We start from the raw sequence: 56,650 nt of genomic DNA on the forward strand, positions 1-56,650 counted from the left end.
CCATAAAAAAGGAATGAATCCCTGATAGATGCTACCACATTGATGAACCTGGAAAACATGATGCTGATCAAAAGCAGCCAGTAGCAACCATGAGAGAAAATAAACATATTTATAATATGTCTGAATACATGATCTTTGTAGATCTTTGCACTTACTTAGATCTCCTTTATGTGCTTTATTTTGTTGTTGCTTTTGCTATTATAAATAACATCTCTACCAATTACATTTTCTAACCATTTTTTGCTTCTAGCAAAAAGACTAAATTTTCTATTAATTATATTTAACCCTGAGTTGACTGATACTTTTTATTCTTTAATTCATTTGAGTTTTCTAAATAATACATTCTTTTTAGTTTTTTTATATGAATCATGCAATCTGAATACTGACAGTCTTCTTTCTTCTAATTCTTATAACTTATATTTCTTTTTCTTATAATATTACATTGGCTCATATCTCCATTTAGTACAGTGTATTTCTTTCTGCCATGTCATTTTGTTTTCTATTTGCCTTCCTTTTTATTTGGCTCCTTTCTTCATCATTTCTATTTTCTATTAGATTTATCAAATATTTTTAGTTCCTCTCTTTTTTTCCCTCCTGACAGGGAGGTTACAGTTTGAATTTCTATTCTATTTTAACATGAATTCTTAAAAACCAGATTCTTTTAAAAGCTGTAAATGTTAACCCCCAATTTACATGCCCCTCTGGGCAGGCTCAACACTCTGGAATATTCTGCGGGGATTGCTCTGAATGAAACTTCTCTGAAGGACAAGGCATCGGGAGTAGCTCCAGCCTTTTCCAAACCAGGAGGTTCTGGTTTCTGTACCTCCTTCCAAGCAGTAAGCCTAGGGAAGACCTGGCAATGGGGAGCTATTGAATATTGATTTATTATCTAATGCTGATTCCATTCAAATCATTGATCAGCAGTATCTGACGCTGCCTCTCCCTTTCCTACTTAATGGTCACAATAATCTTCAGAAAATTGGTTAGCAGGGACTGGCCTCTGACGAGCTGTTGCTAGACTCCCAATTTCAAATGGCCTCTACCAAGAAAGCCACGATACATCCCCCAGTATTCCACTAAAATGCTGGGGAGTGTGAACACAAGAGTTGTCATTCTTCTTAGCTAAACTAAGCAAACACAATACACATTTCCCTAGAGTTGCTTTCAGGTGGTCAAAATCCATTTGAATATTTATTACCGAAACAGGAGACTGGAATTCCAATTTAATTAGAGGGTGGCAGCTTGACTTTTCTCCCCACAAGTTCTGGGTGACTTGAATTTCTTAATTTAATTCCTTTAAATTTTAGTAGCTCAGCTAAATTATTTTCTCCTTCTTTGCACAGTAGTTTTCTCTATCACTCAAATCTTCTGCAATTCATTCTTCCCACTCAGAATTAAACTTAGTTAAAAATTTCTATCATTCTCTGGAATAAAACCAGTCCCTCAGGCTGTCTTCAGTTCCCTTCCGTTTTCCACATTATTTTTTGTCAGTTATTTTATTTTCACCTTATTTTAAAATTTCTCCAAATTCATCATTTTTAACAAATTGGGTCTTTTATCACCAACTGTACTTCAGGGGTTCCATCTTCTCAGTGGATACCCACCCTTTAGTCATTCTTTCAGAGAGAGCTTGGCCTGGCAAATGTGTTAGACTGAAAATGTTGTTATTTTACCCTTATTCATGAATGATAAGGTAGCTGAATACAGCGGTTCTACACTGACAATTTTTTCTCAACATATTTTGCTGGCATTTATTATCACTGATGAGAAGTCTATCTGTAGCCCAACTGTCATTCCTTTGTGTGGGATGTGTGGTTTTTCTTTTGGCAGGGGGGATGTGTGATTTTTCTCTGAAGTTTATTTTTCTTTATCCTTAATATTCCATAGTTTTTATGATGAGTCTAATGTGGAGTTGTTCTTATTTCTCCTGTTCAGGATGTGTGCTTCTTCAACTTGAAGACTTGGGTCTTTCTTAAATTCTAAAATCCTCGGTTTTATTTCTTCAAATAGTTCACCTTCTCTGTTCTCTGAATTCTCATCTTCTGAAGGGAACCTTGTGGGACCCTTCCTTTCTGAGCCGGTTGACACATCCTGCGGACGTGTGTTGAAAGCTTTCATTCTGTCTTCCATGCTGCTCAGTATCTCGTACTTTCCATTTCTTCAACTCTCTGTGCTGTGAGGTGACTTCTTCAGACCTATCTTTCAATTTGCTGATGAGCTCTTCAGTGACATCCACCTTATTATGTTTCCTATCTATTGAGTTTTCATTGTAATAACCATAATTTTTATTCCTAGAGTTTCTGCTCATTCCTTTCCAAATCTTCCTGCCCTTGTTTCACATCCTCCCCTCCCTTTAGAGAGTGTGAGTATATTTACAATGATGTCTCTTCCAGATCGCTCTGTCATTGGTGCTTCCTGGGAGGTTCCTTATCCCAGTTGCTGCATCGGATTACTCTCAAGTGGTAGTTTGTTTCTTCACATTTGGCTGTGAAATCAGCTTCAGTGTGAGTCGTCTCCATGTGCAGTCCTGCACCTGCCCTGGGGTGTGGGGACATCCCTCGGGTCTCCCTGGGTTTCATCATTACTGGGCAGATTCACATGTTAATTTCTTGGCTCAGGGTTTCTGCACCTCCTAGGTGGTGAGATTCAGACCCTTCACCTGCAAGTGGCCCAGAACTCTGCTGACTTTTTTTACACCCACGACCTAGAGTGAGTGGCATGCTTCTGAGTCATGTCCCCAGTTAGGTGGACAGAAGTTTCTTACCCCTGCTCACAGGTGGGGCAGCCTTCCCTTGCTCCCCAGTATACGTCAAATCCCAGCTCTGCATCGAGACTAGGGGCAGGGGAGAGAGCTCACCTGTGTCTCCTTCCTTCTTGCAGGTGGAGGCAGAGTTCTGAGAGCCCCGCAGGCCACCCTGGTTCTCAGCTATGGCTTTGAGTTCCCTTCTTTCTGGCATTAGGGGGTTTTTCAGCCTGGATCTGAGTTTTCAAATGTGGTGGTGTTTTATTGAGCATTTCTGTGTGTTTGAAGCAGAGCCATCATGGGAGGAGGAGGTCTCCATATCAGCTCCATCCACCATGTCGTGTTGACTGGAAGTTCTGAGATCAGGAGGCAGAACTGGAATTTTTAATTAATAAAATAACCAAGTCCAACTTGATACAGAAACCCCAGGATGCTGTCCTGGTGCCAGCAGCTCACTCTTCAAGCCTGAAAACTGTTCTGCCCTCCTGGGCCATGAGGGAGGGGCAGCCTCGCATCTCCTTTGAGCTCCGGGATCCAGCACCACAGCAGGCCCAGCCCAAGTGCTCAGACAGCAACAGCTGCTCTCTGCTTAGGCTTCACAGACACCTCCTCTGTTGCTCATAACTTCCTGACAGAAGCGTGTTTTTAACCCCCACTAAAAATGCAGAGACTGGGACCCAGTGGCATTAAGTCACTTGTCCAAAGTCACTCAGTCAGAAAACAGCAGAGCTGGGAATTCTACTTGAGGTTTGTCTGAGCCTCCCGTCCATGTTTTTGGCCCCTCCTGCTCTCTGGAGCCTTCCAAATGTTAGCCAAACAAAGGAGTGTGGAAGAGGAAGGAGATTTATTCTGCATGGTCTCAGTGGTAAAAGAAGATTAATGGGTAGAAGCTAAGTGGAAACTGATTTTGACTCATGAGGAATTTTTATACCACTTAAAACATCCAAATGGGCCTCCTTGGATGGTAATGAGTTCCCAGGCATTAGAGGAGTTCAGATATTGACTGGCAGGGATATTGCCAGAGAGAATTCCAGCAATTCGCTGAGCTGAGCCATTAGACTGGAAGGTTTTGGGTCCTTTCAGACCCCTGGATTCTGGGGCTATGGGACTCTAGCAAAAGCTGTTTTCACATCTATTCAAAGCTGGCCATTCACTGGACTATAATGCCTCTTTGATCTAATTGATGACCCAAATAGCTTTAAGCAGCTCTCAGCGGGTGGCCCAGCCATTGTGCAGGGTATCCTGTTCAGGGAGCTGCATACACTGGGTGTGTTTTCTCTCCACTGTGGGCACCGCGGGGCAGCCCCCCAGGGTCAGGACAAAGGAGATCTTTGGCTGCTAGGGCCCCAGCCTGTCCCCACGTGACAGTCCACGACCTCACCAGGGAGCAGAGAGGAGTACAACTGAGGAGGAGAAGAAGAAAGAGGAGAAAAGAGAAGGGGGTTGGGAAGGAGACAGAGCCTTTTGAAAGTGTTTTCCAGCAATTGATTCTGATTACCTTCCACCTCCACTGCTGCGGAAGGAAGCTCATTATGCACACGCTGACTCAGCGGCTCGGGTGACAGTATTGATGCCCACTTATCCCCCAGTCCAAGGAGAGAGATTAGCTGCCTGCTCTGGGGTCCACAAGGCAGGACGTGCTTGTCACCCAGGTTGAGGGGTGAAGCCCGAGCGTGACTGTCCAGCGGGATCGTTGATGAGCAGGGTTGCTGGGTCCAACTCTGGCACTTTCTCTCCGCCGCGCCCAGAGCTCTGTTCCCAGTGTCTGAGCCCCATGGGACACGGCCTTCCTGGGAGCAGTTGCGGGTTCTCCACTGCGCCCTCCAGTGGCTCAGCCTCAACTCAGCTTCCCGGGGCACCTCTACCCTCGGCCTGCGGTGGGGGAGGGAGCCTGGCCTCCATCCCTCCCCTCCCCTCCCGCCCCGACTCCAGGGCCCTTAACCTTGGGAATGCATGAGGAAGGCTGTCGTTCTTGTCTTAGGAAGGCTCTTCTTCCTGAAACCTGCACACGAACTGGAGTTTCTGGGGTTAACATCTTGAAGAGGATATTGCTATGGCCTGCATGTTTGTGTCCCCTGCAGTATTCACAAATTGAAACCTAAACTTCAAGGTGATGGTATTAGGAGGTGGGGCCTTTGCAAGGCGATGAGTCATGAGGGTGGAGCCTTCATGAGTGAGATTAGTGTCCTCACAAAAGAGACCCCAGAGAGCTCCCTGCCCCTCCCACCACGTGAGGACACAGTGAGAAGACAGCCATCTGTGAGCCAGGAATCTGTCTGGATCTTGGACTTCCAGCCTCCAGAACTGAGAAGTAAACGTCTGGTTTATAGGCCCCCCAGTCTGCCGTTCTGTCACGGCGGCCTGAATGTGCGCAGACAGCTGTAAAGTGCTGCGAGCTGCTTTATCCCTGTCACTGCTCATCTTCCGGTCTGGGTTATATTCTAGAGGCCTGTCCACAGCTAGAGTATCGAACATGTCCTCCTGATCACTGAGCCCAGGATCTCTGCACTTCGCATCGTCCGGATCCAAGTGGGGACCGACGAGGAAGGAGGAACCTGGAGTGAGTGGACACACACCATCCCAGAGACGGAGACCCCCGTAATCCTTCTATCTTACAGCCAGAGGGTTGCGTCTCATCTGGGGGGGGGGCATTGTAATCTTGACAGAAATCATTCCTGGGCACACATTTTCCTACAGAAAGAGGAGAGGTCACCCGAGTGCCCCAGTAGGGCCCTGAGGTCAAGGCCAGGGTCCCTTTGGTCTTAGCAGCCCCAGGGCTGGTGGGGCTCTTGGAAGGCGGGAGCCCGGAGGCCCTGTGGCGTGTTCTGGCCCTCTGGCTCATCTCTGTGTTAGAAGAGTGGGTCGGTTCTGAAATTAATGGGAGTTAAAGCCAATGGGCCAACTGAGAGCCTTTCAGATGCTGCAGGGCTCGCCCCGGGGGGGGCTCTGGGTGGGTCATCAGTGTATTACAGGGTTTGACCCTGCAAACTTCTTCCCTTTCAGGTAGACTTGGTCTGTGAACCACTCACAAGCCATTATCAGGCGAAGACCTGTGTTTTCCTGGGTGAAGCTCATCTGTACTCTGATAAGCTCTCCAGGCTAAGGCAGGCTGGTGGCTAAAGGGTTGGTATCGACCATACTCCTTAGTGATGCAGGTGGTACCCTCTGAGCCCCCACTGGTTTCTCTGTCAGCACCTAATGGCCCCGGGGCTTTGCTCCTCTAGACCCTGCGCGCTGGCCTCGACTTTCCCCTGATCTCTGTCGTTTGACTTGGACGAGGGCCGGGCCCCAGAGCCTCTCTCCCATGTTGTTGTTGGTGTCCAGCCACAGGGCCACTTTCTGGCTGAAACCTCCAGAGCACAGAGCCAGGACGGGGAAGGCCCCAGAACAGGTCACTGCACAGGGGAGCACGAGTCCCATGGCTACTCAGCCTTGGAGCCACAGCCAGACCTGAACCAGGACAGCAGGGGCGAGGGGCAGCTCGAGGAAGGGGCCCCAGTGCCCCACTCACCAGCTCCAGAGCCAGGGTCAGCTGGAGGTGTCCCCCTGATGACTGTATTGATTGGTTTGGGTTGCAGTAACAGTCCTCATGTTACTGTGTTTTGGAACAATCAATGCAGCGGTGAGACCAATTAATGTGACCATCCCTACGTAGGAAAACCAAGTCCTGGGTCAGGAACGGCCGTCCTTGCCTCCTTGCTGGCTCTCCGTCCATGGAGCACTCTGGTTTAGAAAACACTGTCTGTCACCGTTAACATTCATTTCAGTACCACCCCCATGCCAGGCACCGTGTGGAGCTGGGGTGCTGACAGTCATGCATTTGGGACCCCAGCAGCCTGGCAGGTGTTTGTGCCCAGGGCCTCTCAGGGGTCACAGCGTCTGAGCTGAGACAGAGACACTGAGGCCCACATCCATGGGTGGTGACGGGCCTTGGATTCACCTGCACACTTAGCTGTGTGCCTTATTGCCTGTGAAGTTTGGGGACACTGGATTCTACCCTATAGAACAAAAACAAACAAATTAACAAAAACAGAGCTCAGAAAGAGTGCTTTGCTCAAGGTGTCGGGCTTCCCCCTGCAGGCCTGCAAGCCTCGTAGTTGCCAGGCCTCTGGACCGAGGAAAGAGCCTGGAGTCAGCAACACAGACGTCACTGGTTTATTGAACAGGAGACCTTACACGTCCGCAGCAAACGATCCTGGAGTGACACCAACCCTGCACGCAGACGACAAGCAGGATGTGGCAGTCTTCACTACGCAGGGGAGAAGGAGGCCACCATTCATGGGGGAATCAACGTCCGGTAGGCTCATCACTTACCAGGGAAACCGTCTGGGGCACATCCTCACAGCCCCTCAGGTTAAGGACCATCGGGGCAGATGTTTTCCTTTACTAAACTAGCAGGTGGGGCCTCTCTGGCCCAAGGATTAGAACACTCACTAGCTGGGGCAGGGGGCAAGCACTCTGGTGTGAGTAGGGTGTTGGGGAAGCAGGGACTGGTTGAGCAGAGGATGGACAAGGAGCAAGAGAACAGCCATCTCGAGTGACCTGCCCACACACAGGGTGACCACGGGGCCAGTAGCAGTCTGGGTGCCAGTCTTCAGTGCCTGGGGCTGCTCCCAGGGGCTGTCACACCAGCATGGAGCTCGAACCCAAGCTGACTCGCTGGGTGAGCTCCTTGCGTGACGTCAGCGAGTGCAGACCACAGGAAACAGGACTTGGGGAGCAAGCGGGGGAGGGGGCCGTCTTCCCTGGGCCCAGTCACCCACGTGGTCACCCTGGCATCCTCCTCTGTAACACAGACTTGAGAGGGTTCCTTGAGACTCTGCCTGCTCCCCAGGGGCCCTGCTGGCGATAACCTCCCTTGGGTCCCCCCTTGGCTTCATGCCGGTCCCATAGCTTATGTGCCCTTTGGGACTCTCTCAAGAGAAAGGGCACGTTCCCACACACTCGGGGTACAGGGCCGGACACTCACGTCCAAGTCGGTTCCAAGCATTAGCAGCTCAAAGGAGTTTTTCATCTTAAATGACTTTATTTGGTGTCAAAGACGAAAACATTATTATTCACATATTGCTCTAAGGAAAAGAATGTCTCTTTTTTTAAATAGTTATTTAAGTTCCGTGACCTTCTATTCATAATCTTGAGGTACTTTTAAAAATACTCCCTTTCTTTGGGCCTCACCAGAAGGACTTGTGGAAAGGCTCTGGTGATTTGTAACCTGCTGGTCTCCATTTCAGCATTTGCAGCTGTGATGCTTAGAAACGCCCCCCCATCCCCCCGTTAGTGAACTCTTGCTTCTCAGAAGAATAACGTTCTCAGAGCAGTGTGGCTTCAGGTTAAGAGGACAAAATAAACAAAGTGAAAAGCTCGGATTTCCTTTTAGGAACTCGATAGCTCAGCCCAGAAACACTCTTTGCCAACAGGTTGAAGCAGTGATGGTAATAACCACCACGTGGCCCAAGGTGTTCACAACCATCCTTTCCCGCCAGCCTCACCGTCCCACGCAGAGGTAAGCGGAGCAGGACCCTCGGACTCATCCCCCCAGGTGACTTCTGCCCATGGTGCTTTCCTGCCCGTTTCCTTCCCCCTCTGCAGAGACTCTCTGCCTCCAGACGCGGGATATCATGATGGGTCCCAGAGGCTGGTAGCGATCGCGGCAGGGAAGCCCTTCATCGCGCTCAGCTCAGTTCCTCATCCTTTAAGTCTGGCCCACTCACCCAGGATGTCCACTGAGCACCTGTCATGTGCCAAGAACTAGGAATATAAAAGCAAACTAGGCACATGCAAACCCCTGCCCTCTGACCTACACCAGATCCTCCCGTCCTGTCATCCACCAATCGGAAAGGCCCCCACCGTATCTGATTTCTCCTCGCGAGGATGAGGAAACCCAATCCACCCTTTTATTCTCTGACCATCTTCCAGTCTCACCCTGACTGCAATCCACCCACCAGCCTTGTGGCTCTTGCCTACATTTCCCTCCAAGTTCCCATTCTTCCGGTGTGAGTGGGCGGAGCACAGGGTTCTTAGGGCAGTGAAACTACCCTGCATTACAGACTGTAATAGTGGATGAATGTCAGTGTACATTTGTCAGAACCCATGCAGTGAGCCCTGATGTGAACTGTGGACTTGGTTACAATGACGAGCGGGTGTTGGTGCATCGGCTGTGACAAAAGCACCGTTCTGGGGGTGGGGATGCTGGCAGGGGCAGGGACTGTGCTTTTGTGGGGCAGGGGGTGTGTGGGGACTCCCTGTCCTTCCTGCTCAGTCTTGCTGTGAACCTAAAACTGCTCCAACAAGTAGTCTTTTTTTTTTTTTTTTTTTTTGGCTTGGTGCAGAGCTAGCCTGATTCAATTCAGTACAGACTGGCTCCAGCAACTCACACTAACCCACATTATTCCCGCCGGCATTTGGACTTTTTCTAGAGGCAGTATGAGTTTTAAAGCAGAAAAAAAAAAAATAGTGAGATCATTACTGGGTTTCAGGAAGATGGTTGAATGGGGATTAGCTGAGCTAGCCAGGAGTCAGGGGACCCATCAGGACCCTGTGGAGAGGGCCCCCTCCTGCCCCACTGCTCCCAAATCTTCGACCTTAGAAACATGCAGGAACAGCAGAATTTCATCACAGGCCCGAGGAAAACGCCAGCCTACTTTCCCTTATCACTGAGTTTTGCCATGACAGACTAGGCATCCTCCTTCCAAGAGTGAAGGAGGCAGCCTACCAGTGCTGGGTTATTCACAGAGATGACCGCCACCCAAGAGCTGGTGAACTCGGTCAGGAAGCCTTTGGCGTAGAGCTGACAGGCACAGCAAAGCCCCCTTTCACACCTGGCGAGTCTTGGGCTGTCCTCCTGTGAATGAGCGGTAACGCCAATCATGTCGCGCTGGCACCAGAAAGGCTCTCACAGAGCTGCTGGTCTTCCTCTCCAGCTGCTCCTCTTTGCCTGCTCAGATGTCTGCCTCCACCAGCTTTCATTTCCTTTTTCAGTTTTTCTTTCCCAACCAATTTCTTTGTTTAGGCCTCACTGCGTCTTCTTTTATCGATTCCCATTTACTTCCTCCAAGGAGTCGGAAGGCTTAACGTCAATTTCAATTTCCAAACCTTGGCAGCAATTGAGAAAAGTGCTTTCTTCAAATCAATACTTCCTCCCGACTCGACATGGAGCTATTAATGATGACTGGGTGTATGATTTCACTGGGAAAAAAATAGGAGCCAACAGGACTGAAATCCATGGATATAAAACTAGCTGGTTTTTCGAGATAGGTTTTACAGGGAGGCCACAAATGCTCAAAAGAAGCAGAAAGATCCTCGCGTTCACTGCACTCCCATTATCCACTGACCTTGTTACCACATCACCAGAAATCAGGTCCATTTGGCAAGAGTTCCTTTAAGGACTTGTTCTGCCAACTATGTGTGAACCTCTCTTTTTCCTTCCCGGTGATTTCAAATGGAAGGCTTTTTGCTGGCCACGCCAGCAGTTTCCTCAGCACTGTAAGTTATTTACAGTCGCTAATTGACTCATTGGGGTCCCTTCTTCCCAGACCAAAAATGTTGCGAGTGTTTCCACTCTAGGTGTGATGCTCAGTCATTCCTTCAGGGCCACCCCTCGTCCTTCTGCAGCTGTGCTTCCATAGGCGCCCCTCCCTCCTCAGACTTCTCCCCAGAACTCCTGTCCCCGTGTTAGGGACACCGCAGGCTCCTCTCCAGGCAAAGCAGAGGGAGACACCGGCCTGCCCCCGCCTCTCCACCCCAGCCCCCCATTCTCCACACCACTGCGTATGAAGTTGAAGAAGACTCCCCTGGAGTGTTTAGAACAACCGAAGGGAATTAAAAGGTAAAAGAGGGAGATTTTTCAACAGTACAAGAGGCCCCACCTCCACAGGTCCAAGCGGAAGAGCTTCGCAGGCTCCCGGCTTCTCTCACCTACAGAGCTGCCCCGGCTGCAGACCACGTCCTCACCCCAGGGGTACCTGGCCCCCTGCTGGAGTTTGCCTTCAGAATGTGCCCTGAGGGTGTTAGAAGAGGCTGGCCGGGGGGCCCCCCCCAGCAGCACCCTCGAGGTCTCCTTCTCCTTTCCTTCCAAACATCAAGCTGGTACCAACTGGTGCGACATACACACACACACATGCCCACACGCATGCACACAAGCACAAGTGCAGACACTCCAACCCCGGTGAGGAGCAATAGAGTCAAATCCAAACAGCAATGCAGACAGTTTCCTAAGAACACCACAATTTTCAAGGTCGTGATGCCACGGGAGGGGCAGGTATGTTACTGCATCTTGTCTTAATGCATTTGCTCACCTCCACCCCAAACCTTTTCAGATTATCCTCCCTTGGGCTGGAGAAACAAGCCCTTTCTTAGGAAAGCCTGGGAGGCTGGGCCATGCTCTTCAGCCAGGGAAGAGGGGAGGGAAATGGGAACTTGGGAGGGAGAGTTACTTGTTCCTTCGCTTCTACACAGAGGGTCTGCATTTTAAAAGGAAACTTCTTCGGAGATGGGGGGGCGGGGTCAGGGAGGACCTAAGTCCTGTTCCCCAACCCTTCCCTGTCTCTCCTCTTGGGAACACTGAGTGCTCTGCAAGTGTGTTTGGCTGAAAGGATCCACCAGTGCGTTTATGAGGACTTGGCACCCAACTGTGAAAGGTTTCCAATTCCCGTGCTAATCTGTCATATATACTTGGTGTCCCTGTGGATTTTATTTCCCCAAAATAGTGCCATTCACTTAATATTTTTCTTTTCAACTTCTGTGCAAGCTGTTTCTAAAGGAAATACTATTGTAAGTACAGCAGATGGATAGGTGATGGATGGATACATGCTCAGTGGATCAGCGGATAGCTAAGACAGTAACTTCTCTCTCCAAACCTCACACATTCCAGCTATTTCCTTGGAACAGGCACCTAAACCTTCTGGCTGTTTATTAATTGAAAATGGGCCTCTCATTTTATTCTTCAGACTCAGCTGAAAAGGGGCTTTCGTCAAGCTGGAGAGAAGATGGCTGCATTGACAACTTCATCAGGGATCTCAGGCATGCATGTTCCAAAGAAAACCCGTGTTAAAATTTATTATGAGCCCACGTGGACCCTGGGCAGCAGCAGCAGGAACAGCTGTCTTCTAAGGCCCTTGCCGATCTGATGGACCTGAAAATTAGTTGCACCATTGGCCTCCCATAGAAAGTTCTTCACCCACCCTGCCATGAACTTTCCAAGTCACCATCCGGCACTTTCTGTCCTCCTGTGAGCCTCTCCTATAATGATCCCCCCCTGGGGAGGTTCCAGTCCCAGGAGGCTTTGGAAAACAGAGTCACGAAGATGGATCCAAGAACAAAGGTATGGCCAAGACGCAGATGTGCTGGTGCTCACTCCCAGCAGACTCCTGCACACCAGCTAATGCTGGACCCGAACAGATGTGCTTAGTCCTCCCTCTCCTCTGTCCAAAAAGTGTTTCAGAGAGATCACTACAGTACAGCCTTTGGGTTTGCAAGTAAATATATTTTCTCAAGAATCCTCAAGCAGGAAAATCAAAAGCCAAACCAAAGCAAAATAAGGTATCAAAGGCCCGAAAGATACTTAGGTGAATTACCATCCAAGTTTTACAAGCCTGCTTTCTTTGTCTGGTTTTTCTATCTGCCTCTTGGAAGTTTTAAGAAAAGGCTTCACAACTCTAGTGGCCCTGATGTAGCAGCAGCAATCAGAAACGCGCCCCGCCTCAGTGGAGAGAGACCAATTTTAGAGACACGTCATTTTATCTCTGTTCACGGTTAGGTATATAGCCTACTTGCCACAAAAAATAAAATGGATTAATTCAGAAAACCGCACAACAAAAAAAGGCAATATCAGAAGTCAACTGTGCCTTTGAGTAAACAGTGCCTTGAATTGTAAAGCATTTCAAGGATGAGCAGTAGGTTCAAATAATGCAGTTTTCTCTCAAACCATGAGCACAGCCTGCCATATAAGCTGTGTTTATGTGGCGTCAAATTCATAAATACAGATTCTAAGTTTCAGAAAACATGAAATGAAGCCTCTTCCTTGAAAGCAAGTATCAGTGTACCCCTTATGTTATTCAAAGGTGGGAAGCATGTATTTTGAGTGTGAGAACAGGGTTGCTTTGCTTCCCAACTCACAGAACAGTTCTGTACTAAGGATTTGAGCAAAAAATAACCTTGATTTTTATAGACTTGTATTTTTTTTCCAAGGCCGTGGCCTATAATCTTATTAAATTGAACAGTTCAAAATAAGCTTCCTTGGGAAACTTAGAAAACTGACTCTTGGAAAACTTTGACTTTTAAAATATATATTTGCTATTAGTTTTCATTTACCCAAAATGATTATTACCAAAAAATCAGAAATATTGCAGAAGGATATAATCAAGAATATCTATTCTTGCCACCCTCTCTCAGAGATAATCACAATCAGTAGTTTTGAGTGTATACTTTGAGTTTTTTTATTGAAATATAATTAATACTAGAGTTTTAAATATATATATTTGTATATGCATATTTTACTCAAATATACATACATGCACACACACACAGATGTGTTTTTTCTTTAGCAAAAATTGAATTGTATGCTAAGAGACTAAATCTTAATTGTTTCCACAAAAAAGGAATGGTGATTATGTAACCAGACAGAAGTGTTAGCCGACACTGTGGTGGTAATCATAATACCATATGTTATGTGCATCGAGTCAAGATGTTTTACACCTTGAACTTACACAACGTTATATGCCAATGATATTTCCATTTTCAAAGAATGGATTGTAATCTACCACCGTTCTGTGGCTTGCTGTTGTCATTGAAGGACCTACCCAGGACCTCTCTCCTGGATGGTGGAGAACAGGACGAAGATGCACCTGGGACAGTGGGCACCTGCGGCTCTGGCCCTGGAGGGAACAGGGCAGTGGGGACAACAGAGGCATTTGCTGCAGACGCTGGCCTGAGGAGGGGCTCCATACATGCTGCTGGAAGCGCTCACGCCCCAGGCCAGCCCAGGCCCTGCTGCCCCCACCACCTGCCGTGCAGGAGGGAAGGAGCCCAGCGGACCCAAGCAAGCAAGTTGCACGCTCCTGCCCTCAGCAAAGTGGGCTGTAAATGCCCCCACGTGACCCAGATGATTCTATTTTTAAAGTTATGCATCATTATGCTATTAAAGAAGAGAATTTGGCCATTTTCCATGCAGGAGGCTGCATACGTTACTTTATTATGAAAAGCCGAATGCTGCAATTTGTTTTCCAGGCTACATCCCTGCTTAGTGGAGATGCTGCATTTGTTCCACAGCCCTGTCTTCTGGGGCATTCGCTGCTCTCATAACTCAGGTTAAGCGACGCTTCAGGTCCTTACGAATAGCTCCGCCTCTTTGCCCCTCCACCGCTGTCTGTGGTCGCTACGCTACGCCTGCTGTTCTAAACGATTGGGACACCCTCGCTAATGAGCAGGAGGAGCCGATCTCTCTCTCACAGAAGGCACCTTCTCCAGAGTCAGGCAGAACCCCACCTGCACTGGGCACCCCCTCCCCTGTTTCTCTCAGACTCTTCCAAACGGAGCCTGGGAGTGGAGGGCCCATCATGAAGGGAGGAGGCCTCCATCGTGAACCCGTGTCCCCCCAGCACAACTGCCCCATGGCTGTGCTCCTTCTCCCACTGCCCATCGTTCAGTCTCTTTCAAAACCTGCTTGGAGTGATGATACGCTCAGTACACCCCTGGGGAGACCTGGTCCTAACTCTGGAACCCGACGCTGCGGCTCTGGGCTGTGTGTTTGGTCCTACACCCTGAGCTCCTGTGGCCACCACCCCGTCTGACTGACTGGTACCCGGATCACGGTGCCTTCCATCCCAGCCAGGGGAGCAGGGTCAGATGCAACTGAAGATGCAGGGGTGAGAGGCGCTGGGATGGGCCTTCCAAGAGCCTAGGGAGGCACCTAGAAACCCAGCCTCCGGGAAGGGGACTCAGAACCAAAATCACTTGGTTCAGTCGCTCCGGTAATCCACACTGCCGGGTGTTCTTCCTGCGGAGCTTGGGGAGAGCAAGACCTGCACAAGGCAGCGTTCTCACCTCTGATTGTGGGCCCATCACACGCGGGCCTGTCATTCCTTTGTTTTCTAATGAGAAGGTTGAACCCCATCATCTCAGGAGCAGCATCTGATTTCTTGGAGCGTCTGAAAGCTTCGGAGCCAGACAGCCCAGGGCCCAGGCACCCACCCTGTCTTGTAGGAGCTGCATGAGTTCAGGCAAATGACTGGCCTTTCTACACCTCAGGCTGCAACTCTCTGTTATGTTCACGTTAGAAATACCGCCCCTTAGAATCGAGGTGATTAGATGATGTAAGAGGTGTGCGGTGTTTACTTCATGTCCGACCCACAGTTAGTGCTGAAAATATGTTGGACACTGTTGCTACTGTGATGTTTCTTCCCCTCTAAGAACCTGTGACGCTGTGAGTGAAATGCAGAGAGCTGGGTAGATGCGAACAGGACAAAAGGGATGTGATTTTGCAAAGTCCTGCTAAGCACACCGGTCCGTGAGGGAGCCAATGACCTTTAGACACACACCTTGGCCACACGTGTCACCGGATGGTCCGTGCAGGGTGGCTGCTGGGTCTTCAGTCTCTGTCAGCCCCACGCTCCCAGCACAGCCTGGTCCCGGAGCCTGATCCTAGACCTCCTGGGAGCTTGGGAGGTGCCTCTAGCGCTCTGTGCACCCAAAGTGTCCTGGAGCTGCAGAGATTCTGCTGGTCCCCCTGCAAGAGGGGGCCCCGAGAGAAGTGTTTATTTGCATCAGCTCAGAGGCCCCCTGGGCTCTCTGAAATACTGGAACTGTGGCCACTGTTGGCCCCACACAGGACGTGTAGGTGGATTTTGATGAGGCATTTTATCTCAGTCCAGTGGAAGCAAAGGTCAAAAAAAGACCAGGCTTTTCCACTTCAGTGAGGTTCCGAGAGCCAGATTCACAGAGACAGCAGGTGAAATGGTGGTGCCAGACGCTGGCAGGAGGGGTGGGCAGTCAGTGCTTCGTGGGTCCAGAGTTTCAGTCTGGGGTGATGGAAAAGATCTGGGACTGGATGGTGGTGGTGGTCACACAACACCGTGAATATGCGCAATGCTGAATTGTATGCCTACAAGTGGTAACTTTCATGCATGTTCTACCACAAGGGGTAAAAAACATGCAGTGCATGGCTTGGCTGTTCAGGCGTGAGCTGCAACGTTCCCACCTGCTCTCTGCCTCCTTCTTTTTCAGGCGATGCTGCAGAAATTGGTCCCTTTATAGAAAACTGTAGGTATGAGGCATGGTCCCAGGTGCATAAAACTCCACAAAATGAGTGTTAAAGAAACGCAATAAATCAGAATTGCCTTTAAAAGCTTCATAGTTTGCCTTGCTAGAACTGAAAGCCCATAACATTAACACCCTCGGAATAGGACGCCCTGCAAGAAAGGACTCCGGAGGCCCCTCAACCTTTCTGCTGCTGCAGGTGTCAGGATTCTGTGACGCTCTCCCCCCAGGGAACCCCGCCCCCGCTGCCCACAGAGAGGCTGCTCCCCACTGGGCTGCCCCCCAGGTACCCCCCCCCGGTCTCTGCACAGCAGAGCAACCACAGGGCCCGGAGACCTAGTGGGACTTGAGGAAGGCCTGGCTTGCATGGGTTTCAGCCAAATATTTTCAGAGGAAATAGCAACATTAAAGACGCGGCTGGAGAAAAATTCAGGCAGGAATTTTTTTCTAGTGAGTCAAAGGCACTGATTAAAAGCACTAATTTCGAGAATTTTGTAGCTGTCTCAGAATTACTTGACTGCTTGTTAGACCTCTCCAGCTTCATCTCCCTGCCTTCAAAGGCCTGTCGGGAGGCTGGAGAGGATAAAAGGAAAAGTGATTAGAGAGAAGGAAAAGAGAGCAAGGAAGGAAGGTTTGAAGTGCTGAGAGTCTGCAGAAAGGAGCTTTGGGACGAATACACTGCCTTCCAGTCTGGGACACACTGTTACCACACATCTGAAGCACTACTGGTGGGCAGAACCCAGACCGCTCTTTCCAGCTCTCGGAAACTGAGTGTGGTGCCTTGGAGACAGGGTTTGAAGGAAGGTGGGGATCTGGCCAACCAGGTCCTCTCCAGATAGGCAGATATTTCTAGAACGCCCACAGGTGTGCCCTGCTCAGAAGAGAAACAGATGAGAAGGTCCAAGTGGCCCCGAGTTTCTCATCACCATCACTGGAAAACCAGATCGAACACCAGCGGTCTTCAGAAACGTGAGAGAGGAGACATGGTCCTGCTAAGAGGAAGGGAAGGAAAGCATCCGAGGGAAAACCCCTCTAGAGCCATTGAAAACGGTCATGAGTTTCTGGAGGTGTGTTTTTAAATGTGACAGCTGGTAAGTGTCCTGGAATCTGCTTGCCCCAGACCAGAGACTTCTTTCAGGGCACATCAAGCTTTGGCAACGAAGGTGCAGCGACAGAGGGTAAATGAGTTAGAATGATCTCAGTGGAGTTGCAGGAAATTGTTCTCAATAATCACACACTGAGCGAGTGACTGCATATTTTCTGTCCTTGCCATGAGTGAAGGGCATTTTCTGTGGACCCTGAGAAGGAGGGAGCAAGGAGCTGTTGGAGGGGGCGCTTCCCAACAAAACGGGACAAAACGGCACTTTCTCAGCTAAGACTGGGAGCTGAAGGTCAGGGCAGCCATGCTCTTAGATCATCAAGTCGGGAGGTGGGCAAAGAGGGGCTGGTGATGGCTGACTGAGACCCTGTTTTATGCCAGACTGGGTCCAGAGTGGCATTCTTCCCTCCAGGATTGTCTGGGGCTAATTCTTAACAGTAGTTACAGTACAAGTTGCCTTTGTGGAAGTTGTAATAGTGATCAAATCATAGTTGTAATCAGCTACACTTCTCAGTGCGTTTTCTGGGCCAGGCCTTACTCTTGACACACGAGAAAGTGTTCTTTCAGTCACAGGCTGAAAAGATGAGAGAAAAACTGGCTTCACGGAGTTAAAAAAATAGTAAGTAGAGATGCTGTGTATGCCTATGAAGGAATGCCTTTCCCAGCTCTGCTCTGGCCAGCTGCATAAAGGGCCACATCGGGAGACCCTGCTGGCCCCCACCCCTTTCTGCTCTGTCCTTGCTCTTCGGGGAGCCCCCTTCAGTGGCACTGACCAGAAGGGGATTGATTTAAATGGTTAAAGTGGATTAAAATGCACCGTATCTTGGAGGGAAACGTTTGCATCTGTGCTTTAATCCCCTGCCAAGTTCACAGACTCTTTTCACCTACTTTATCTCATTCAGCTCCCTGAAGAACATTTATATCACATTTGCAGATGAAACATGGAGGCAGCAGGTAATTTCCTCATCTAAAGTTACACAACTGCTTGGTGTGAGAACCAGAGCCCGACCCCCAGCTTCTGGCTCAGGTTAAGGAGCCTACCAGTAAGCACACGATCACTTCGATTGAAACGCCAGGCCAATTTGTGTGTCCTGACACAGAGCAATAAAATGGAACTGGAACTAAAGAGAGAAAAGGGTTTAAGGGAAAATCCACTCCTCCTGTGAAAACCTCTCCAGATGACAAGCTGCTTGGAACCACATAACAATGAAGAGCGGTTGTCTCTCAAAATGCTTTTCTCCAGAAAGTACTCTAACGCGCTGTTTCCTTGTTATCCAGAAATGTGCTGACCGGTCAGCTTGCATTTGCCAAAGCAGCTGTAATTTCCAGTAAGTGTGTGCCTTTCCATAAATCGACTGTGTAAATGTTTGATTTGTGTACTTGTCATGTTAATACATTTTGATAATCAGAACTGACCATCTGTCCTGACGCCTGCTTGGGAAGTACAGCGCAAACCACTCTGCTCCCCCGCAGGCATCGGAGCAAGCGGACCTGCCGGAGAGCGCTTCTGGGAGCGTCCACGCACCGAGGCCTCCGTGGAGACCTGTGGGGATTTTATTGTATTCGACTCCAAAGAAAGAGCCTCGTCTTGGCCGGCTAGGCACGCGGCCCCAGTGGGGAAAGCCCCTCGGCCCGCCCGGAAGCGATCCCCCCACACCCACCTGCTCACGCACGTGCTCACGTCGGCACGCACGGCCACCCCGGACAACTCTCGCGGTAGTGTGCACACTCACATTCGTGCACACGCACACATGCACTTTTTAATGCGGTAAGACTCGCAGGAATCGGCGGGGGCCCGCGTGCTCCCTCCCCGCACGCACTGCGGCTGCGCAGAGCGGTGCCGAACGGCCCAGGCCCTGCGACCCAAAGCAGCCTGCGGACGCCCTGCCCCGTGTCTCTGTCCCGGGGGTGACGGTTGGCGCCGGGCGACCTGCGCTCCACCCGCACAGCCTCTCAGAGGCCCTTCCTGCACGGTGGGCACGGCTCCTCTCACCAGGAGCTGGCGTCTCCGGGGTGAGCACCTTAGGGGCCAGAGTGGCTATTTGTCCTTCTCCTGCAGCTCCCGCAGCGCGGCCTGGAGGAGGCGCCGAAGCTTCGAGAACACGCCGCGGGGCGCGCGTCCCTGGGGGTCCCCCGGGGCCGCGCACTCCTGCACCGCAGCCCGCAGCTGCCGCCCAAGCGGGAGGGAGACGCCGGGGCTCCTGAGAGGCGAGGAGAACCAGTGGCGGAAGATCTTGTCACAGATGACCTGGGGGAGAGGGGTTACACGTCAGTTCAGGCCGGAGGGTCGCCCTGGGAGCTTCCCCGACCTCCCTCACTCCGCCCCTCCAAGGGGGCCCCTGGAGGTCGCCAGTCTCCGAGAAGTACCCGCCCCCCTGGCCCCTGAGCCACCCAGCACAGGCTCGGCGAGGGGGAGGCCGCCTCCCGGGAGGTGGACAGCGCCTTTTCCAGCCTCCGAGCTGTTGGGAACGGACTGAATACGCTGTTGAAGAGAAAAAGGAGCAGAAAGTCACAGGCAGGAACTGCTGGGTGAGGAGTGGGCCCTGGCAGGTCTGAGGCAGCCAGCCCCGCTGTCATGCACTCCTGAGGTCGGGTTTCTTACCCAGAGGTTGGTGACGGTGACAGTGATCACCAGCTGACACGGGGTGTCCTGAGGGCCAGAGGACACGTTGGTGTGAGTGAGATGGGACTTTGAGGCCCAACTGAAAAAAAGTAAATGGGAAAGGAAAGGCTGCTCCTTTAAGGAGCCTTTGGACTGTTTCATTTTAGGAGAAGTGAAAATTAAGCCACTATCTCACAGCCTTCAATTCTCATTGGGTATGAAATTCACTCATGCTGAAGAGCTCTTTAAATTCCCAATTCAATCATGCTGTCTGTTTTACAGTCTCCTCTCTCGTGGGAGGGCTGGACTGAGAGCTGCATACTTAATGTTTTTCTACACCACACTTTGTATTAGATTCACTTAACAAGTGCCTCATTGTTACAGAGCTCCTGTTTCATAGAGGCAAATAACTTTAACTTCTGTTTCCCAACCCCTGCAAGGACAAAGATTCTATTAAAAAACATATTATTTCTTTTTTGAGTTGATAATACATTTTCAGGTGCAAACACTGAAAATGTCCAAAAAGACAGACTGTAATCTTAGTCTCCATTCCCACTCCTGACAGCCAAACACTCAGCCTCTGTGTCTGATAGGCAACCACTTACTTCCTTGAATATCCTTCTGGAGAGGTTATACATACGCATGCATTTCCTTTTTCTTCACTTTCCTTGGATAGGAGTGTATTACACACCTGTTCCTAGAGCTTCCATTCCCATTTAACCAAATATCAGGGTGAGCCTTCAAGCCTTATAAGGATACTCTCTCTGTTTTAATGGCTGAACCTCAAATGTGTGGCTGTGTCAAATTATTGAGCTAGTTCCCTATTGACAGAAATTTAGGTTGTTCACTAACTTTTGCTATTATGAAAACTGCTGCAATAAGTACCTTGCAGGTAGGACATTTTAATTTTGCATGTGAATAAGTTTCTGGAAATGAAATTTTTGGGCCGGATTATGTGCATTTTTTGTTTTGATAGATATTGCCAGATTAACCCTATAAAAGTCGTACCAAGTTACACTCTCACAGCAGCCTAGGACAAGAATGCTTGTTTCCCCCGTGCCTCACCAACACGTGTTGTCTTTCTTTTTTGCCAACTGGTAAATGAAAGTGGTTTAATTTGTCTTCTTCTTAATCAGTCAGGTTGAAAATGTTTATGCTTCCTTTCCAGTGAATGGTCAAAATGATGTTCTTGCCCACATTTCCATAGGATTGTTGGCCCTTTTTTTCATATTGATTTCTAAATGCCCTTTGTGTATTAAGGATATTAGCCCCTTGCTTAGGTTGGTTTCCTGGGGAGCAGGCTGTAAGATGGAGGTTTGCATGCTGGGATTTACGAAGGTGCGTTCTCAGGAACCATCTTTCCACAGAACTGAGGGAGGAGGGAGAAGGTAGACTTCTGGTTCTGGGGTGACCTACTGAGCTGTTCCTTATAGAGGCCCAGGGGCCAGACTTTGAATATGCCTCTGCACCCACTGACCAGTCAGTAGACACGGCCCCTGGGATGTGGGGTAACCATGGTGAAGAACCTGTGGTGGGCCGAGGACCATCCTGGGGGGCACGTTAGCCTCGGCACCCGGGGACTAAGGGCGGAGTCCGGCCCCTACTCTCCCGGCCTGCAAGAGCAACGGCGAATATTTTGCCAGCTTTCTCTTTTACCTTTTACGTTTCCTCGTGTGTCTTGTAATTTTGTCTTGTTTTTGCCACGTGGATATTTTAAAGATGGTTAACCCTGTCAGTTCTTCCTCTTACACCCTCTGAGCTTTGTTCTGTACTTAGAAAGGCCTTCCGAACTCTAGGAAAATATTTTAAATTCTCCTAGGTTTTTTTCTGGAACATTTAGGATTTCATGTTTTAGGTGTCAGTATCTGAGCCATCTGGAATTTAGTCTGACATAAGGCTTGAGACAGGAGTTAATTCGATCATTTGTTGTTCCCAAACGTTACAACACTGCTCACTGTACAACCCAGCTGCCTTCCCATGGCCCCAGAGGCTGTGTTTATCACACACTAAATGCCTATGTGTCATTCAGTCTATTTCTGCAATTAAAAAAAATTATATTCCTTTGATCTGTCCACCAACTGATACAGGGCAGGGATTTTTTCTTCTGAGTAAAAGTTTAAGTTAGAAAAGTAATACATACCACTGTAGAAAATTTTGTAAATATAGGAAAAAATGAAGGAAATACAAATTATCTGTAATCCTATGGTCCATAAATAATTGCTTTTGATGTTTTGGTATCTTTTTTTTTTTTCCAGTCACATACTATTTACCAAAATGAGACCATGTGGTAAATACTGATTTGTAACCTGCATTTTTTTTATTTAATGAATGCTTCGTATTTTTTCATATCCTTAAAACCTAATTTCATCTCCAGGTCTTCAAAGGCAATAGTGATCAAATATGTGCACAAATGAGATTGCTTGACTAAAAGAGAGTGAATATTTGTAACAGTCATGTACCCTCCCGAGAGAGAGAATTTAACAATCATGTTAACAATATACTCTTATCTATTTCCCTGAAGCCTCACCTGCTGATTAAATAGCATTTTAACAACTATTCCCAATAGTTGAAAGTAAAAAAATCATGATCACTGGGTTTTCATTTGCACGTAGTGAGATTAAATATTTTCCAGGTTCTCTGGCCCTTTGCACTCCATCTCCCGTGTATTTGTTACATGTTCTCTAGCCAGTTTTGTGTGTGTCCCTCTTGCCTCTTCACAGCTCTATAAGAGCCCTTTCTGTATTAAGGATATACCCTTAGTCTCCCATTATGTGCACAGGGCACATGTTAGTGTTCCCACTTTGTGGGGTGAGGTCACAGGTGGCTGACACTGCAGTGAAAACATCTTGTTCCCACAGCTGAAGAAGAACAATCTCGCTGCAGACCCACCGACGGAGCGAGTCCACGTTACATTAAAGAGGCTGCGCTGGAGAGGCTCCCGCTGGGCTTCCGCCCCAGGGCTCTGCCCTGCCGAGTCCAGGACCGCCAGGTTAACTACAAGTTGTCCAGGTCTCCCCAGGTCAGTCCTTCTACTGGGTGACGTGGCTCCAGGCTCTAAGTCCGTGTCACCAGGTCTGCATCGGGGTCGTATTGGCCTTACGGGTTGGAGGAGTGTAAGGATGAACAGACTGCAGAGGAGGTGAGACTGGGGAGTGGACTGGATAGGAGAATAAAAAAGTAGGAAAGTTGAGGCTAGAGCATAGATCAGTGGCGGTGGAGGTGAGCCCAGCTTCCCTGCCAGGACGTCTTCCTGGTCTTAATCAACACCTATGAGCCGGGCTCACCTGCACCCACCTGAGAGCCGGAGCGAGGGCCGGGAGTGGACATCTGCCCAGAGAAGGGAGACGTCTTCCCACGGCTGGGGGCTTTAGCCCTGCATCTGGGTCTCCCTGACTCTGACCAGATCTGAGAGCCTGGACCCAGTACGGGTTCCTCTTTATTGCTGGTCTCCTGGACGTGGGACACACGCTCTTTCTCCCTCTGTTAACCCCTGCTGGCCTAACGCCTTGCCTGTTGGGACTGGGGTGTGTGCCCAGCCTCTCAGGTTCGGCTGCTTTGCACTGTTTCCAGTCTTATCCTTGGTGGGTCAGCCTCTGGATGCTCATTCTGTGTGTGTGTGCGTGTGTGTGTGCGTGTGTGTAGATGCAGAAATCAGACCCAGAGGGAACAGCAACCCGAGCCCCCATGGCTGCGGGGAGCCCAGTGATGGCTATGCTGGGAGCACCACCCATCAGGCCTGTGGCGTTCCTTGACCAGCAACTCCTGGGGTAGACAACAAAGAACACATGACCCCCCACCTCCCACCATCCTGCTCTTACTGACCACACCAAGCCTAGGTGGTGTGGAAAGGGCGATGACCTTCGGCTCCGTCACCCAGATGCCACGGCTTGGTGACCAGAGGCACCCAGAGAGAACAGGGTCCCCCCACAGAGGGAACAGGGTCCCCAGCCCCGGAGGCAGCACCGCTCACCTGCAAGTTGCTGTTGGCTCTCTGGGCTCCACACCTGTGGACTCGGAGGTCACACTTTGAAAAACAGTCAAAGAAATTGCAGTCTTCATCTCCTGTGCAATTCTGTTCGAGAATTTCCCTCATTTTAGGTTCAAAAAAGGCCATGTCCACATCAATAGCCACTGCCTGTAACGGGAACAGCACACAGGTATCAAGAGGACCCCCGGGGGGCTCAGCACAGAGGGAGCCCGTGTAGCGGGCCTGTTCCTGTTGGCAGATGCTGGTGTCACAGGCCTCGGGGGGCACAGAACTCTGCTGGCCGGGGGAGGAGCCAGGCCGTTCTGGGGACACGTAAGCCACTGGCACAGATTATACTGCAAGGATTTAACTGCAGAAAGGACCTGTGCTGTCATTAGTGAAAGCCTAGAATTTGGAACTAGTACCACTTTTCATCTTTAAAAGTTTTCCCAGATTTAAAAGTTGAATCTCTGAAATAATCTTAAAAAAGGAATTGACTCTCCGTCCATTGCTTTCTCACTTGGTTTCTGACATTCAAGTCTCAGGAATATAAAAGCTGTGAGACGCAGACAGTCTACCCCTGTGGATAGAAGCAACAAAATAAAACTGCATTCCAGGGGCAGGTAGAGGATATGATGGTAAAAATGGGGTGGCCGGTGCCTGCGCTGTCTAGTTATGGCCCGTGACCTGAGTCAGCTGGCCTCCAACGGACAGGGACAAGTGGCAGAGCCAAAGTTCTCAAATGAGGGTTGATACATTTGGACCCTGATCCAACAGCTTCAGAAACTAAGTCACACTATCAGCATGAAAATCTGATGACCCCCTGGAATTTCACACTTATCTTCCTGGCTTCAGACCAGGTAGGCTTCAAAACCAGTAAAAGAATAACATCTAAATTATGCAGATTTTCCTCCACCACCTGAATTAAAAAAAAAAAAAAAAGATGAGCTCAAACCCGAGAAAACCTGGACTCTGCCCAAACCAAGCAGTGTATAGCTGCGAGGTATTAAAGAGCTGTTCGAAGACTTGATGAATCTGATGGAGTCTGTGGCGTTTCACAAGCCTTCACAGGTCGGCCTGTGGTAGCATCGCAAAAAGGGGTTCATTTTCTCCTCAGTTCTCTGCAGAGGCACATCCCAGGTGGCAGTTTGTTTTCCCTTCAGAATTGACGCCAGAAGGCAGTTTGTTGGGGATTATTCAGCACAAGAGAGGAGGGAAAATAATTTATTTCCAAATATATGGAGAATAATGACACGAAAGAACAGGGAACGTGTCCCCGTTTGAGAGCTTTGCCTAATGACTAGTTCAGGCACCACAAACAAATGATCATTTTAATCAGTTTTTCTCTCTCATTATTTAGCCAAAAGAAATACCTCATTTCTTGATTTATACTGGTTAATACACTAAACGTGTTAGGCTATGCTAATGAGTCTATTGTCTTTTGTAATTTATTTGGGGGCTCCAAGGTCCTCCTCTTCTTTTGCTGGCTCCTGGCCATCTCCTCAGCTTCCCTGGGCCCCACAGTGGAATTCCAGCCTCCTGATATTTCTTTCTTCCATCTCTGATTGGTCCTTTCTTATCTCCCAGGAAGAGCCAGATAAATTTTTTAATTTTTAGTGTATGGTGCAGAATGGATTACAGCTGCTGTGAGCATAACTCAATGCACTAAAATAAGAACAGTGACGAAATGAACAGAAAAGCCTGCATGAGTTTCTTAGGGAACATCCGGAGAATTGTAACATTCTTCCTGCACAAAATTACCTAATTGCATCGTCTTCAGAATTCATCCTGGCATCAGACGAGAAAGGAATGACGAGGATTATTTTGTTCTCCCCTGGAAAGTGTGCCTCTCAAGTAGAAACCACACCATCTGTTTGAAAAGAGCCCTCAGAAGGGAGGGTGTTTTCCTAGTTTGTTTGCAACCACCGGACAAATTCTCAGACTTGCAAGGGTGACCCTAACCCTAACCCTAACCCTAACCCTGGAGACAGTGGGTGACTGCAGTCATCAGTCCTCCCCTGTCATCTGAAGGACACGCCCTCCTTCCACCTGGGCAACACTACAACAGGGGCCAAAGTGGGGACCCACCTGCTGGTCCCTTAGCTGCTAGCTCTGCTGGTTCTCATGCTGAACGCACGGCAGAATCACCTGGAGGGCTTGCCTTTAAAACACAGATGGCCACATCCCATCCCAGAGTTTCAGACTCAGTAGTGGAGTCAGAGAATTTGCGTTTCTAACATGTTCCCTGGTGATGCTGGGACCACTGGTTTTCACCTAAAAGTTGTAAAATCAGAGGTAAAATTCACATTGTGGACCTCCGCATCTGTAAGGAAGGTCAGTAATGCCAGGCTGGGCAAAGGGGGCTCTGCTGTCCTCCCCTCCCTGTCCTCATCCGAGCGAGTGCTGGGGCGGAGGTGAGGCCCCGAGGGCCCCTGCACCATTGCCCGCAGCAGTCGGGGTTGGTCAGAGCGCAGCTGCAGTTTCACTGAACGAATGTTCAGTGGTGAGCAAGGTGCTGGAAGGCACGTGTTGGGGGCCACACAAGCCAGTCTTCTTGCTCACCAAGCAGGGGAGCCTTCGCCAGGATCTCGGCTCTAAGAAATACGCTGAATGAGTCTGGGGTCCCTCCCACTCACAGCTCCTCTGGTGGGGTCTCATGGTGCTCAGGGTATCGCAGACGGGGCTGAGCACCTGCAGAACTCATGGCAACATGTGGCCCCTCCTGGAACTTCCCAGAACCTTCTGGAACTTCCCAGAACCTCTCAGCTACTTCCCTTCCACACTTGGAGCCACCCCCAGCCTGTCCGCCCCTTGGGCCAGCCAGGACGGGGCATTAGGACAAAGCACTTCGGCCAGGATGCTGCAGCGCCCTTCATGGCAACAGAGACACGCTTGGAGAGCGATTCACACTGGGGGCAAATTTAGCTCCCGAGACTTCCGGCTCTTTGAGGAGAGCATCACTGTGCTGCCTGCTGTGGAAGTGCTTAGCTGGCAGTAATGCTACCTTCCTTTTCTCCCTTTATGTTTTTATCTGTGATGAAGAACATTGTTTGGCTGTGAGCCAGGCCCATAATGACCAGCCCACCGAGGTGGCCGGAGTTAAGCTGGCCTGGCCATTCACCTGCAGCAGGAGTAGTGACCCAGGCAAGGACGCCTGTGTTGGGACACCTAGATCACTATAGTGTTAATCTGACGCTGATTACCTGAGCTGAGTTTACCTGAGCTGAGGGGGACCTGGGAGGTGATTATCTTTTAATGAAGCATTGAAGTTCCTCCTGCTTCTCTACCTTGGGTAGTTCTTTGTGCACCTGCACTGCCTGGAGTGGGATATAAAATTCATCTGCCCTCTGCAGAGCAGATCAGAGGCTGCTCTGTCCATGCGGGCAGGTGTGCCTCTTGTGGAAGGCACCAGAACTCCAGCTGTCCCTCTAGAAGTCTTACCCGCAGAAGAGAAGCCAACTGGCATCTCTCCAGGAAGAAAGTATTAGAAAAAGCTGCATCATCCCAGAGCACGGGCAGTGTGAAAACGGTCCCCCTAGTGGGTCCCCGAACGCCATCCTTCCTCATCATCCTCTGAGTCTCCTCATCTCCTGAAGATTGTTTTCTGCACAAAGCAAGAACTTGTTTTCAAATGGCTCTAAGAAGCTGCTAAGCTGCTTGGAGAAACCAGAACAGCCCTTGAGGAGGACAGACCTTGCCTCCCACTGTCGGCAGCTTTCGTCACAATTCCTGGCCCTGGGGTGTCAAGGGAGTATGTTCTTGAAATTCTCTTGTCCACACCCGAAAGGTTTGGCAGGTCGGCGTGGTGCGGGCTGGCAGGCTGCATCACTTGCAGTGGTTTCCCAGGATTTCAGAAACCCTCCCGTTTACCATTTGATTCGCCCTCCCCAAGGTTCTGTCCTCCCCGTGATAAACACCCTCCCCACCAGGGGCACTCACCGTGAAGTCGCTCCTGATGGCAAAGTTTTCGGGTTTGATGTCACAGAGGTGCAGGCGGTGGGAGAAGTCGTGGTCGAAGTGGGCGACCATGTCCAGGAAGCTGAGCGCCATCCCGCTGACCGCGCGGGCCCGGCTGCGGTCCCCGCGGGGCGCCCCGTCCAGGGGGAAGAGGGCCCAGTGGTGGGGGCTGCCGGCCGCCAGGTGCTCCACGGCGTAGAAGTGGCCGCAGGAGCCCAGCACGGGCGGCGTGTGCGGGCTGAGGCCCCGCAGCAGGCTGAGCAGGACGAACTCCTCCTGCTGGAGCAGCGCCCACAGGCTGGCCAGCTGGCCCCGCCGCCGGGGTCCCCGCCGCCCCAGCCCCAGCGGCGCCAGGCTGCCGTTGGCCAGCTCCAGGCCCAGCGCGCTCCTGACCTCGCCAGCCGCCAGCAGGAGCAGCTCGGCCTCCGGGAAGTCCTGGCCGCCGTCGTCGGGCTGGCCGTCTAGGAGGCCGAGTGGCGGGAAGCTGGAGAAGGCCTCCTCCTCGGACTTGAGGACCACGGGCTGGCCGCGCCAGTCGGCCTGCAGCACCTTCTTGCCCCGCTCGAAGTACAGGCAGCGCCGGTACAGCAGCTTCCCCGCCACGCACAGGTCCTCACAGAGGTCCCCCACCAGCGCGCCGCCGCGGTAGTCCCGGCACTGGAAGGGAGGGGACAGCCGGTCACACAGCGGGCCTTTGCGCCCCAGACCGCTCCTGGCAGCTCTTGAGAACCCTCGAGAGTCTGAACCAGGGGTCAGAGAGCAATTAGGGAGTGAAAGACTGGAGAGAGTGTCTCCTGGTGGTTCCATTTCCCCAACAGGCCCAGGACAAGTTAGGAAGCGTGTCTCCCACTGTCCAGCTGGGTGATGCCAGCAAAGGCCGTGTGCATCTGGGTTTCAGTGTCCTGGACTGTCAGGGAAAGGACTGGGCCCTTGGTTCTCAAGTCTCGGCCCCACATCAAGGTCACCTGGAGAGCTTTTCACCTGCAGCCAAAAACAGCTCAGCCAGATCTCAGGAGGTGGGGCCTCGGAGACCCCAGGAATGACCCTTCCCGTAGGACTGCTCCCTCAGCCGGTTGTTTTCTCAATGGGAAGAGGTGTGGCTGTAAGGCCAGCAGGCTGTGGGAGGGGTCAAGAGGATCCACTGCGGGAAACATGAGTTAGGACACACCTGGTGGCTGGTGGTGTCGGCAGGACTGGGAGGGGAAGCCCGGGGGATGCCTTTTGGAAGAGGAGCCCTGTGGGGTACGTTCCAGAAGTGGAGGGTGTGTTGGGTGCCTGGCCGTGGGGAGGAAGCACTCAGGGACCCTCAGATGGAATTTCTCCTCAACTTCAGAGCTCGTCAGCCCTCCTGCCACGTGGGGCACCTAGTGACATCCCCACCCACCCCCACACGACAAACATTCCTCCCAGGAAGTTGTCCAGCTAGGCCCTGCCCCTCTGACCGGCTAGAGGGGGCGTAGGAGAGGCTGGTGCAACACCGATTGAGAGGAAAGACTATTATTTCTTTCTCTTTCTTTTTTTATCTATTCCAGGAAACCTAGACCCATTTTTACAAGGGTTTGAGCATATTTTCTAAGTCCACCTGTTTTCCTGCACAAATGCATCTTCCTTCCATGTGGGCAAATGCAGGTCAGGTGTGTAATTACACGCCGCCCAGACTCTCTGGTGGCTCCATGTTGCTCAGCTCTATTAACCCCACGTAGATTGTACACAGATCCTTCAAGGCAGAAAATATACCTCCAGTGCCTGGATATATGAATAATTACAAAATCCAGAACACTCTGAAAACTGCAAGTTTTTCATGGCTCGTGGGGTCAAGCCTAACTGAAAAGATGTGAGGCTGTTTATAGTCTGAATATATTTGACCTGTGATTTTGCATATTCTTTGCTGCAGAATCATTAGTTGTATTTGTTTAATTTCTTTGGTTACTGGTGCTGCCTCATACACAAAATGTAAGGTGTACTTATGTTGCATATTATCCAACACCCAAAAAAGTGTGAATTCCAAAACAGACCTGGCCCTAGAGCATTAGATAAGGGATCGTGGATCTTTAGAAATACTCTCAGCCAGCTGTCCAAAGCATATGACCAAAGTGCTGATTAAAAAAGATACACTCCCAGTTCTTAGAACAAGTATCTGGATTTTAGGGACCATTTTAGGCAGTAACTGGACAACAGCCTGGAAGACCCAAGCCAAGCCATCTGCCCTGGCCCCTCGGCTTCCTGCTGAGGGGCTCCTGCACGCGGCTTCCCTTTGCCGGCGGTGTTAGGTCTCGGTGCATCGTATTGGGATGTGAGGGTGTCATGCTTGCCAAACTCAAAGATGCAAGGGATGGAGACCTGTAGATAGAGTCTTGGACCTTTATCTGCTCCTGGAGCTTGGGAAGCCACCCTGTTTGCCCGGGGCTGGTTTTTTTGTCTTTGGAAAACAAACAGCCTTGATACAGCTGTATTAATAAGCACCCACGAAACTGTTTTAAATATGCTCATTGCTGTATTCATCCTGCAGTTTAACGTAACACAATTTTGGTCAAGTGCCCTCCTTTTACTTTTCATCCTAGCACCTCTTTCCAGGGCTTTGGGTCATGAAATGAAGAGGATCAGGACCCTCTAAGTTACCCTCTTTGTTTGGAATTGCTTCCAAATCGCCCTTGTAAGAAAGCAGCGCTGGTTCAGGCCCCTCTGAGACCTGCTTCAGGATGATCTTAGCCGTAAGGTGGGGATGAAAGGGTTAAGTGGTCAAAAGACCCAAGAATGAAAAGATGTGAATGACAGATAATACGGGGTGTTCATTTTACTTGTTGCACTTTTCTTCTACTTTATCTGGTATTTACAGAGTTTCACATCTCTGTAATAAACCTGATAAGCAAAGGCAACGTTTTTCCTTGAGTGCCTTATAAAGCCCCCAAACCCCTTACATCTGATAATATAAGGTTTAATTCAAATTCAAAATGGTTTAATTCAATTCCATAATCGTTTTTAGAGCACTGTCAAATTTGTAGTTTAATCAAAGATGCTTTTGTACGAAGGACAGAACGGCACTGAGCAAGAAAGGAAATCGGGTGATAGATCCGAGTTTGGTAGGACGAGGTGGCTCCTGCCGTGCTGGGCGAAAGGGAGAGGAGGCTGTGGGGAAGGTGGACATGGGTGTGGATCTTGGCCCGGCCACCGCACCCAGAGCGGGGAGCATGGAGGGTATCAGCTGTGACTGCCTGGGGCCTTCACGCTGCTCATCTGGAACTGCGGCCAAAATTATCCCTGTCCTGTGAGCTCAGACACCCGCTCCACTCCCCCAGGATGGCATTGGCCATGGACAAGCTACTTCGGCCACGCCGGCCACCTTCGCGTTAACACCACCGCTTTCCCAGCTCAGCCCAGCAGTGCGTGAACTGAGCCACGATCCAGCTACAGGTGATGGGCTCAGGAGTCACAGAGCGAGGTAGCTGCCTTCCAAACTCCTACATGACAGTGGAGTAGGAACAAGAAAGGAGCACAGCCAGGCTCGGCTCTAGGGCAGACTGGGTTTGCCTCCGTGTGTTGTGTTTCCAACATGATGATGACACTGTGTCACAGGAGACCTGTGAAGGTCAACCAAGGTCACCTGTGCAGAGGACCTGGTGGTCTCTGTGAATGCTAGTCCCTCCCACCCTGCCCAGCCCTGGTCACTAGAGGGCTCCCTCCCCCCAGGAGGCTTCTTCCTGCAGAGATGCGTCCCAGCTCAATTTTGGAAGACAAACTGTGGGCCACCTAGCGGACCAGGAGGGAGAGGGCAGGGAATGACCTGCACAGGGGCCCGTGGTTGCAAAGTTGCTTGTGGGTTCAGAGAGCCAGACACAGTCTAGAGTATTGGAGAGCAAGTTTGGAGCTGACACCAGGGTGGGAGGGGCTGGGGTGTCCTGCCAAAAACTCCGCTTGCCATGTCTCCACCTGCAAGGTTCAGATCCACACTGAGGCAAAGTATACATGAGACTAGTTATTACAGAGCTGCTCTGTCATCCTCCTTCACGAAGAAGTGTTTTGGGCCTATCAGTTCCTACTCTTCTTATTCGGAATGTAAAATTCGTCCACTGTGGCTGCTCTGGTTACCAGTGTCCTGTGAGTGAGTCTGCAGGGTCTTTTTGCATCTCTGTGCCTGCCACACTCAGAGAAAGACTTAGCTCAGCATTTAAAAAACAGTCAATTTAAAGGACCAATGACAAGTTTACAAGCTAATTAAAAATTATCATCATGTTAGAGACAATAGTGAAATTATTTTATTGGCAGTATGTCCTATTAAGGTAGCTAATTTTTTTAACTCAGTAGAAGTGGGTTATTTACTTAAACTCCATTTAAAAAATCACTTTTCTCTGAATATGAGGAGGCCCTAACTGCCAGCTTGAAGACAGATACATTTCTGTACCCAAGTGCATGTGCATACAAAATCCAGTGGTATCAGATTTTAAGATAAACTGGGGGGGAAAAAACAAGTTAAAATCTCATTGTAGTTAACTGGCATTTTTTAAATTAACGAAATTCACAGCAGATTCCTGTTTCTTATAGCTTGTGTGCAAACTACAAACATGCATCCCCAGTAGTCCCAGTTCCTGTAGGAAGCGCTCTTAGAACCTCTCCAATTGTATCGCGGTTCTCAGGCAAAAACAAAACCTGTCCCCTCTAGTCTGGGAAACCGGTGACAGGGTCTCAGAGGTCATGCCTGGAGGCTGGGTTTTCTTTTGTGTGCTTGTTTTTGTTTTTAAGGAGCATTAAGTTCTTGTGTGGTTAGTAGCATGTCTCACCACAGAATTCCTTTGCGGACTCTCAGAGCAATTAGCCAGCCCACTGTGCAGCCCTGCCTGACCCCCGGACAGCTTAGAAGACACACATGACAAACATGGCCAGAGCGCTCGGGAAAGCAGAGTCACCCTCTGCGACAGAGTCCTTCTGGGGGTGTGCCCTGCGTGTCCCACCCGGCCTTGGCTTCCTCTCAGAGCAAAGGAAGATAAGCCTGCCCTAGTGAAAAGAAATCCCTGATGTTAGTGACTAAATTAAATCACATCAAGACCTAACTAGTCTCTGGAGAACAGAGTCTGCGGGAATCTTTCTGAGATGCTTTGGAAGTGATATGCTGTGCTGAAAACTTAGTTTTCAATATTGGAGAAGCCAGTTACTGTCATGGGGTCTCTCCTCTCCGAGTCACATCCTGGCTCCTGACACAGTAGCTGTGTGAATTGGGACAAGTGACTCCACCTCTCTGGGCTCGGTTTCACCATCTGTGAAATGGGGAGAGTGAAAGCAGATCCCTCCCAGAGGCTGCTGAGGGGATGAAACAGTACACATAAACCTACTTAGCTCGGAGCCTGCCAGGGTGAGCATCGGCGGGGCCCCGCCGTGAGGTGCGCTGTCTGCAGGACCCGGCTTATAAATTATCAAGCACAGGGCAGGGGGATATAGCTCAGTGGTAGAACGCGTGCTTATGCTTCCTGGTTCAATCCCTTTGCCTCCGTTTAAGAAAATTGGAAAGTAAAGTAATTAATTATCAAGCCCAGCACAACGCTCACCAACCTGGCACAGCCTCCTGACCCGGTGCACTGGGAAAGCAGGGTTCTAGGAACCTTACGGAGGTGTCTTGATTATGGGATGTGCTGAAGAGCCATGATGAACAGGAGGGCTGCCGTCTGCCTAGAAAATTCCAAATCTGGGAGACCCAGGGCTCAACTCTGGAGCCATTCCAGCTGGCTCTTCTCTCTTTCCCTCTTGAGTGTGGAGGGTGGTGGGCTCCCTCCGGAGGTGGGGTGAGGCCCGGGGAGGGCACCAGCACACCTCCCAGCTCATAAGCAGCCCCTCAGCTTCCTCCACAGACCCCGGCACGCCAGCAATGCCACCTGCCTGGTGGGAGGGCACAGAGGGTCCCCACGACTCCCCGGGCTCCGCCTGACGGAAAGGGGCTCCCCCGGGCTCAGCTGCAGCTATTTCTTCAGTGCTGGTGTTCAGAGTGAAAGCTAATGAGCGTCTGGAGGCCAGTCAGAAAAATAACAGCCAGTTTTATTACAAAGGATAAAAGCCAGGCAGAATGAATTGAAAGTGCTTGGGGAGCCGGGAGACAGAGGCTCGATTCAGTCCTGGGAGGCCACAGTGCCAGCCTCGGCATGGTGGCCTGGGCCCAGCAGAGTCTGGGATGTGGAGACCGGGGTCCTATTCAAACCTCGGTCTCGTCTGCAGTGTCCTGGGTGAAAGGAGCTGGGTGGGGCTCCCATGAGCAAATCCAGATGGAGAAGGGAGAGAGTCAGGTCCTGAACGTGGCGTGAGAAACAGCAGCCTGAAACAGGGCCTCCAAATATGCTCCCACCAGCATCAGGTCACTGAGACCATGGCAGGTGAACTTCAGGGGGATAGACAGATGTGGTATTTCAAATCTGTCTTTTGGCCACAGGAAAGAATGAGAGTCTTCAAAGGCAGAACCTGTCTCTTCAGCTTGATGTCAGACTAAAAACAACCCCTTAGGGCTGCCACTGGAGAGATTTTGGCAAAGCCCCCAAACAGAATTGGTTTTAATTTTATGAGCTGGGATGCTGGGAAAGTTATGATTAGCAATTACTTAAGTTACACTAGGCTATTTAATTTCCATTAGGCCTTCTCTCGCTTAGCCAAAGGTAAAGAGATGAAACATAGTGTTTGTTTTTTATTTTAATCTAAAAGACTATCATATTATTTTTGTAAATGGGTGTTCCATCCTCTCCAAACTATTATTTTTTTTTACTATAATTAGTCAATCAGTCTCCCCAAAACGGGGGGGAATGTCTCTATCAGCGAATGGAACTTCTAGATGAGCTATTGAGATCAGTGTGCTCTTGAAGCTTACAGAAAACTTGACAGACCTTCATTGTGACTGAACAGATAGATTGACAGACAGATGACAGGTGATTGGTTATTGGCGGGATGGAGGGAATTGACTAGGATCTCATCAACGTTGATGAGATCAATTCACGAGGACGCGTCAGACTCGGGGAAAATAATTTGGTTTAGCTTGTCCATTTCACCTCATTTCTTTAGTTTTTCCAATCTCACTTCAAAAAATAGCGATTTACATGAAAGCCTTTATGCTACCATAAAACCTGCAATCTCAAAAGGCGCACCCATACAAAAGCAATTGGACTTAAAACTTCCCATGCGTTTCTTGAAGATTTCTTAGAAAATAGATCACTTTTCACACGAAATGCTTAGGGGCACTATTTTAGGACGTGAATAATCACTTAATCAATGTAAGAACTAGTTGGCACTACCTTCAATTTTCTTGGCCTTTCTGCTAGGGGTTCCTACTTTTATTCAAGTCTCTAAATGCGCATCAGCTTCCGAACCAAACAGAGAGACTAAGGAGCTGCTAACGTTTGGAATCAACTAATGCGCATCTGGGGCCCAGGGCGCGCAGCAGCCTGCAGGCTGCATTTCTGTCTCTCCCTAGTTGCCGGACCCAGCTAGGGAGCCTATTAGGAGACTGCAGTCAGAACCCCAGGCCGGGGCACCGCTGGGGTCCGAGCCGCCTCCCAAGCGGTCCGCTCGCCTGAGCGCGCTCTGCCTTGGGTCCTACGGACGCGCCTGGGAGAGCTGCTGCCTTGGCGGGGGGGGGGGGGGGGGGGCGGGGGGGGCGGCAAAGGCCCTACTAGCCGTCTGCATGGGGCTCGGTGAGGTGCAGCCCAGGCTGGAATCACAAACAGCGGCGGGTCGAGACGGGGACGCCAGGGGCAGAGGCGTGGTCCCCACCGGCCCCCATCCCTCACCAGCAGACTCGGAGCAGACCCGCAAACTTTTGTTAGGAGCTCAGGCTCGCGGGCGGCGGAAGGGCAGTGGGGCAGAAAGGTTATCTTGGGACGAGGGGCCAGTTTTGGCAAATGGGGAAGGACACCCCCGCGCCCCCACAGAGGACTCCCGGGCAGAGTCCCATGCTGGAAACCGGATGGTGCGCGCCGAGCACTCCCTGCCGGGCGTCCGGACCCCCCACCGTGGGTGCCACGGCCGCCCCCGAGTCCCCGGCCCCCAGGGCGCGCGGCGCGGGGCAGTGAGGCGGCGGGACCTACCAGCGCGGCCAGGATGCGCCGGCTCTTCTCGTCGGTGCAGCGCTCGGAGAGGACGCCCGGGTGCGCGCGGAGCAGAAGCGCGGCCGCCAGCACCCAGCCCGCGGTCCACGCGGCGCAGGCCAGCAGCGCGCCCCGCCCGCACCGCCCGCACCGCCCGCGCAGCCCGCACCGCCCGGGCCGGCCCCGCGAGCCCGCTGCCCGTGCCATGTCCAGCCCGCCGCGCCCCGCGCCCTGCGCTCGCGTCTGGGCTCCGCGGCTCGGCGGGGGAGGGGACGTGGGGGAGAGGCCGCGCGAGGGGAGGGGAGGGAGGGGAGGCCCCCGGGTCGCGGGCGGGCGCCTGGCCCGCCCCGGGGGTGGGGTGCGGTGTTGGGAGGCCAAAACCCGTGCCCGTCCGAGCACCCGGGGGGCAGGGGGTGTCCGCGCGCCGGACGTCCTGCTCTACCCGTCGCACCCCGCCACTGTTCTCACTTTTTCTTTTTTTGCACCTTTTTCTCAAGACCAGCTCCCCTCTTGAACAGAATCCGCATAGATTCAAGCTCCCCCCCGGTTTAGACTCCCAGCTCCTCTGTCGACACACCTTTGATTCAGACAAGCTCTCGCCCCTTCTCAGGGCTGCTGCTCAGTGCCCCGCACTCTTGTCTTTTTACAAACCGCCCCCACCCACCCTGCGATCGCTGGTTGCTCTCGGCTGCAGCTCTGTGCCCCCGCCCGCATCTACCTCTCCACTAGACTCTTGCCTCCTCCCGGTCGGCCCCTGCTGGGGTCTCCTCCAGGCACTCGCCGGGTGAGATCCCGAGTCGGGGGTCCGGGACAGTCTGGGAATGTCTTGGCGACGCCCGCCCACCTTTCCCAGGCAGCTCCTCCATCCAACCACCCTCGCCCAGGCTGCCAGAACCTTTGGGCATCCTTTCCAGCGGGGTAGGGGGAATCCCTGCAGTCTTTAAACGTTTTCCTTACCCCTGGCGAGGAGAAAGTGTTCACTGAATGTATCTGAATCTCTGTTTATGTGTATTTGTAACATCATCTGGGGAGCATGCTTCAACACTCAGTCGCCGTGGTAATATAAAATAGGCAGGAGCCCCCGCCAACAGAGCTGTCCCTGGTTCTTGCCAGCCTTCCCCCACCCCACCCCACCCCCTCTGCTCTCCACTCCCTGAAAGCATCTATGTCTCCCCTAAAGAGAGAGTCCTGGGCAGGTGGTGCGCTGGGAGGTGAACTGTCACAGCTGACGGCCTCTAAAAGCTGCCCCGCCCCAGAGGCTCCTGCATTCGCTCAACAAAAGCTTATTATTCAGCCAGCCCATCCCGGATCACCCTACCTGACCGCCCTGCTCCTGAGTTTCATATATTTTCTCCCCCAGTGCCAGGATAATAGGAATTACCCTCCCCCTGATTAAGGATCCTGTAATTATCCCTGAGGAACTGGCTTCTTAACTTAGTCTATTCTGCAACTTGCTGGTTCAACTTTTAAGTTTCATGGCCCAGTGGCGGAAGTCTCCAGGAATTATGACACATCAAATTAACAAATGGTCAGCCCTGAGGAACACTTTGGGTGCAATGCAACTCTTCCCTAACGCAGTGGACACTTGGGATTTGGGGGTCGCTGCATTGTTAGTAATAGTGCCTGTTGGAGTTCCCTCCATTTGACCAGTTCTCCTGACTCCCCACGCCCGCCAGGGCACACCCAAATAGAAGCAGAGTGTGGCAGGATTTCCCTAGGCTGGCTGTAGCGAAACTCCGTAGTCTCCTTTCAAAATTGTTGTGGAGCAAAGAAGGCATCCTAGGACTCAGCTTTAAAATCTTGACTTGATGGTGTAAAGGTGATTCCCTTTCCTAACAGTTTTATTTGGGGTGGGAGTGGGGGTGGGGTGGATGGCAGGGACAGGAGGAGAAATGAGACAAAGAAGTGTTAACACTTACCCTTTAAAACCTAGGATCAAAAACCACGGAGGGAGGGAGCAGAACATGAGATCAAAATTAACATCAGGATCTGCAAGACAAGTTTTACTTTGGTAAGTTTTAGAAATACATTATTAATCACACTTCCTTGGGCACTTTATAAAGAAAAGTATGCAGAAGAAAAGAAAATGATAACCCCACAATAACGCAATCCTTTAAACATTCAGCATTGTTTTTTCAGCTGAAATGTAGTTGGCATACATCATCATTGCTTTAATACAGAAGTTATGTACTCTCTAGAGCCAAAGCAAAACATTTGGGATACAGAACCTATGCCGGGCTGCCACCCTGTTGTGCAGTTTGCACACTGCACAAATCTGCGGAGGGTGGATGGGGCTGAAGTCCTTCAGAGTTCAGGCCACCAGGCCCTTTCCCTGGGAGCCCCATCGGACCCGACCTGTCTAATGGGGACTTTCCTGGGGGATCTACATGAAGGTGCCTTATAGGTCAGCTGTACCCTTGGTACAAGATACTCCCCTAGAGCAGCAAACAACTAAACAAATAATTACATTAACGATAAAATGTGAAGCTTTGACTTAAGGAACTGGGAAAGACGAGTTTGGTCTCATCATTTGGGAGCGCCCGCTTGTGACTAAGAATGACTGACGGCCTCGGCAGGGGGTGGCAGGGCCTGCAGGTCAGGATTAGGGTACCTGCAGAGCTGGGGGCGTGGCTTGGCCCAGCACAGGCTTCACTTCAAGTTGATTTGAATAATCTGACTCCTTAAAAAAAAAACTATGAAATCCAAGAACTGCTTTCCCCCAGTCCCTCACCCAAACTATGAAAACCGAAGTCATAATATTAGAAGTGGCTGAGTACCGCGATCCTGCCCGGCATGTTCTGTTCGCAGGGAAATTCTCAAGGTAGTTTTCCTTTGTCTTGAAGGAGATGGAAATTGGGTTCAGTACAATCACAAGGGACAAAAAGACCTGTGAGATGGAGAAAACAAACTCATGGTTACCAGTGAGGGAAGGAGGTGGGAAGGTATAAATTGGGAGTTTGGGTTTTGGAGAGACTAACTACTACATATAAAATAAACAAGTTTCTACTGTAGAGCACAGGGAACTATATTCCATATCTTGCAGTAACTTATAATGAAAAAGAATATGAAAAGGAATATATGTATGTACATGTATGACTGATACATGATGCTGTGCACCAGAAATTGACACAATACTGTAAACTGACTATACTTCAATTAAAAGAAAAACAACAACAAAAAAAAAGACCTGTGAGCAGCGACTGGGGTTCCAGAGTCCAGGCCCAGGGACGTGTGTTCACACTCAGACACACCCACTGCAACCAAGCAGAGGGAGCACACTCTGTAAGCAGGGTCTGTCTAACTGAGCACGTAGACCACACTGCCTTTATTCACTTATTCCTTCCATTAGACCAGAGGCTCCTTGAGGGTAAGGGCTGTGTCTCATTTCTGTTGTAACCAGCACCTAATCTGGCCCCTGATTCAAAGGAGGTCCTTAAAGATTTGCTAAAGAAAAGAGTGGAACCTGTATCCTAGCTTTCTGTCTGAAAGATCAGAAAACTTTGAGCATCCTGTGGAATTTTTCTTGAGACAGTGCTTTTAACATGCGAATATTTCCTTGTGATTTCCTGAGGCTAAGTGAAGCAGTCCAGACTCATCTCGGGGCTCGGGATATGCTTGAACATAAATCCTCTGGGTTCTGAACTCATCTTTTGACAGTTGGACTTGTCACTGAGAACAGAATTTGAATATTTTGCTTATTGGCCTTTACTAGAAGAAAACGTAAAATTCTATAGCTTTGACTCGGATTATACTAGACAAAGAGGTTTATCAGTGCTTAATTCTACACGTTTCTATGAGTTTATAAAAGTATTTTTCTTCCTCTAAGGGCTTTGAAACAACAGATATACCCATGTTTATACAGTACTTGATATGTTCCATTACTGGCTCACACAATTCTCCCAGCAACCTGGTGGGTGGACTGAGTGCATGTTGTCATCTGCTGCTTCACAGGAAAGAGTATTGGCTTTTTTAACCCTTATTTTATCTTTTTTCTTTATTTTTTAATTTTTTTGTGTTTTTTTCCGGCTTTATTGAGATATAACTGACACGTAAAATTGTAAAAGTTTAAGGTTTACAGTGTGGCTATTTCATGGCACGTATATATTGCAAAATGATTACTACAGTAAGGTTAAACATCTTTCGATTAACAAAATTACCATTCTGTTGTTGTTATAGTAAGAACATTCAACATTTACTCTCTTAGCAACTTTCAAGGATGCAATATAGTGTTGTTAACTATAATCATTCTGTACATTAGATCCCCAGAATTTACTCATCTGAAGCTGGAAGTCTGTACTATAAGTATATATATTCTTTTTCATTATAGGTTAATATAAGATATTGAATATAGTTTCTTGTGCCAAACAGTAGAACCTTGATGTTTATCTATTTTATATATAGTGATGTGTATCTGCTAATCCCAAACTCCTAATTTAGCACCCCCTACACACATACACACTCTCCCCTTTGGTAACTAAGTTTATTGTCTGTGTCTGAGTCTCTTTCAGATTTGTAAATAAGTTCATTTGCATCATTTATTTAGATTCCGTATGTAAGTGATGTCATGTGATATTTGTCTTTCTCACTTAGAATGGCAGTCTCCAGGTCCATCCATGTTGCTGCAAATGGCATTATTTCATTCTCTTTTATGGCTGGGTAGTATTCTGTCATATAAATATACCACAACTTCTTTATCCAGTCATCTGTTGATGGACATTTAGGTTGTTTCCATGTCTTGGCTCTTGTAAATAGCCCTGATATGAACATTGGGTGCATGGATCCTTTTGAATTAGAGTTTTCTCTGGATATATGCGGTAATGGCCTTTTTAAGTAGGATCTGTTCGTGGGAGGAACAAGGTGAGAGGCCGACTCACCTGCTTCTAGGAGTGATGTTCTAATTCCTGTTTCAGTGTTGGAATTGCCCACTTTAGGAGCGGATAAAGTGTTCTATACATGTCACAATCATTTATTGAAGTATCCTGCCTCAGGCCAAGAAAGTTTCAAATATTTATCAGCTTTACGGGTCATTTGCAAAATGACAATCAAAACAAGATTCTAGCTCATGCTTAGCTTTGCTTGGATCTCTGTTTCCCCTTCCCAGCAAGGGCAACCACATTTGCACAAGGGCGAACGCTCAGGAACGGGGAGGCCGCCTTTCGCCTTTCAGAAGGGGGTGCATTCCTGATCACCTGTGTAGTTAAGGGGTGAGGGAGGATAAGCCTGAAGAAAATGAGAGACAGCCAAGCTTCCCTCCTTACTCGAGAAACCTCTGCCCACCCCTGCACGTCCCACACTTCAGAGAGCTCAGCTGCACCATCCTTGGGGGTTCACTTTATCCACATATTTACCTTGCTTTCCTTCAAAATGAGATCAGCCGCATTTTAAAATGAGAGTTTTGTTTTGGAAAAGAAGGAGAAGTTACTTCACTGTCTGAACCAGCCTCGGGGTGGAGTGGGGGATCTGGGTGCAGGTCTCACTGGGAGTCCTTTGCAGCCAGAGTCCGGGGACTCAAGACATGAGGAGACAGGAGCTTAGAATTGTTAGGGGGAAGAAAAAACCAAGTGGGGCTTCTCTCACAGTTTTGCCTGAAGTCCCAGAATCACGCAGTTCATAAAGCTCAATCACTGCTCTACGCTGGTTCAGGAGAATTCCTGAAGGATGCGGGCAAAGATGTAGTGTTGGGGCTTTCTTTACAGCGCGCTATGTGACAGCGACAAGCTGGAAGCAACCTAAAGGTGTGCGCTGGGGGTTGGTCTGGTAGCCCTTAGTCATCTTCTGGCGGAAAAATGTATGCTGTCATCAAAGATGGTGCCATGAAGTCGGTGTGGGTAGGTGTTACAGGAGAAGATGTCCTTTTTCCTGGCCCTGCCCATTTCCTTCTCCCCGCACACCCCACGTTTTCTTAGGGAATCACACCATCTCATGCTCAGTCCCTGTGGTTTGTCCCGAAATGCAGGGGGGTGAGTTTGTAAGAAAGCCCACCGAGGAGGGCGAATCTCCCCACCACAGGGTCGGCCGAGGGCCCCCGGCCAACGAGTGGCAGGGAACTGTGTTCTGGGGCTTTGTTGGAGCCATTGGGAAGGAGGCTTTGTCCCGCTGAGGATGCCAGACTCTGAGGATGCGGGGCCGGCCGGGGGCCACCACGGGGTGGGGTTGGGGGGAGAATCAGCTGGAGAATAAGGTCAACCACGAGGAGGGAGGGGAAGGAGGGGCAAGACTCACCAGGACTTCATGTGAGCCTCTGACCTTTCCATCCCCCAGTGGACAGACCCCCTTTGTGGATAAAGCCAATTTGGGTTGGGTCTCTGACGTTTACAGTGAGCACAGTCCTGGTCAGTACAGACATTCGTGACGCGTCACTGAGTGAAAAGGCAGATTTCAAAACGTTATGTCCCATCTGAGTTTTTCTAAGCACACCGTGCACTTATTTACACACAAAACCTATGGAAAGAGGCATCAAGACATTTATCGCGTTACCCCTAGTGGAGGGGTGGCAGGCGATTTTTATCTTGTTCTCTTTACGTATGTAAGTTTCTAATTTTATTTAAGACAAGCACGCATTATTTACGTAATGAAAAAGCTTTTTTTAAATGAAGTATAGTTGATTTACGAAGTGGTGTCACTTTCTGGTGCACAACAAAGTGATTCAGTTACACCTGTGTATTCTTTCTCATATTCTTTGAAAAAGCATTTTTCCTTAAAGAGAGAAATTACCGGAAGAGAAGCAGACACGAGACCTCTGGTGTCAGCGGCTTCTAGTCTCAAGAGTGGCTGTGGTGCTGGTCGCCGGAGAGATGCCGTCTGGGCCCGCTCTGTCAGGGCTGGGTCGTCCCCTGTGACCTCCCGGCCTTGCTCACCTTGCTGGCAGGAGTTCATTCACTTATTCGCTCTCCGAGCACCGCCCCCCCTCGGTGAGAGCACACCCTCCGCCACACGGACTCTCTGCAGAACGGGCTATGACATCTCTGCTCCTCTCTGTTCCCTCCTGCTGCCCGTGACCGCCCCCCAGGCACCCTTCTAAAGGGCAGGTCTGAGGCTGCTGTTGCCAAACCTCTGTGGGTCCCCGGACCCCCTGTTGGGCCCTGCATGACCAGCGTGGGAGCCACAGTGGTGGAGGGTCTGTGGGCCAAGCCCTAGGATTATATAGTTTCTCCTCTCTTTCATCCTTGTCATCTTTCAGGAGCCAGAGAAAACCTCTCACCCCCCTGCCCAGAAACTCGGGAATGGCCCTTGCCCCTCCCTCCTTGTGCCTGTAAGACGAGGGGCCTCAGCTTCCTCCTGGCTAAGGGCAGGCGGCCTCCGGGATCAGAGCCCCTTCACACCCGAGCTTCTCAGACTGCGGGGGTGTTGGCTTCATGATTTGTTAACAGATTTACGGAAGCATAATTCACATACCGTAAAATTTCCTCATTTTATGTATGCAATTCAGTGATTTTTAGTAAATTTAGAGTTGTGGGACGGTCACCACCATCCGGTTTGGGAACATTTCTATCACCCCAGAAGGACCTCTCCAGCCCATTAGAATTTGCTCCCTATTCCCACCCCCAGCCTCGGGCAACTGCTAACCCGTCTTTATAGCTTTGCTTTTTTCTGGGCATTTCGTAGAAATAAAATCATACAATAGGCATGTTTTGTGTCTGGCTTCTTTCACTCAATCTAATGTTTTTGAGGTTCATCCACATGGTAAGAGTGTCACTCCTTCATTCCTTTTGTTTTACTGGATGGTACTCCTCTGTATGGTTAAGTCACGTATTGTTTATCCACTCATCAGTTGGTGAACATTTGGGTTGTTTCCACTTTTTGGTGTTACAAACTTTCCTGTACATGTCTTTATGCGAACATATGTTTTTATTTTTATTGACTTCTGAGCAATGAAATTGCTGGGTCTTCTATTTTTTACTTCTAGCTGAAGAAATTGCCAAACTCTTCCGAAGTGGTTGCATCATTTTACATCCCATCAGTCATGTGCCAGGGTTCCAGTTTCTCCGCATCCTTGCCAACACTCATGATATTGGTTATAGTGGATCTAAAGTGGCGTTTCAGCTTGATTTCCTCGTGAAGAGACGTCATTTTATTTTCAATGGCCAGAAGTGGCCCCACAATTTATGTGATCATTCTTTCTTGTCCTGCAGTGAGGTCCTTTTATGACAGAACCACACTTCAGGACTTTTAGGGCAGCTCGTTGTCCTCACATCTTAGAGCACCAGTGATGCTGCTTAACGTCGGTGAGCTGAAGGCCTGTAGGCACCCAGCATGGTTCCCTGCGCTGCCCTGAGTGTAAGATTCTGGAACCACCCACTGCGTCTTCTCTGTGCTGTTTTGCTGGTGCCTTTGCTGTGAGTTGAAGTTGGCCAGAAATCTCTGTACAAAAGGGATCACTGTGTTCCTTGCTGGGTTCTCCTTGGTTTACAAGCCTCTGGGGTTTCCGAACCGCTCACTCAGTTGCACCACATTGTTTGGGACAAATTAGGAAATCTCTAACCGTTTTTTGGGCCTCTTTCTTGCATTTTCATTTCAACTCAAGACGCAGCTGCTGGTTGGGATTTCCCTCCAGTGCAGGAGGAGCGGTGGGAGCACTCACACCTCCCCCGACACCGTGGGCGCCGGCGGGCACGCGTGGAGGAGCCCGTCAGGCCCGTTCCATTCACCTGGAAGCCCCGCGCGGGGCAGACCTGCATCTGCGCCTCGGCCCGGAGACTCCTGCACAGGGGTTCTTAGGAAAGGGTGACGTTCCAGAATTTCTTTGCCTTTTGGCAAAAGACATGCAACTGTGCAGGGAGCAGCTCCACCGGGAAGCGTGCCTGGAGCAGTCTGCAGCCGGAACGGCCCACCCAACTTGAAAGTGGGGCCAGTTAAGCGGGTCTCTTTCACCAGCGGACGGAAGCAGAAGGCCCTGGACTCTGATGCATCTAAATCGGGAAAGGCTGATGCCGTGGCTTCCGCTACATTGCCAAATAAACGTCCTGAAGATACCCACAGTTCTGGAGTAAGATTCTTCTCAGCGGGGGTTATCAACTGTCACCTATGAGAAGCCACAGTGTCAAGTCACCCCGATTTCCCCTCAGCCCCAGTCACCTCGGCTCTCCAAGTGCTGCTGAAAGCCAGTGGTGGCCTTGTGAGTGAAGAGGTGGCATTATTACATCAAAGAGGTTGTGCCGCCTCAGCCCTGCTCCCCAGAAAGCATCCTTGTTCAGCCTCAGACATCCTTCCTAGGAGCAGCGGGCTGGATGCTGAGGAATCCAAGATATCAGGACACTCACTGCTTTTCCATTCAGTTGCCGCCGGTTTCGTGGGAGAACCAGGTGTGTGAAACACATGCCCACCCAGGCATTTAGAAAGCGCCAGGTGGAACAAGGGGAGGGGAGGCAGGAGGTGGTGCTGGAGGTGAGCCTTGCGGGCTGAGTAGGGGCCACCGGGACAGAAGGAGGACTCGGGGGCTCCGTGGCAAAGACAGAGGGGTGCAGGCGGAGGGCCTGGGCAGGGGTCTGGGCAGGAGAGGGTGGACTGGCGGCAGCAGGCAGCATTTCACAGAGCAATCAGATGCCCTGGGCTGGAGCATGGCCTCGACTTCCTTGTCCAAGATCACTCAGGGCCCCGTAAAGGAGGGACTGGAGACAGCCTTTGTGGGAGGGAGGGATGTTGTCGTGGTGGCCTGGATAGGACTTGCCAGCTAGATGTGGGGCCTGAGGGAGCCAGCTGAGACCTGCAGTGGCCCAAAGCGCTGAAAGGATGGTGGCACTCCTCCCCTCCCCAGCCAAGTCAGCAAAAGATAATCCTCAACCATAAACCAACTGCGTGGAAATCTTAAGGAATTTTCCCTTCCCCGTGATGATTACTCCATTGCTCCCCGTGGACTCTCCAAAATAAAACCAAGTACTTTGAACAAATATTTTGAGGTTTTGTGCCATCCATGTGTCCTAAACATGTGCTGACAGTCCCCACTGAAGCATCCTGTGTCACCACCAGGGGACGGCAAATTGGAACAACAGCAAGATGTCACTGCACACCTATCTGAATGGCCAAAATCCAAAATCCAAAACGCCGACAAAGCCAAATGCTGGTGAGGGTGTGGAGTAACAGGAACTCTCGTCCTCTGCCAGGGGAGCTGCAGAATGGTTCCACCCACCTTGCGAGACAGTTGGCAGTTTCTTACAAAACAAAGCACATTCTGACCACATGATCCAGCAAATGTGCTCCTTGGTATTTACCCAGAGGAGTCACGTCCACACAGAAATCCGCACGTGGATGTTTACAGCAGCTTTAATCAAGATTGCCAACTCTTAGAAGCAACCAAGATGTCCTTCGAATATATGAATGCATTAATAAACTGAAAGATACATAATTTCCCATTAGAAAACATAATTTTTTATCATGGTAAAATATATATATAACATAAAATTTACCGTTTTAACCATTTTTAAGTGTATAGTTCAGTGGCATGAAGTACATCCACTTTGTTGTGCAACTACCACCACCATCCATCTCCAGAACTTTCTGTCCTCTTAAACTGAAACCCTATCCCCATTGAACAGTAACTCCCATCCCACCCTGCCCCCAGCCCCCAGCAACCGCTACTCTATGTTCTGTCTTTGTGAGTTTGACCACTCCAGGTGCCCACAGACTCGTCCTCTTGTGTCTGGCTTGTTTCCCTGAGCATAATGTCCTCAAGGGTCTTCCTTGTTGTGGATGTGTCAAAACGTCCTGCTTTTTCCTGGCTGAGTGATATTCTGTTGCAGGTCCAGACCACATTTTGCTTATCCATTCCTCTGTCCACAGACACCTGACTGATTCCACCTTTCAATTATTGTGACTAGTGCCGCTATGAACCTGGATGTGCAGATATGCGCTTGTGTCCTTGCTAGAATGCACGATTGTTCATAAAGGGAAATATCAGGTGGTAATGAAAGCTGGCTTTCTGATGGAGCACGTTGCTTCTGCGAAATCAGAAGATTCACTATAAAGCACCGATTTTCTATTCTGACTACAACTACTGTATATCAGCACTGTTTTCTTCTCAAAGTTACAAAAACTGTATTTTACATGCTTGCCAAGGTACAGGATTACTCAGGAAGAAAGTCTCATACAACAAATGCCAGTCAATGCAAATAATTGAGTAACTCTAGCCAAAGGGGGGGGGCTGCCCTTCATCGTGCAAACCAATTAACTCCCCTAATTCCCTCACTACCAGCTCCCTCCAGCACTCTGAGGCTCCCTTTCCAGGCTCCCCGCCAAGTTCTGCTCATTCTGTCATGTAATTTTTTCCCTTATTCACTCACTCCTGCCAAGTGCTCTTAACGTTTTTCTCGTCCAGATTGCAGTGTTCATGGGGAAGATGTGCTCAGTCGTCTCTGAGCCTGGCCTGCCCCTTCACATCACAGTGAATTCCAAGGGCAGGGGAGGCACTGGTTTTGTTTACTTTGAGTTGGGAAGTGGCCTGCGTTTACAGGGCTGGCCCCTCAGCAGGAGTGGATGGATGTGTGGATGTGATGCAGGGGACCAGGGTGGGGAGGTCTCAGAGCAGGTCATCCATGGCTTTGTTGCTTCCATCACACCTTGAGTTTGAACATCTATCTCATTAGCATAATGGATTAGCTTTTCTTCTTACCGAGCAATCACAAAGCAGATTTCTGGTTTTTTCTTTTTTTTCCATAACATCGTATAATATTGTTTTCAGTACTCCTGGCTCTGGACGTTTTTGGCAAAACTCTCAGCTTCACCACTTTCAGTGCTAAACAATAGCCTGTTTTCTAAGTAGTACAGAGCCTCGGCCTGTTTACCATTAGAACTCCAGAGTTCATCTGTAACCCCCCTCCTTCTTGGCTCAGGTCAGCCTCAGACCAGAACATCTGTGCTGAGGAGGGGGTGCGGCCTGTTCCTCTGTATTTCTTTGTCTCCCTCCTCTTCTACTTGCAAATAACGATGGTTTGATTTCCTTCCTTCCAGCTCTTCTGTCTTTAATTTTTTTGGGGGGGGGGGCTTCTGTCGGTGTCGTTTAGAGGTAGTAGCAGGCATCCACGTCTTACTCCTACGTCATTATTTTCCTGTGACCAAACCAAATATTTTATTTGTGTAACTGAAGAAAATGGGTAACTGGTATTGGGCGCTTTAAGAAATGCAGCTATAATGAGGGCCTTGCTGATACCAATCACTGAAAGTCCATGGTAATAATCACCTGTACAAGTTCTAACTGATCTCAGCTTCTACAGTTTTATTTTTAAACCAGCGTAGAGACGTGACTTTTACGTGAGCATGTGTGCCATTTCATGAATTTCACACATGTAGAGTCATGTAGCCATAGGTACAGAATAGTTCAGTCAGCCAACCCACCCCTCCTGCTGCCCACCCCCTCCGCCACATCCCCGGTGATCACTGAGTTTTGTGCTTTTGAGAACGTCGTCGAAACGGAACCATACATTTTGGAGACTAGCTTCTTTCACTCAACATGATGCTTTTGAGATGCCTGCAGGTAGTTGCGTGTAGCAACAATTCATTCCTTTTCATCGTTGAGTCATATTGCACCATGTGAATGGACCACCGTTGGCTTCTGCATTCACCTGCTGAAGAACATCTGAGTTGTCTCCAGTTCGGGGTGACTGTGAGTAGTCATGCCCAGGTTTCGGGCGAGCACACGTTTTTATTTCTCTAGGGATTTCATACCTAGGAATGGGGTTGCTTAACTTTGTAAGAAATTGCCAAATCGTCTTCCAAAGGTGTGCCGCTTCACATCTCTGCCAGCAGGGCTGAGCCCTCCCGGTGCTCTGCGTCCCCGCCAGGATTTGCTGCTGTAAGTATTCTTCTATCCCAGCCGCTCTGTTCCAGCAGGGAGCAAATCCCCTGCCCTCTTGGAATCTACAGCGTGAGACAGCAGTGTCGTGCAGCCCACAGAAGGCTTGCAGACAGCACACTGTGGTCTCAGCTTGCATTTCCCTAACATCCAGTGGAGTCAAACATCTTTTTATGGGCATATTTGCTGTCCATAGATCTTCTATAGTAAAGTGTCTGCTCTTTTCCCATTTTTTAACTGAGTTTTCTTACTGTTGAAGCTGAGAGTTTTGTGTTTCCTGGATGCACATCCTCTAACGGAGATGTGATGTGTGAGTACTTTCTCCCAGTAAGGACCTTGTCTTTTCATTCTCCTACCAGCCGATTTCAGTCTTTGAGTTAATTTTTGAGTAAAGCCTGAGGATGTGGTCCCTTTCCTACATATTGGGCGTTGAGTTGTTCCAGCACCACTTCTTGAAAAAGACTATCCTGTTTCCATTAAATTGCTTTTCTGCTGTTGTCAAAATTCGCTCGGCCATGTTTACGTGGGTTTGGACTCTGTTCTCTTCCGCTGACTTCCGTGCTTATCCCCTTGCCAGTATATGCTGCTGTGTTTCCTGCTGTCTTTATAGTAAGTCACAAAACAGGGACATGTGGATTCCTCTACGCCCTCCCTCCCTGCACTCCCTGCCGGCTCTGAGTCCTCACTGGACCCACAGCTCCTGAGGAAGGAAAGCCTTGCCTGGGGATCTCAGCAACAGATGCCAAAGGAAGTGTGGCCAAGGGAAGACACGGTCCACTGCTCATCTCCCCCAGCTGGGCCCCTGGGTCCTTCAGGGCCCAACGCCTCCCCACTCGGCACCCTCCCCAGAAGTGGCCCCACGTCCGCCCTAACAGCCTCTCCTGACGCCACAGCCACACCAGGGAAACAAACTTGGATCCTACTGGTGGCTGTCAACCTGGGAGCCCCGGGAGCTTTGGGAACCTCGAGGCTCAGGTCCCATCCCAGGCTGGCTACCCGAGAACCGCTAGGAACCCACAGGGAGACAGACGGCCGTGTTTTCTAAAGCTTCCCGGGGGATGTTCCCCAGACTGAGACAGTTCTTGAAGATAATTAAGAGGCCAGGCTAAAAGTGTTAGTGGAACTGCTGGTACAGATGGTTTCTTCCATTTTATTTTCTGTAAAATTAAGTACAGTGAAAAGCTAAATGGGTTTTTAAAAACAGGCAGCATAACTTAAGTCACAGGAAGATAGGAGCCCCTGGAATGAAGCCCACGTGTTGTTCTGAGAGGGGATTCGAGGCGGCAGCTGGGATCCAGGTGCCTGGTGGCTCTGGGAATCTCTGCTGTCTGTCATTGGCCCTGGCTGGACCTCGGTTTGTGGGACCTGAGGTCTTAGAAGTTAGGGGGCCTCTTTAAGAAAAGGAGCAGAGAGCTGTGAATAAAAGTTAGGCACAAAAGTAGACACTTAATTAGAAGGGGCCTGTGGGAGAGGAGCCCTGAACCTTGAGTTTCACTGATTTCAAGACAAATAACTTCTCTGATTAGGCCCAAATATTCCATCCCAGGTGGGTGCTGGCAGTGCCAATCAGCCAGGCACGTGCTGAAATGTCCTGCCTCGGTGGCTTCCTCATTGTGGGTGGCCTGTGTGGTGGCCTTATAACCCTCTGAGGAGGGCCTGACATGTTCCATGTTCCCTGGGTTCTAGGAAGCGGGTGGCGGGACCCTTGTGTTCCCAGGAGGGCCGGGGCCAGCCCCTGGTGCATGTGGCGGGATGGTGGCATGTGCCGTGAGCCCTGCTGATCAAGTTTCCCATTTGAGTAAAATCACCGGAAACCTCCATCTCCAGCGTCATCGCACCCACAGTGCTGGGCTCCGAAGGTACACGCAAGGACCCAGGGGTGGGCAGTTCTCCCTGCTGGGGCGCCCCTGGCTTGCTCTGTCCTCTCCTCGCCTCAGTGTCTCCTCTCCACTGGGTATTCCTTTTTCCCATTTTTTTCTATGTTTCTTCCTCTTTCTACTTCTCTGCTTCCTTCTGGAGGTCCCAGTAGGTACCAAAGCTGCTCTGGACATGGGTTATGGGCGTGTCTGTTGGGATGGTTGTATCGGGGAGCCCTTGGGCATTAGGTCAACTGCAGTGTTCTTGAGGGCACAGACGCACGGTGTGGGGGTTGTCCTGTGCGCTGAGCACGTGACTGTGGAATACATGTGCACTGGCTTGAGTAGTGTCCCCCAAATTCACATCCACCCGGAATCTTGGAACTACGTTTTTTGCAGATGTAATTAATTAAGATGAGGTCTTACTGGATTGTTGGGGGGGGGATCCTAAATCCAGTGACTGGTGTCTTTATGGGAAGAGGAGAGGACACACAGGTAGGAGGCCGTGGGAAGACAGAGGCAGAGACTGGAGGGTGCAGCTGCAAGCCAGGGAACTCTGAGGAACACCCGGGAAGGCCGGGAGCCACCAGAAGATGGAAGAGGCAGGGAGGCGTCCTCCCCCAGAGCCTCCAAAGGGTTCGCGTCCCTGCGATGCCTTGATTTCAGACTTTCAGCCTCCAGAGCCGTAAGACAATGCATTCTGTTGTTCACCAGCCGCCCAGTTTGTGGGAATTTGTTGCAGGAGCCCCAGAACCTAATATTTATTTATTATAAATAGATTACTTTGAGAAACAGTCTCGGGGTGGCTGAGTATACGTGCAGTCACGGGGGAGGGAAAACCTCCCGCTGTTGATGCTGGAAGTTACGTGGCCTTTGTTTCACGATTAGAGATGAGACCCAGAGGCCGCTGGGCCCAGGAGGGCTCATGTACTGAATTAGCTGGACCAACTGGAAGCGACCCTGAGCCCAGCACCGTTCTGATGGCTCGCGGCTGGAGGGAGGCACACATCTGAGCGTGCGCAGACGTTGTCACCTAACTGCACCGTGCTCTGGATGGTGGGTTATTTTGTTTTTCCCAAAGAAGACACTGAAATTTTTCAATCTGTGTTTGCAGACTTTGTGCAGTAAACACAGAGAATTGTTTAACGGGGTTCGCCTCCCCCTGGCCAGTCTCTTCCTCCAGCCTTGGACAGATCGTGATGGCTCAAAACACACAGAACTCTTGACATTTTCTGGAACATTCAACTGTTTCAGTTCCTTTTGCTCATCCGGGGATTTTAAAGCTGTTTATAGTCTGACACAGGATAGGTTTTGCTGTTTTGTTTTTGTTTTCCTTTCACTTAAAAGACAAGCTGGGAAAATAGCCTCAAACCGCCAACAAAGTATAAACGAATCATGAATTTTTTAAAATCCCCAAGTATATGCTTTGTTTCTTAAATAAGAAAGTGAAAGGTTGGTGGGGAGCCAGTCAATCAAAGGAAGAAGAAGAAGGGGAAGGGGAAGGGGAAGGGGAAGGGGAAACCTTCATCACCTCAGTGCGCTGGCTCAGAAATAGGTGAAGACGGAATAAATCGCGGGCCACAAAACAGCGTGTGCTTAGAGAATTGTTCTGGCAGAAATCTGCTGTGCGTCCTTGGTAAGTGGGTATAATTTCCGGTGAGCAAACATGCTTCTCTTGTGTTTTATATCCTTTGCATTAAATCTGAAGTCAGCTGCAGCAGGCGTCGTATGCTGTTAACTAAACTCGGCATGTGGATCCTTTTTAAATGCTCAGTGCAAGACGGGGAGCGGGGGTGCAGGCTTAAACATCAACAAGTTTTTTCTTGGTTAATTAGTGAGTATAATCCTTAAGTATTTGGATATTTTGAAACATAATTGAGAAATGAATACTGGTATTATTGCAGCCAAGAGAGAGGATATCAACCCAGAAGACTCATCGCCAACTCACAGGTGAGTCCTGACAATTTGTCACCTTATAAAAGATGACAAATCCCAATTAACAGTATTAGTGGCCAAGCTCCAAAATCAGTTTGAAATTCTCACGACAGTGTGGAAATTTGCACACATTTTTAGAGGAGAGTAGACACAAAAGATTAAAATCTAAAGATATCATTCAAGGACACCTGATAATGTAAAACCAGTTGGAAGCTCTGTGAAAAGCGGTCACTTGCCCCACTGGTAGCAGGTCATCTCAAAATCTGTAAAAGAATTGAAGAGGGGGCTTTCTTCCCCTTCTGTCCAAGGACCGTGTATATGGCAGAAATTCTGGGTTATGTTAAGATTTTGTTGGGGGAGGGTGGAGGAGGGTTGTCCTTTTTGCCTTGGTTGCAATTTCTCAAGGCATTTGATTGCCGGTGGACATTTATAACTGTCAAAAGTAGAATTTTATACATTTATTCAGAGGCCCACCCTCAGGCGCTGAGTGAGACTAAGTCTTGAGCCTTCTGGGAGCCTGTAGGTATAATTTCCTGGATGTATAACTTCACGGCCAACGCAACAAGATGGTGGGCGGGGTGGGGGAGGGTATTTGAACTTTCCTTCCAAGTCACTACACCCGTAAGACACACCTGTTGGAGGGGATTCTCCAAGGAGAGGGAGGAAAGAACAAAAGGAGGAATAGTTTTGTCCATCCATCCATCTGTCCACTCCTTCTCCAAGTGCTCAGAGAACATCGAGTGTGTGCCAGGCACCAGGCTACTTCAGGACTTGTGACCCAAATTCAGCGTCCTCAGTTACCGCTTTGTGTCAGTAGGACACAACTGTGACCTTCAGAACACTCTTCCCGAAAGATCTTTGTGGCAATCAGGAACATCAACAAAAACGTATTTCTGAAAAGTGAAACATTAAAAAAAGAAAATTCAGCACTAAACTGACAACAAGGCTCCTATTCAGACACCCGGCAGCCAAACTCTATCTCCAGTGAAAAACACGTGGCCAAGAACACCTGCAGTAAAACGGAGCGACCGCCCGGGGTGCCCAGGCGCGACGGCTCAGGACAGAAAGCCAGCACTGCGGAGCCCAGATGTTAACTGTGGCACGTGGGTGTCTGTTCCAGGTCCACGGTGCTTTTACTGACCTTTGTGAACAGCTCACAAATATCAGTGGAAACAGCAAAGCCATGTCTTGAAGCTCTTTCAGGCTCTTTGAGCTTGCAAATCTTCGGCATAGTCAGGGTAGATTTCACTGAATTAGAGCGAATTGCAGGGGTTTTATGAATTCACCAAATTGACGTTTTTGAATACACTCGGAGTTAAGGTGTTGTGTAACTGTTCCAGGCCAGAAGGCAGGAGATGCCGATGCAGAAGGTGAAGACCAGACCCGCTGCAGCTGCTGCTGGTGTGGGTTTTTGTTGGTGGTGGTGTTGATTTGGGGGGTGGGGGTGGGTGGGGAGGCACCGTCATTGGAATAATCGGAGTTTTCTTTGCAGTGGTGATTTAAAAGCCCTCGTTTCCATCTCTTAACTGCCCACTCACATTTCTCTGCCCAGGTTGGCACCTCCGGATTCTTGGATGCAAGGCCACCCCGGAAACTGTTAAGTCAAGAAGTCTGTACTGAATCCAGGGGTAGCTTTTGTCTTGAGGATAAAAGCAGTTCTGTTTCTTCAACTGCAGGGACAGAGTCCCGACCTGACCCCAGATGGAACGGGAACTTCTGTTGCTTCCGACAGAATCACCAGTGAGCCAGAGCAAACTCCCGCCTGCTGAAACCTTCCCAGTCTGTGTCCTGCCCCCAGTCCAGCATGGTCATGTGCAGAGTGCCACACCCAGCTGTGATGTCACCTCCTCAGCCAGGTCGGGCTGCACCAGATGGGCACCCGACCCAGAGGCAGCCATCAGCTGCTGGCTGCTGGCCTGGAGAGAAGCCGGCAGGCCTTCTGCCCAGTAGGGGAATTGATTCCTGATGGTGACCTGCTAAACCAATCACATGCTCTCTTTTGAGAAATATTCACTTGGACAAAGAAAACGAATTCTCTGTGTCTGAGATGTGGGCTCCCCAGGTGGCCACTGGGTCATCAGCGCGGACGCTGGCCGTGTGTGGCACCCAGCTCTCCGTGGGTGGCTCTCTCTAGAAGCCCCTTCCATCTTAGCACCTGCATACTTCTCTCTTCCTGGGAGCTAAAGGCCGAAACTGGGGGCTCAGAAGACACACTGGGCATGGTCCTTACCTTGGACATGTGTACTAGGGAGAAGCTGGGTGGGGGGACTCAGACAGAACAAAGGAAGGTTGGACTCAGTAAAGAAGCTACCCTACCTTTCCCAACCAATGTTCAATCTTACTTTTGAAGTATCTTCCTGGGTTGAGAATAAAACACAAAGATATTTGTTAAGTAAAAAACCTACAGCTCAACAAGAGTGCCAGACTGCCCTGCGTGTCGGAGCCTTTGCTCTGGAGAGAGAGATTCTGGGCAGAGACCTAATCCCCAGCTCGTAGGGAGGACAGAGGACACCGTGGCTCCTGGATGCGCCATGCAGGGACACACACCGGAGGGGCCACGGCAGGTGAGTGGAGCCCGCGGTCCCTTCGTCAAAGCTGTTCCTTCTACTCTGTCTGGACTTCACACCTCCCTGGGGTGGAGACAGTGAGACCACAACTGAAATACGAGGGGAACTAAACAGTTTCCTCTCAGCCTTTGAGTCTCCAAGGGTGGCCTGGTCCCCATCTTAAGAATGGGGGATGGTGTCTGACAGACGCCCTGCAGGGGCCCCACAGAGACCATTCATGGGGGGATGGAATTCAGCAGCCGCTGGAGGCTGAGGCATGTGAAGCACATGGACGCTCCTAGGCCATCCTACTTGGCATCCTTCTCTGCATCTAGGTACTGGAGAACAACCAGACTTTCCACAGTGGCCTCTGCCCAGGGAAGATCTCAGTTTTCCAAGGTAATGGGTGCTCCCATGGTCTGTGTGCGTAGTTAAACTCGGTTAAACGGAACTGATTAGGAGTCTGGAGACTAAGTTCTGTGACTCGTGCTGGGATCTGAAAGTCGTAATTGGAAGCATGATCTAACGTTTTATTAATGGATCTGTAATCAGTAGTAACTTTCATGTTGCTAATAGTCCCTAAGTTCTCAGAATAAGTCACACCACTTCTCTTTCTGAAGCACCCAACCTCTGGTCACCCGACCACATACTTCTTTGTTTTCTCTCATAGTATCCCTGTTCCCCCAAAAGTCCAGCAGGGAAGAGGGGAAACCTGTTTACTCAGCTCCTTAAACTATGATCTGATTGGTCCCTATGGAGCGACCTTGAGAAGCATCCTGGACCCAAAAAGGAATGGACTGCAGCGCCACCTGCTGGAGATTCCCAGCTGTGCACCTTAGGTTTAAATACTACCTCAGTTTCTTAATTGCCAGGTAAGGCAGGGGTCTCAGACTGAAATACTGGGGGCGCAAGAAGACTTTTAAAGGAAGGTTCAAAAAGTTTTAAGGGCACCAACTTCCAGTTGCCCAGATTCCACGTGAACTCGCTCCTGGAGCAGATAAAGCTGGGAACAGGCCAGCAGTGGAGCTGTTTGCTGTCCCTCCTGCCTTTCTGCTCTCCTACAAGACACTCAGTGCTACATAGACTGAGTGTTTGTGTTCCCCCAAAATTCATGTGTTGAGACCTAACCCCAAGGTGATGGTATCTGGCGGTATCTGGGCCTTTGGGAGGTCATAAGGTCATGAGGGAAGAGCCTCATGAGTGGGATTGGTCTCTTATCAAAGAGACCCCAGAGAGCTTTCTGCCCTGTGAGGTTACATGGAGAAGACAGCTATGAACGAGGAAGTCTCTCTCACCAGACGCTGAATCTGCCGACACCTTGATCGTGGACTTCCAGCCTCCAGAACTGGGAGAAGTAAATTTCTGTGATTTATAAAGTATCCAGTCTGTGGTATTTTGTTACAACAGCCTGAACAGACCCAGATGCTCAATGCCAGGCTTTGCTTTAAGTGCTGTACGCTTATTAACTCTTCAAAAAGCCAAAATGTTCCAAAGGGACAGTTTGAAATACCGCAGTATGCTATTAGAGACCGCCACCTTACTCGAGGCCACCTGTGTCTGTTGCATATTTTGCTTTATTTCAAGGGGTAGGAGGTACAAAGTTCCACCTTCTGACAATTAATATATTTCCAAGTAACAGTTCTATGTCAAGAGTAAATTTTCTTAACTTTTATTCAGATTTGCAGAAGAAACATTTTCAGTAACTTTCGTCAAATGATTATTAGGTACTGTAAATGCATATTCACTTTTTACTTGGACCCAAGCTTCCTCTTTTCTCTTATTTATTACCAGCACATACCCATAAAATTTTAGTAAACCTGTATGTGTTATGGATTCTACTCGCACTTTTTTCGCTGTTT

At 49.8% G+C, this 56,650-nt stretch overlaps 1 protein-coding gene and 2 long non-coding RNA genes across 6 annotated transcripts; 2 read left to right on the plus strand and 1 right to left on the minus strand.

Annotated features, from left to right (window-relative positions):
• The first annotated feature begins 5,756 nt into the window (after window positions 1–5,756).
• LOC141575610 (uncharacterized) lies at window positions 5,757–13,924 on the plus strand. The gene is made up of 4 exons (XR_012503287.1): window positions 5,757–5,866; window positions 6,824–7,040; window positions 8,161–8,246; window positions 11,689–13,924. It is a non-coding gene; the product is annotated as an uncharacterized LOC141575610 (long non-coding RNA).
• Window positions 13,925–18,839: 4,915 nt separating this feature from the next.
• Window positions 18,840–35,877, minus strand: DIPK1C (divergent protein kinase domain 1C). 4 transcript variants are annotated; one of them, XM_074355202.1, is made up of 5 exons: window positions 35,671–35,877; window positions 27,602–28,276; window positions 23,666–23,830; window positions 19,696–19,795; window positions 19,201–19,575 (listed from the first exon to the last, which is right to left on the minus strand). In XM_074355202.1, the coding sequence occupies exons 1-5, from the start codon at window positions 35,875–35,877 to the stop codon at window positions 19,331–19,333; spliced, it is 1,392 nt and encodes a 463-aa protein (XP_074211303.1). In that variant the 3' UTR covers window positions 19,201–19,330. The 4 variants fall into 4 exon arrangements, with proteins under 4 accessions (XP_074211304.1, XP_074211303.1, XP_074211306.1 ...); XM_074355205.1 differs by having other exon boundaries at window positions 19,203–19,341; XM_074355203.1 differs by lacking the exon at window positions 19,696–19,795 and having other exon boundaries at window positions 18,840–19,341.
• Window positions 35,878–36,049: 172 nt separating this feature from the next.
• Window positions 36,050–43,290, plus strand: LOC123613496 (uncharacterized). Its single transcript, XR_006720857.2, has 3 exons — window positions 36,050–37,489; window positions 37,604–37,681; window positions 42,359–43,290. It is a non-coding gene; the product is annotated as an uncharacterized LOC123613496 (long non-coding RNA).
• Window positions 43,291–56,650: the final 13,360 nt, after the last annotated feature.

Source organism: Camelus bactrianus, chromosome 30 (assembly GCF_048773025.1).
Source record: "Camelus bactrianus isolate YW-2024 breed Bactrian camel chromosome 30, ASM4877302v1, whole genome shotgun sequence".
Classification (NCBI taxonomy): Eukaryota; Metazoa; Chordata; class Mammalia; order Artiodactyla; family Camelidae; genus Camelus; species Camelus bactrianus.

Coding starts and splice junctions, on each gene's coding strand:
- DIPK1C (XM_074355202.1), bottom strand. CDS start 35,877: ATGGCACGGGCAGCGGGCTCGCGGGGCCGGCCCGGGCGGTGCGGGCTG. Junction 28,277..35,670: donor GGCGCATCCTGGCCGCGCTG/GTAGGTCCCGCC, acceptor CCTCCCTTCCAG/TGCCGGGACTACCGCGGCGG. Junction 23,831..27,601: donor CCATCAGGAGCGACTTCACG/GTGAGTGCCCCT, acceptor TTCCCGTTACAG/GCAGTGGCTATTGATGTGGA.